This window comes from Hyperolius riggenbachi, chromosome 5 (assembly GCF_040937935.1).
Source record: "Hyperolius riggenbachi isolate aHypRig1 chromosome 5, aHypRig1.pri, whole genome shotgun sequence".
Lineage (NCBI taxonomy): Eukaryota > Metazoa > Chordata > Amphibia > Anura > Hyperoliidae > Hyperolius > Hyperolius riggenbachi.
The window spans coordinates 615,575-687,663 of record NC_090650.1 but is presented as its reverse complement, the minus strand read 5'-3'; the positions used below and the strand labels follow the sequence as shown (position 1 = coordinate 687,663).

Here is a 72,089-nt window from a genome sequence, read left to right as displayed (position 1 = left end):
ACTCTGTGTACACCGCTCAGCCTGACTATATAGCATTGTGTGTACTGCCACTGTGCACCTCGCTCAGCCACGCTATATATAGCATTGTGTTTACTGACACAGTGTGTACACCGCTCAGCCAGACTATATATCATTGTTTACTGACACTCTGTGTACACCGCTCAGCCTGACTATATAGCATTGTGTGTACTGCCACTGTGCACCTCGCTCAGCCACGCTACATATAGCATTGTGTTTACTGACACTCTGTGTACACTGCTCAGCCAGACTATATATCATTGTTTACTGACACTCTGTGTACACCGCTCAGCCTGACTATATAGCATTGTGTGTACTGCCACTGTGCACCTCGCTCAGCCACGCTATATATAGCATTGTGTTTACTGACACTCTGTGTACACCGCTCAGCCAGACTATATATCATTGTTTACTGACACTCTATGTACACCGCTCAGCCTGACTATATAGCATTGTGTGTACTGCCACTGTGCACCTCGCTCAGCCACGCTATATATAGCATTGTGTTTACTGACACTGTGTACACCGCTCAGCCAGACTATATATCATTGTTTACTGACACTCTGTGTACACCGCTCAGCCTGACTATATAGCATTGTGTGTACTGCCACTGTGCACCTCGCTCAGCCACGCTATATATAGCATTGTGTTTACTGACACTCTGTGTACACCGCTCAGCCAGACTATATATCATTGTTTACTGACACTCTGTGTACACCGCTCAGCCTGACTATATAGCATTGTGTGTACTGCCACTGTGCACCTCGCTCAGCCACGCTATATATAGCATTGTGTTTACTGACACTCTGTGTACACCGCTCAGCCTGACTATATAGCATTGTGTGTACTGCCACTGTGCACCTCGCTCAGCCACGCTATATATAGCATTGTGTATACTGACACTCTGTGTACACCACTCAGCCAGACTATATATCATTGTTTACTGACACTCTGTGTACACCGCTCAGCCTGACTATATAGCATTGTGTGTATTGCCACTGTGCACCTCGCTCAGCCACGCTATATATAGCATTGTGCTTACTGACACTCTGTGTACACCGCTCAGCCAGACTATATATCATTGTTTACTGACACTCTGTGTACACCGCTCAGCCTGACTATATAGCATTGTGTGTACTGCCACTGTGCACCTCGCTCAGCCACGCTATATATAGCATTGTGTTTACTGACACTCTGTGTACACCGCTCAGCCAGACTATATATCATTGTTTACTGACACTCTGTGTACACCGCTCAGCCTGACTATATAGCATTGTGTGTACTGCCACTGTGCACCTCGCTCAGCAACGCTATATATAGCATTGTGTTTACTGACACAGTGTGTACACCGCTCAGCCAGACTATATATCATTGTTTACTGACACTCTGTGTACACCGCTCAGCCTGACTATATAGCATTGTGTGTACTGCCACTGTGCACCTCGCTCAGCCACGCTACATATAGCATTGTGTTTACTGACACTCTGTGTACACCGCTCAGCCAGACTATATATCATTGTTTACTGACACTCTGTGTACACCGCTCAGCCTGACTATATAGCATTGTGTGTACTGCCACTGTGCACCTCGCTCAGCCACGCTATATATAGCATTGTGTTTACTGACACTCTGTGTACACCGCTCAGCCAGACTATATATCATTGTTTACTGACACTCTGTGTACACCGCTCAGCCTGACTATATAGCATTGTGTGTACTGCCACTGTGCACCTCGCTCAGCCACGCTATATATAGCATTGTGTTTACTGACACTCTGTGTACACCGCTCAGCCAGACTATATATCATTGTTTACTGACACTCTGTGTACACCGCTCAGCCTGACTATATAGCATTGTGTGTACTGCCACTGTGCACCTCGCTCAGCCACGCTACATATAGCATTGTGTTTACTGACACTCTGTGTACACCGCTCAGCCAGACTATATATCATTGTTTACTGACACTCTGTGTACACCGCTCAGCCTGACTATATAGCATTGTGTGTACTGCCACTGTGCACCTCGCTCAGCCACGCTATATATAGCATTGTGTTTACTGACACTCTGTGTACACCGCTCAGCCAGACTATATATCATTGTTTACTGACACTCTGTGTACACCGCTCAGCCTGATTATATAGCATGGTGTGTACTGCCACTGTGCACCTCGCTCAGCCACGCTATATATAGCATTGTGTTTACTGACACTCTGTGTACACCGCTCATCCAGACTATATATCATTGTTTACTGACACTCTGTGTACACCGCTCAGCCTGACTATATAGCATTGTGTGTACTGCCACTGTGCACCTCGCTCAGCCACGCTATATATAGCATTGTGTTTACTGACACAGTGTGTACACCGCTCAGCCAGACTATATATCATTGTTTACTGACACTCTGTGTACACCGCTCAGCCTGACTATATAGCATTGTGTGTACTGCCACTGTGCACCTCGCTCAGCCACGCTACATATAGCATTGTGTTTACTGACACTCTGTGTACACTGCTCAGCCAGACTATATATCATTGTTTACTGACACTCTGTGTACACCGCTCAGCCTGACTATATAGCATTGTGTGTACTGCCACTGTGCACCTCGCTCAGCCACGCTATATATAGCATTGTGTTTACTGACACTCTGTGTACACCGCTCAGCCAGACTATATATCATTGTTTACTGACACTCTATGTACACCGCTCAGCCTGACTATATAGCATTGTGTGTACTGCCACTGTGCACCTCGCTCAGCCACGCTATATATAGCATTGTGTTTACTGACACTGTGTACACCGCTCAGCCAGACTATATATCATTGTTTACTGACACTCTGTGTACACCGCTCAGCTTGACTATATAGCATTGTGTGTACTGCCACTGTGCACCTCGCTCAGCCACGCTATATATAGCATTGTGTTTACTGACACTCTGTGTACACCGCTCAGCCAGACTATATATCATTGTTTACTGACACTCTGTGTACACCGCTCAGCCTGACTATATAGCATTGTGTGTACTGCCACTGTGCACCTCGCTCAGCCACGCTATATATAGCATTGTGTTTACTGACACTCTGTGTACACCGCTCAGCCAGACTATATATCATTGTTTACTGACACTCTGTGTACACCGCTCAGCCTGACTATATAGCATTGTGTGTACTGCCACTGTGCACCTCGCTCAGCCACGCTATATATAGCATTGTGTTTACTGACACTCTGTGTACACCGCTCAGCCAGACTATATATCATTGTTTACTGACACTCTGTGTACACCGCTCAGCCTGACTATATAGCATTGTGTGTACTGCCACTGTGCACCTCGCTCAGCCACGCTATATATAGCATTGTGTTTACTGACACTCTGTGTACACCGCTCAGCCAGACTATATATCATTGTTTACTGACACTCTGTGTACACCGCTCAGCCTGACTATATAGCATTGTGTGTACTGCCACTGTGCACCTCGCTCAGCCACGCTATATATAGCATTGTGTTTACTGACACTCTGTGTACACCGCTCAGCCAGACTATATATCATTGTTTACTGACACTGTGTACTGTGTACCTCGCTCAGCCACGCTATATATAGCATTGTGTTTACTGACACTCTGTGTACACGGCTCAGCCAGACTATATAGCATTGTTTACTGACACTCTGTGTACACGGCTCAGCCACACTATATAGCATTGTGTGTACTTCCACTCTGTGTACACGGCTCAGCCAGACTATATAGCATTGTTTACTGACACTCTGTGTACACAGCTCAGCCAGACTATATAGCATTGTATACTGCCACTCTGTGTACACCGCTCAGCCAGACTATATATCATTGTGTGTACTGCCACTCGGTGTACACCGCTCAGCCAGACTATATAGCATTGTGTTTACTGCCACTCTGTGTACACCGCTCAGCCTGACTATATAGCATTGTGTGTACTGCCACTGTGCACCTCGCTCAGCCACGCTATATATAGCATTGTGTTTACTGACACTCTGTGTACACCGCTCAGCCAGACTATATATCATTATTTACTGACACTCTGTGTACACCGCTCAGCCTGACTATATAGCATTGTGTGTACTGCCACTGTGCACCTCGCTCAGCCACGCTATATATAGCATTGTGTTTACTGACACTCTGTGTACACCGCTCAGCCAGACTATATATCATTGTTTACTGACACTCTGTGTACACCGCTCAGCCTGACTATATAGCATTGTGTGTACTGCCACTGTGCACCTCGCTCAGCAACACGCTATATATAGCATTGTGTTTACTGACACTCTGTGTACACCGCTCAGCCAGACTATATAGCATTGTGTGTACTGCCACTGTGCACCTCGCTCAGCCACGCTATATATAGCATTGTGTTTACTGACACTCTGTGTACACCGCTCAGCCAGACTATATATCATTGTTTACTGACACTCTGTGTACACCGCTCAGCCTGATTATATAGCATGGTGTGTACTGCCACTGTGCACCTCGCTCAGCCACGCTATATATAGCATTGTGTTTACTGACACTCTGTGTACACCGCTCATCCAGACTATATATCATTGTTTACTGACACTCTGTGTACACCGCTCAGCCTGACTATATAGCATTGTGTGTACTGCCACTGTGCACCTCGCTCAGCCACGCTATATATAGCATTGTGTTTACTGACACAGTGTGTACACCGCTCAGCCAGACTATATATCATTGTTTACTGACACTCTGTGTACACCGCTCAGCCTGACTATATAGCATTGTGTGTACTGCCACTGTGCACCTCGCTCAGCCACGCTACATATAGCATTGTGTTTACTGACACTCTGTGTACACTGCTCAGCCAGACTATATATCATTGTTTACTGACACTCTGTGTACACCGCTCAGCCTGACTATATAGCATTGTGTGTACTGCCACTGTGCACCTCGCTCAGCCACGCTATATATAGCATTGTGTTTACTGACACTCTGTGTACACCGCTCAGCCAGACTATATATCATTGTTTACTGACACTCTATGTACACCGCTCAGCCTGACTATATAGCATTGTGTGTACTGCCACTGTGCACCTCGCTCAGCCACGCTATATATAGCATTGTGTTTACTGACACTGTGTACACCGCTCAGCCAGACTATATATCATTGTTTACTGACACTCTGTGTACACCGCTCAGCCTGACTATATAGCATTGTGTGTACTGCCACTGTGCACCTCGCTCAGCCACGCTATATATAGCATTGTGTTTACTGACACTCTGTGTACACCGCTCAGCCAGACTATATATCATTGTTTACTGACACTCTGTGTACACCGCTCAGCCTGATTATATAGCATGGTGTGTACTGCCACTGTGCACCTCGCTCAGCCACGCTATATATAGCATTGTGTTTACTGACACTCTGTGTACACCGCTCATCCAGACTATATATCATTGTTTACTGACACTCTGTGTACACCGCTCAGCCTGACTATATAGCATTGTGTGTACTGCCACTGTGCACCTCGCTCAGCCACGCTATATATAGCATTGTGTTTACTGACACAGTGTGTACACCGCTCAGCCAGACTATATATCATTGTTTACTGACACTCTGTGTACACCGCTCAGCCTGACTATATAGCATTGTGTGTACTGCCACTGTGCACCTCGCTCAGCCACGCTACATATAGCATTGTGTTTACTGACACTCTGTGTACACTGCTCAGCCAGACTATATATCATTGTTTACTGACACTCTGTGTACACCGCTCAGCCTGACTATATAGCATTGTGTGTACTGCCACTGTGCACCTCGCTCAGCCACGCTATATATAGCATTGTGTTTACTGACACTCTGTGTACACCGCTCAGCCAGACTATATATCATTGTTTACTGACACTCTATGTACACCGCTCAGCCTGACTATATAGCATTGTGTGTACTGCCACTGTGCACCTCGCTCAGCCACGCTATATATAGCATTGTGTTTACTGACACTGTGTACACCGCTCAGCCAGACTATATATCATTGTTTACTGACACTCTGTGTACACCGCTCAGCCTGACTATATAGCATTGTGTGTACTGCCACTGTGCACCTCGCTCAGCCACGCTATATATAGCATTGTGTTTACTGACACTCTGTGTACACCGCTCAGCCAGACTATATATCATTGTTTACTGACACTCTGTGTACACCGCTCAGCCTGACTATATAGCATTGTGTGTACTGCCACTGTGCACCTCGCTCAGCCACGCTATATATAGCATTGTGTTTACTGACACTCTGTGTACACCGCTCAGCCAGACTATATATCATTGTTTACTGACACTCTGTGTACACCGCTCAGCCTGACTATATAGCATTGTGTGTACTGCCACTGTGCACCTCGCTCAGCCACGCTATATATAGCATTGTGTTTACTGACACTCTGTGTACACCGCTCAGCCAGACTATATATCATTGTTTACTGACACTCTGTGTACACCGCTCAGCCTGACTATATAGCATTGTGTGTACTGCCACTGTGCACCTCGCTCAGCCACGCTATATATAGCATTGTGTTTACTGACACTCTGTGTACACCGCTCAGCCAGACTATATATCATTGTTTACTGACACTCTGTGTACACCGCTCAGCCTGACTATATAGCATTGTGTGTACTGCCACTGTGCACCTCGCTCAGCCACGCTATATATAGCATTGTGTTTACTGACACTCTGTGTACACCGCTCAGCCAGACTATATATCATTGTTTACTGACACTCTGTGTACACCGCTCAGCCTGACTATATAGCATGGTGTGTACTGCCACTGTGCACCTCGCTCAGCCACGCTATATATAGCATTGTGTTTACTGACACTCTGTGTACACCGCTCATCCAGACTATATATCATTGTTTACTGACACTCTGTGTACACCGCTCAGCCTGACTATATAGCATTGTGTGTACTGCCACTGTGCACCTCGCTCAGCCACGCTATATATAGCATTGTGTTTACTGACACAGTGTGTACACCGCTCAGCCAGACTATATATCATTGTTTACTGACACTCTGTGTACACCGCTCAGCCTGACTATATAGCATTGTGTGTACTGCCACTGTGCACCTCGCTCAGCCACGCTACATATAGCATTGTGTTTACTGACACTCTGTGTACACTGCTCAGCCAGACTATATATCATTGTTTACTGACACTCTGTGTACACCGCTCAGCCTGACTATATAGCATTGTGTGTACTGCCACTGTGCACCTCGCTCAGCCACGCTATATATAGCATTGTGTTTACTGACACTCTGTGTACACCGCTCAGCCAGACTATATATCATTGTTTACTGACACTCTATGTACACCGCTCAGCCTGACTATATAGCATTGTGTGTACTGCCACTGTGCACCTCGCTCAGCCACGCTATATATAGCATTGTGTTTACTGACACTGTGTACACCGCTCAGCCAGACTATATATCATTGTTTACTGACACTCTGTGTACACCGCTCAGCCTGACTATATAGCATTGTGTGTACTGCCACTGTGCACCTCGCTCAGCCACGCTATATATAGCATTGTGTTTACTGACACTCTGTGTACACCGCTCAGCCAGACTATATATCATTGTTTACTGACACTCTGTGTACACCGCTCAGCCTGACTATATAGCATTGTGTGTACTGCCACTGTGCACCTCGCTCAGCCACGCTATATATAGCATTGTGTTTACTGACACTCTGTGTACACCGCTCAGCCTGACTATATAGCATTGTGTGTACTGCCACTGTGCACCTCGCTCAGCCACGCTATATATAGCATTGTGTATACTGACACTCTGTGTACACCGCTCAGCCAGACTATATATCATTGTTTACTGACACTCTGTGTACACCGCTCAGCCTGACTATATAGCATTGTGTGTATTGCCACTGTGCACCTCGCTCAGCCACGCTATATATAGCATTGTGTTTACTGACACTCTGTGTACACCGCTCAGCCAGACTATATATCATTGTTTACTGACACTCTGTGTACACCGCTCAGCCTGACTATATAGCATTGTGTGTACTGCCACTGTGCACCTCGCTCAGCCACGCTATATATAGCATTGTGTTTACTGACACTCTGTGTACACCGCTCAGCCAGACTATATATCATTGTTTACTGACACTCTGTGTACACCGCTCAGCCTGACTATATAGCATTGTGTGTACTGCCACTGTGCACCTCGCTCAGCAACGCTATATATAGCATTGTGTTTACTGACACAGTGTGTACACCGCTCAGCCAGACTATATATCATTGTTTACTGACACTCTGTGTACACCGCTCAGCCTGACTATATAGCATTGTGTGTACTGCCACTGTGCACCTCGCTCAGCCACGCTACATATAGCATTGTGTTTACTGACACTCTGTGTACACCGCTCAGCCAGACTATATATCATTGTTTACTGACACTCTGTGTACACCGCTCAGCCTGACTATATAGCATTGTGTGTACTGCCACTGTGCACCTCGCTCAGCCACGCTATATATAGCATTGTGTTTACTGACACTCTGTGTACACCGCTCAGCCAGACTATATATCATTGTTTACTGACACTCTGTGTACACCGCTCAGCCTGACTATATAGCATTGTGTGTACTGCCACTGTGCACCTCGCTCAGCCACGCTATATATAGCATTGTGTTTACTGACACTCTGTGTACACCGCTCAGCCAGACTATATATCATTGTTTACTGACACTCTGTGTACACCGCTCAGCCTGACTATATAGCATTGTGTGTACTGCCACTGTGCACCTCGCTCAGCCACGCTATATATAGCATTGTGTTTACTGACACTCTGTGTACACCGCTCAGCCAGACTATATATCATTGTTTACTGACACTCTGTGTACACCGCTCAGCCTGACTATATAGCATTGTGTGTACTGCCACTGTGCACCTCGCTCAGCCACGCTATATATAGCATTGTGTTTACTGACACTCTGTGTACACCGCTCAGCCAGACTATATATCATTGTTTACTGACACTCTGTGTACACCGCTCAGCCTGACTATATAGCATTGTGTGTACTGCCACTGTGCACCTCGCTCAGCCACGCTATATATAGCATTGTGTTTACTGACACTCTGTGTACACCGCTCAGCCAGACTATATATCATTGTTTACTGACACTCTGTGTACACCGCTCAGCCTGACTATATAGCATTGTGTGTACTGCCACTGTGCACCTCGCTCAGCCACGCTATATATAGCATTGTGTTTACTGACACTCTGTGTACACCGCTCAGCCAGACTATATATCATTGTTTACTGACACTCTGCGTACACCGCTCAGCCTGACTATATAGCATTGTGTGTACTGCCACTGTGCACCTCGCTCAGCCAGGCTATATATAGCATTGTGTTTACTGACACTCTGTGTACACCGCTCAGCCTGACTATATAGCATTGTGTGTACTGCCACTGTGCACCTCGCTCAGCCACGCTATATATAGCATTGTGTTTACTGACACTCTGTGTACACCGCTCAGCCAGACTATATATCATTGTTTACTGACACTCTGTGTACACCGCTCAGCCTGACTATATAGCATTGTGTGTACTGCCACTGTGCACCTCGCTCAGCCACGCTATATATAGCATTGTGTTTACTGACACTCTGTGTACACCGCTCAGCCAGACTATATATCATTGTTTACTGACACTCTGTGTACACCGCTCAGCCTGACTATATAGCATTGTGTGTACTGCCACTGTGCACCTCGCTCAGCCACGCTATATATAGCATTGTGTTTACTGACACTCTGTGTACACCGCTCAGCCAGACTATATATCATTGTTTACTGACACTCTGTGTACACCGCTCAGCCTGACTATATAGCATTGTGTGTACTGCCACTGTGCACCTCGCTCAGCCACGCTATATATAGCATTGTGTTTACTGACACTCTGTGTACACCGCTCAGCCAGACTATATATCATTGTTTACTGACACTCTGTGTACACCGCTCAGCCTGACTATATAGCATTGTGTGTACTGCCACTGTGCACCTCGCTCAGCCACGCTATATATAGCATTGTGTTTACTGACACTCTGTGTACACCGCTCAGCCAGACTATATATCATTGTTTACTGACACTCTGTGTACACCGCTCAGCCTGACTATATAGCATTGTGTGTACTGCCACTGTGCACCTCGCTCAGCCACGCTATATATAGCATTGTGTTTACTGACACTCTGTGTACACCGCTCAGCCAGACTATATATCATTGTTTACTGACACTCTGTGTACACCGCTCAGCCTGACTATATAGCATTGTGTGTACTGCCACTGTGCACCTCGCTCAGCCACGCTATATATAGCATTGTGTTTACTGACACTCTGTGTACACCGCTCAGCCAGACTATATATCATTGTTTACTGACACTCTGTGTACACCGCTCAGCCTGACTATACAGCATTGTGTGTACTGCCACTGTGCACCTCGCTCAGCCACGCTATATATAGCATTGTGTTTACTGACACTCTGTGTACACCGCTCAGCCAGACTATATATCATTGTTTACTGACACTCTGTGTACACCGCTCAGCCTGACTATATAGCATTGTGTGTACTGCCACTGTGCACCTCGCTCAGCCACGCTATATATAGCATTGTGTTTACTGACACTCTGTGTACACCGCTCAGCCAGACTATATATCATTGTTTACTGACACTCTGTGTACACCGCTCAGCCTGACTATATAGCATTGTGTGTACTGCCACTGTGCACCTCGCTCAGCCAGGCTATATATAGCATTGTGTTTACTGACACTCTGTGTACACCGCTCAGCCTGACTATATAGCATTGTGTGTACTGCCACTGTGCACCTCGCTCAGCCACGCTATATATAGCATTGTGTTTACTGACACTCTGTGTACACCGCTCAGCCAGACTATATATCATTGTTTACTGACACTCTGCGTACACCGCTCAGCCTGACTATATAGCATTGTGTGTACTGCCACTGTGCACCTCGCTCAGCCAGGCTATATATAGCATTGTGTTTACTGACACTCTGTGTACACCGCTCAGCCTGACTATATAGCATTGTGTGTACTGCCACTGTGCACCTCGCTCAGCCAGGCTATATATAGCATTGTGTTTACTGACACTCTGTGTACACCGCTCAGCCTGACTATATAGCATTGTGTGTACTGCCACTGTGCACCTCGCTCAGCCACGCTATATATAGCATTGTGTTTACTGACACTCTGTGTACACCGCTCAGCCAGACTATATATCATTGTTTACTGACACTCTGTGTACACCGCTCAGCCTGACTATACAGCATTGTGTGTACTGCCACTGTGCACCTCGCTCAGCCACGCTATATATAGCATTGTGTTTACTGACACTCTGTGTACACCGCTCAGCCAGACTATATATCATTGTTTACTGACACTCTGTGTACACCGCTCAGCCTGACTATATAGCATTGTGTGTACTGCCACTGTGCACCTCGCTCAGCCACGCTATATATAGCATTGTGTTTACTGACACTCTGTGTACACCGCTCAGCCAGACTATATATCATTGTTTACTGACACTCTGTGTACACCGCTCAGCCTGACTATATAGCATTGTGTGTACTGCCACTGTGCACCTCGCTCAGCCAGGCTATATATAGCATTGTGTTTACTGACACTCTGTGTACACCGCTCAGCCTGACTATATAGCATTGTGTGTACTGCCACTGTGCACCTCGCTCAGCCACGCTATATATAGCATTGTGTTTACTGACACTCTGTGTACACCGCTCAGCCAGACTATATATCATTGTTTACTGACACTCTGCGTACACCGCTCAGCCTGACTATATAGCATTGTGTGTACTGCCACTGTGCACCTCGCTCAGCCAGGCTATATATAGCATTGTGTTTACTGACACTCTGTGTACACCGCTCAGCCTGACTATATAGCATTGTGTGTACTGCCACTGTGCACCTCGCTCAGCCACGCTATATATAGCATTGTGTTTACTGACACTCTGTGTACACCGCTCAGCCAGACTATATATCATTGTTTACTGACACTCTGTGTACACCGCTCAGCCTGACTATATAGCATTGTGTGTACTGCCACTGTGCACCTCGCTCAGCCACGCTATATATAGCATTGTGTTTACTGACACTCTGTGTACACCGCTCAGCCAGACTATATATCATTGTTTACTGACACTCTGTGTACACCGCTCAGCCTGACTATATAGCATTGTGTGTACTGCCACTGTGCACCTCGCTCAGCCACGCTATATATAGCATTGTGTTTACTGACACAGTGTGTACACCGCTCAGCCAGACTATATATCATTGTTTACTGACACTCTGTGTACACCGCTCAGCCTGACTATATAGCATTGTGTGTACTGCCACTGTGCACCTCGCTCAGCCACGCTACATATAGCATTGTGTTTACTGACACTCTGTGTACACCGCTCAGCCAGACTATATATCATTGTTTACTGACACTCTGTGTACACCGCTCAGCCTGACTATATAGCATTGTGTGTACTGCCACTGTGCACCTCGCTCAGCCACGCTATATATAGCATTGTGTTTACTGACACTCTGTGTACACCGCTCAGCCAGACTATATATCATTGTTTACTGACACTCTGTGTACACCGCTCAGCCTGACTATATAGCATTGTGTGTACTGCCACTGTGCACCTCGCTCAGCCACGCTATATATAGCATTGTGTTTACTGACACTCTGTGTACACCGCTCAGCCAGACTATATATCATTGTTTACTGACACTCTGTGTACACCGCTCAGCCTGACTATATAGCATTGTGTGTACTGCCACTGTGCACCTCGCTCAGCCACGCTATATATAGCATTGTGTTTACTGACACTCTGTGTACACCGCTCAGCCAGACTATATATCATTGTTTACTGACACTCTGTGTACACCGCTCAGCCTGACTATATAGCATTGTGTGTACTGCCACTGTGCACCTCGCTCAGCCACGCTATATATAGCATTGTGTTTACTGACACTCTGTGTACACCGCTTAGCCAGACTATATATCATTGTTTACTGACACTCTGTGTACACCGCTCAGCCTGACTATATAGCATTGTGTGTACTGCCACTGTGCACCTCGCTCAGCCACGCTATATATAGCATTGTGTTTACTGACACTCTGTGTACACCGCTCAGCCAGACTATATATCATTGTTTACTGACACTCTGTGTACACCGCTCAGCCTGACTATACAGCATTGTGTGTACTGCCACTGTGCACCTCGCTCAGCCACGCTATATATAGCATTGTGTTTACTGACACTCTGTGTACACCGCTCAGCCAGACTATATATCATTGTTTACTGACACTCTGTGTACACCGCTCAGCCTGACTATATAGCATTGTGTGTACTGCCACTGTGCACCTCGCTCAGCCACGCTATATATAGCATTATGTTTACTGACACTCTGTGTACACCGCTCAGCCAGACTATATATCATTGTTTACTGACACTCTGTGTACACCGCTCAGCCTGACTATATAGCATTGTGTGTACTGCCACTGTGCACCTCGCTCAGCCAGGCTATATATAGCATTGTGTTTACTGACACTCTGTGTACACCGCTCAGCCTGACTATATAGCATTGTGTGTACTGCCACTGTGCACCTCGCTCAGCCACGCTATATATAGCATTGTGTTTACTGACACTCTGTGTACACCGCTCAGCCAGACTATATATCATTGTTTACTGACACTCTGTGTACACCGCTCAGCCTGACTATATAGCATTGTGTGTACTGCCACTGTGCACCTCGCTCAGCCACGCTATATATAGCATTGTGTTTACTGACACTCTGTGTACACCGCTCAGCCAGACTATATATCATTGTTTACTGACACTCTGTGTACACCGCTCAGCCTGACTATATAGCATTGTGTGTACTGCCACTGTGCACCTCGCTCAGCCACGCTATATATAGCATTGTGTTTACTGACACTCTGTGTACACCGCTCAGCCAGACTATATATCATTGTTTACTGACACTCTGTGTACACCGCTCAGCCTGACTATATAGCATTGTGTGTACTGCCACTGTGCACCTCGCTCAGCCACGCTATATATAGCATTGTGTTTACTGACACAGTGTGTACACCGCTCAGCCAGACTATATATCATTGTTTACTGACACTCTGTGTACACCGCTCAGCCTGACTATATAGCATTGTGTGTACTGCCACTGTGCACCTCGCTCAGCCACGCTACATATAGCATTGTGTTTACTGACACTCTGTGTACACCGCTCAGCCAGACTATATATCATTGTTTACTGACACTCTGTGTACACCGCTCAGCCTGACTATATAGCATTGTGTGTACTGCCACTGTGCACCTCGCTCAGCCACGCTATATATAGCATTGTGTTTACTGACACTCTGTGTACACCGCTCAGCCAGACTATATATCATTGTTTACTGACACTCTGTGTACACCGCTCAGCCTGACTATATAGCATTGTGTGTACTGCCACTGTGCACCTCGCTCAGCCACGCTATATATAGCATTGTGTTTACTGACACTCTGTGTACACCGCTCAGCCAGACTATATATCATTGTTTACTGACACTCTGTGTACACCGCTCAGCCTGACTATATAGCATTTTGTGTACTGCCACTGTGCACCTCGCTCAGCCACGCTATATATAGCATTGTGTTTACTGACACTCTGTGTACACCGCTCAGCCAGACTATATATCATTGTTTACTGACACTCTGTGTACACCGCTCAGCCTGACTATATAGCATTGTGTGTACTGCCACTGTGCACCTCGCTCAGCCACGCTACATATAGCATTGTGTTTACTGACACTCTGTGTACACCGCTCAGCCAGACTATATATCATTGTTTACTGACACTCTGTGTACACCGCTCAGCCTGACTATATAGCATTGTGTGTACTGCCACTGTGCACCTCGCTCAGCCACGCTATATATAGCATTGTGTTTACTGACACTCTGTGTACACCGCTCAGCCAGACTATATATCATTGTTTACTGACACTCTGTGTACACCGCTCAGCCTGACTATATAGCATTGTGTGTACTGCCACTGTGCACCTCGCTCAGCCACGCTATATATAGCATTGTGTTTACTGACACTCTGTGTACACCGCTCAGCCAGACTATATATCATTGTTTACTGACACTCTGTGTACACCGCTCAGCCTGACTATATAGCATTGTGTGTACTGCCACTGTGCACCTCGCTCAGCCACGCTATATATAGCATTGTGTTTACTGACACTCTGTGTACACCGCTCAGCCAGACTATATATCATTGTTTACTGACACTCTGCGTACACCGCTCAGCCTGACTATATAGCATTGTGTGTACTGCCACTGTGCACCTCGCTCAGCCACGCTATATATAGCATTGTGTTTACTGACACTCTGTGTACACCGCTCAGCCTGACTATATAGCATTGTGTGTACTGCCACTGTGCACCTCGCTCAGCCACGCTATATATAGCATTGTGCTTACTGACACTCTGTGTACACCGCTCAGCCAGACTATATATCATTGTTTACTGACACTCTGTGTACACCGCTCAGCCTGACTATATAGCATTGTGTGTACTGCCACTGTGCACCTCGCTCAGCCACGCTATATATAGCATTGTGTTTACTGACACTCTGTGTACACCGCTCAGCCAGACTATATATCATTGTTTACTGACACTCTGTGTACACCGCTCAGCCTGACTATATAGCATTGTGTGTACTGCCACTGTGCACCTCGCTCAGCCACGCTATATATAGCATTGTGTTTACTGACACTCTGTGTACACCGCTCAGCCAGACTATATATCATTGTTTACTGACACTCTGTGTACACCGCTCAGCCTGACTATATAGCATTGTGTGTACTGCCACTGTGCACCTCGCTCAGCCACGCTATATATAGCATTGTGTTTACTGACACTCTGTGTACACCGCTCAGCCAGACTATATATCATTGTTTACTGACACTCTGTGTACACCGCTCAGCCTGACTATATAGCATTGTGTGTACTGCCACTGTGCACCTCGCTCAGCCACGCTATATATAGCATTGTGTTTACTGACACAGTGTGTACACCGCTCAGCCAGACTATATATCATTGTTTACTGACACTCTGTGTACACCGCTCAGCCTGACTATATAGCATTGTGTGTACTGCCACTGTGCACCTCGCTCAGCCACGCTACATATAGCATTGTGTTTACTGACACTCTGTGTACACCGCTCTGCCAGACTATATATCATTGTTTACTGACACTCTGTGTACACCGCTCAGCCTGACTATATAGCATTGTGTGTACTGCCACTGTGCACCTCGCTCAGCCACGCTATATATAGCATTGTGTTTACTGACACTCTGTGTACACCGCTCAGCCAGACTATATATCATTGTTTACTGACACTCTGTGTACACCGCTCAGCCTGACTATATAGCATTGTGTGTACTGCCACTGTGCACCTCGCTCAGCCACGCTATATATAGCATTGTGTTTACTGACACTCTGTGTACACCGCTCAGCCAGACTATATATCATTGTTTACTGACACTCTGTGTACACCGCTCAGCCTGACTATATAGCATTGTGTGTACTGCCACTGTGCACCTCGCTCAGCCACGCTATATATAGCATTGTGTTTACTGACACTCTGTGTACACCGCTCAGCCAGACTATATATCATTGTTTACTGACACTCTGTGTACACCGCTCAGCCTGACTATATAGCATTGTGTGTACTGCCACTCTGTGTACACCGCTCAGCCAGACTATATAGCATTGTGTGTACTGCCACTCTGTGTACACGGCTCAGCCAGACTATATAGCATTGTGTTTACTTCCACTCTGTGTCTGCTGGGCCTGGGAACAGTAGTACACCGCTCACCCGCCACTGTATAGCATTGTGCTCTGTGTCGCTGTTGGCAATAGTGGTACACCGCTCACCCACCACTGTATAGCATTTCTGTACTGCCACTGTACTGCTGCCAGTCAGCGTGTACTTTAAGGATAAGTGAAATGAGGAAGAAATCTGGTGAAAGAGGGAGGGGCAAGGGAAGAGGTGTTTCCCCTGACGGTTCACGTACAGGCCACAGGGGAGCACCCAAGAAAACCCACTCAATACCGCCCATGTTGTCCAGGACAACAACCCTCACAGATCCAAAAGAACAGGACCAGATAATTACTTGGATGACCTCTCAAGCGTCCAGCAGTGGGTTAAGCAGCACCAGCACATCACGCACGAGGTCCGAGTCCGAGGACTTTGTAACCCAAATCCCAGAGCAAGTTGGGCAGGAGGGGCTGCAATTGCAGGAGGTCGGCCGAAAAGCTCTGGAAGACGACGTTGGAGTGAGCTGCGCAGAGGTTGTTCTGGGGAGCTCTACTCCACGGCGGCGGCCCCCCACAATGACATATGACGAGTTTGAGGAGATGGAAGAGGAGGGTATGGACAATGTGGACATAGACCCAGATTTTGTTTGTGAACGAGAACATCGCCGTCGTAGCAGCAGCACAGATGAGTCTGTTGAAGAACCCACTGCTGCACGAGTTCGCCTTGTGCCACAAGGTAGGCGGCGCGCAATTTCAGGCACCACAAGTGTGGAAGTTCAAGTGAGAGGCAAAAGAGGCGCAAACAGAAATCGCCAGCAAGGCAGGTGCTCCAAAGTGTGGGCTTTCTTTGAAGACTGCACTGAGGATGTTACCATGGCGATTTGCAAGGTGTGCAAGACCCGCCTGAGCAGGGGGAAAAGTATTAACAACCTCTCCACCACCAGCATGAGCCGCCACATGCTATCCAAACATCCCACTCTGTGGGCAAACGCGGCAGGACAGGGTACCAGCAACACTGCCTCCCTTGGGTTCACCAGACTCACCACCAAACCCGCCTCAGCAGCAGCAGTAGCCCAGCCATTGCGTGGTTCACAACATTCACAAACATCAGACGACGCTGACACTGTCACTTTCCGGAGTAGTGCTCTTGAGGTCTCCCAGTGTTCATCATCAAACACAACAACCAACAGCCCTTCAGTGTGCAGCCCTACGGTTCAGTTGTCTGTGTCGGAGATGTTTGAGCGCAAGAGGAAATTGCCAGCAAATGACCCCCGGGCCGTGGCAGTAACAGCCAGCATAGCCAAGCTTCTGGCCTGCGAAATGCTGCCATATCGAGTGGTGGAGACAAACAGCTTCAAGGGCATGATGTCAGTGGCCATCCCACGTTACGTGGTTCCCAGCCGCTACCACTTTGCGCGCTCTGCAGTGCCTGAGTTGCATGAGCACGTGGTCAGCAAAATAACCCGAAGCTTGAAGAATGCCGTTGCCTGCAAGGTTCACCTCACCACTGACACCTGGACGAGTGCGTTCGGCCAGGGTCGATACATCTCCCTTACCGCACACTGGGTGAACCTTGTGGAGCCTGGCAGCGATTCCTCACCTGCTACGGCGCGGGTGTTGCCCACGCCGCAAACAGCTGCACCGCCGTCCCTCCCACTGGATAACAGCAGCACCTACCTCTCTGACTCCTTCTCCTCCAACGCATCTCAAAGCTGTACCTCATCCGGAAATGCTAACCCAGCAACAGCAGCAGTAGGATCGTGGAAGCAGTGCAGCACAGCTGTTGGCATGCGTCAGCAAGCGTTGCTGAAGCTGATCTGCCTTGGGGATAAGCAGCACACAGGGGAGGAAATTTGGAGGGGAATAAAGGAACAGACGGATTTGTGGCTGGCACCGCTGGACCTGAAACCGTGCATGGTTGTGTGTGATAATGGGAGTAATCTCATTCGCGCTTTAAGGTTGGCTAAGCTGACACACATCCCTTGCCTGGCGCACGTGATGAACCTAGTAGTTCAGCGGTTCCTGAGGACGTACCCAGGCGTGCCCGATCTTCTGTTGAAGGTGCGTCGAGTGGCCAAACATTGTAGAAATTCCAGTACTGCTTCGGGGGCACTCGCCAAGATGCAGGAGCGCTTCAATCTCCCCCACCATCGCTTGCTGTGTGATGTCCCTACGTGCTGGAATTCTACGCTGCACATGCTAGCCCGCTTTTGCGAGCAGAAGAGTGCAGTGGTCCAGTACATGACGGCGCAGTACCGAGGCGCATCCGGACAGCTGCCAAGCTTCTGTGGATCCGATGGGGCCAACATGTTGGACCTCTGCCAAGTCCTCCAAAATTTTGAGCAATCCACATTGCTTGTGAGCAGTGACAACTCTTCAGTCAGCATTACCATACCACTGCTGTGTTTACTGAAGAGGTCAATGTTGAAAATCAAGGAAACAGCTGTCATGATGCAACTGGGGGAATCTGAAGGAGAAAACGATCAGCGTGATGGTACCAACATCAGGCCATCCGCCTCAGGAAACGCTGGCCCCAGCAGCTATGACGAAGAAGAGGAGGAGGAACAGCTGGAGTTGGAGCAGGAATTTCCTGCCACCACTGACGAGGGCCAGAGCGGTGCACGTTGGACTTCCACAATTCAGCGCGAATGGTCAGCAGAAGCAGACCAGAAGGAGGGTGACGACTATGATGCATCACAACAATTATCACAACGCTCACAAGAGGATGATGAGGATTCTGGTAGGACTCTGGCACACATGGCTCAATTCATGCTAGACTGCATTGAACGCGACCCACGCATTGTGCGCATTCTGGACAACACCAATTACTGGGTTTATACCCTTCTGGATCCACGGTACAAACACAATGTTCCAAAACTGCTTGAAGAAAGAGTCAGACAGGTCAAAATGGAAGAATACCAGCAGGCCCTTGTGGAGACTTTAGAGAGGAGATTGACATCCTCCCCCTCCTCTAGCCAGTTGTACGCCGACAGACTGACTTCCGCAAACCCAGGACGACCAGGAGGGCAGCAAACAACGCAAGCCGCAGCTAGTGTCCAAAAGGGAATGGTATCGGCAGTGTCCTTGGAGTGGGAAAATTTTCTGACACCCATGCAGCAGCAGCCCACTGAACAGCAAGCGTGCAGATCCACCTCCAACACCGATCGCCTGGAGAAGATGGTCAAGGACTACATGTCAGATGGCGTAGCTGTGTCGAACAATCCATCTGCACCCTTCAACTATTGGGTATCGAAGCTAGACACCTGGCACGAACTGGCAATGTACGCAATAGAGGTGCTGGCTTGCCCGGCAGCCAGCGTTATGTCGGAACGCTGTTTCAGTGCTGCCGGAGGCATCGTCACAGATTGGCGTATCCGCCTCTCCACAGAAAATGCAGACCGTCTGACTCAAATTAAAATGAATCAATCCTGGATTGGAAACGACTACGCAACACTCCAGGACCCCAACCAAGTAACATGACCAATGAACATCTGGGATGGTTTAGCGTTTCCGGTCCCTGTTTATTGAACCTCTCATCTTTATTACATTTATGACTGCATGGCGGCAAAAAGCATTGCTTCTATATCCACACGCTTTTTGTCCTCATGCAAGGCCGGTGTTGTTGTGTCTCAAAAAGCATGGCCTTCTCCTCCTGCGCCTGCTCCTGTTCCATCACGTGTGCTGCTGCTGCTGCGTTAGCGTTGCCGGTCCCTGTTTATGGAACCTCTTATCTTTATTACATTTATGACTGCATGCATGGCGGTACAAAGCATGCTATCCGCACGCTTCTTGCCCTCATGCAAGGCCTGGGTTGTTGTGTCTCAAAAAGCGTGGCCTTCTCCTCCTGCGCCTCCTCCTGTTCCATCACGTCTGCTGCTGCTGGGTTAGCGTTGCCGCGTGGTCCCTGTTTATGGAACCTCTTATCTTTATTACATTTATGACTGCATGCATGGCGGTACAAAGCATGCTATCCGCACGCTTCTTGTCCTCATGCAAGGCCTGGGTTGTTGTGTCTCACAAAGCGTGGCCTTCTCCTCCTGCGCCTCCTCCTGTTCCATCACGTGTGCTGCTGCTACTGCGTTAGCGTTGCCGGTCCCTGTTTATGGAACCTCTTATCTTTATTACATTTATGACTGCATGCATGGCGGTACAAAGCATGCTATCCGCACGCTTCTTGTCCTCATGCAAGGCCTGGGTTGTTGTGTCTCACAAAGCGTGGCCTTCTCCTCCTGCGCCTCCTCCTGTTCCATCACGTCTGCTGCTGCTGGGTTAGCGTTGCCGCGTGGTCCCTGTTTATGGAACCTCTTATCTTTATTACATTTATGACTGCATGCATGGCGGTACAAAGCATGCTATACGCACGCTTCTTGTCCTCATGCAAGGCCTGGGTTGTTGTGTCTCAAAGCGTGGCCTTCTCCTCCTGCGCCTCCTCCTGTTCCATCACGTGTGCTGCTGCTGGTGCTTGGTTAGCGTTACCGGTCCCTTTTCCTGGAACCTCTTCTCTGTATTACACTTATGACTGCATGGCGACAAAAAGCATGTTACCTGTGCAAAGAAACATGACATTCTCCACATTTAAAAGACAGTTTTTCCTTTGAAACTTTACAATCAATTTTCTCAAAAACTATAAGCTCTTTTTCAAATATTTTTTTCCCCTTGTACCCACTCCCAAGGTGCACATACCCTGCTAATTTGGGGTATGTAGCATGTAAAGAAGCTTTACAAAGCACGAAAGTTCGGGTCCCCATTGATTTCCATTATGTTCGGAGTTCGGCACGAACACCCGAACATCGCGGCGATGTTCGGCGAACGTTCGCGAACCCGAACATCTAGGTGTTCGCCCAACACTACTGTGTGGCAACCCTATGCCTGCTAGTAGCAGGTTCTACTAAAATCTACAGTAGAGTGTACCGTGTTACTAAAATCTACCAATCATTACTGATGATCGCCAAAAAGTGGTTGGTTTATTAGTGCTCAACAGGGCTGACGTAATGCGACAGAGTTGTGCTGACAGAGCTCCTAATTGTCCTGTTTTGGGAAGGAAAATGCCTATTTTGGAACCGAATCCCTCCCTGTCCTGTCCAACTTTCAGGACTGATGTACAGATCCCAGTATATATATATATATACATGTATTTCTTAGAAAGTTAGGAGGAATGAGGATATAACCCAGCCTGCAGCTAAGAGAAATGTCATGCATGTGAGCTATCTATTCTTCTGTATGCCTTCAGGAGACCTTTGATCCACTGTAAAAGCTGTCTGTGATGTCACATCTAGCTGATCACCTGACATGTGGACAGATCTGCCTCTGCTTCCTTGTACGCATCATTAAGGGTTCCACAGAGCTGTCCGCAGGAAAGGTGGGACAGTGACAAGGCTACAGCTGATGCCAGGGACAGAAAGGTAAGCTTCCCTTGGATTTATTTGTTTGCATATTTGAGCATTTTATCTTTAGTGATTTCTGCTGTATTGTGATTCAGTGGAAGTTGCAGAACTGACTTTGTGTTGTGCATTAAGCTAACTAATGTGAGTAACAGTGAGACAGCCAACCAAAAGTCCCAAACTTATCTCAGTTAAGGGATCCCGAGGTGAGAGGGGTATGGAGGCTGCTAGATTTATTAAACAATGCCAGTTGCCTGGCAGTCCTGCTTATCTTCTGGCATAAGTAGTGCCTGAGTCAAAACCCTGGAACAAGCATATGGCTAATCCAGTAAAATGCGAGTCTGTTGAGTCAGAGTACCTGATCTTCTGCATGCTTGTTCTGGGTCTATAACTAAAAGCGGTGGTGCTAGAATACCTCTTTTTAATATTCAAGTTAATCCGAATTCGAATATTCAGAGATTCGGATAAGTCCGAAGACCCGAATTCGACCGATTCGGAAATTGGAGTCGAATTTGGATATCAGACCCATTATTCGGGAAAATTCGGATTCGAACTGAAAACTCGAACTGGCCTTTAAATTGCTTCCAAAACGTCTCTTATAGTAAATGATGCATGAAGCATCATGTTTTTTTTTTTTTTTTTAAGAAAAACAGAAATTGTCTATGTGGGGAGGTATAGTTTAAAAAAAGAAATTGGCTGTGAATTAACATCAGGACTGGGTTCCAGACAGCGGTCGTGCAGCGTGTCCAAAGTTCAACCACACAACTGGGACATGACAGTTTTCAAACCAGACACCACCAAAAAATTAAACAGATTTTTTTTTTCTTCAACAAAATACAGCTATTGTAGTGGCGTAAAGTGACAGTGGCAGACTGGCAGCAGAAGATATAGTTCTGTGTGGACCCTGGCGGTGGGAAACACAGACAGCAGCAGGAGGAGGAGGAGGTATATGCAGCTATTGTAGTGGCGTAATAGCTGGTGGCAGACTGGCAGCAGAAGATTTGTTCTGTGTGGACCCTGGCGGTGGGTAACACAGATGAGACAGCAGCAGCAGCAGGAGGAGTAGGTAGATGCAGCTTGTGTAGAGGCGTAATAGCTGGTGGCAGACTGCCAGACTGGTAGTGGCACCAGAAGATATAGTTTTATGTGGACCCTGGTGGCGGTGGGTAACACAGACAGCAGCAGCAGAAGGAGGAGGTAGATGCAGCTATGTAGTGGCGTAATAGCTGGTGGTGGCAGACTGGCAGCAGAAGATTGTTCTGTGTGGACCCTGGTGGCGGTGGGTAACACAGACAGCAGCAGCAGGAGGAGGAGGTAGATGCAGGCTATTGATAGTAGTGTAATAGCTGGTGGCAGTGGAAGACCTCCAGCATAAGATATAGTTCTGTGTGGACCCTGGTGGTGGTGGGAAACACAGACAGCAGCAACAGGAGCAGTAGGTAGATGCAGCTATTGATAGTGGTGTAATAGCTGGTGGCAGTGGCAGACTGTCAGCATAAGATATAGTTCTGTGTGGACCCTGGTGGTGGGTAACACAGACAGCAGCAGCAGGAGGAGTAGGTAGATGCAGCTATTGATAGTAGTGTAATAGCTGGTGGCAGTGGCAGACTTCCAGCATAAGATATAGTTATGTGTGGACCCTGGTGGTGGTGGGAAACACAGACAGCAGCAACAGGAGCAGTAGGTAGATGCAGCTATTGATAGTAGTGTAATCGCTGGTGGCAGTGGCAGACTGTCAGCAGAAGATATAGTTCTGTGTGGACCCTGGTGGTGGGAAACACAGACAGCAGCAGCAGGAGTAGGTAGATGCAGCTATGTAGTGGCGTAATAGCTGGTGGCAGTGGCAGACTTCCAGCATAAGATATAGTTCTGTGTGGACCCTGGTGGTGGTGGGAAACACAGACAGCAGCAGCAGGAGCAGTAGGTAGATGCAGCTATTGATAGTAGTGTAATCGCTGGTGGCAGTGGAAGACCTCCAGCATAAGATATAGTTCTGTGTGGACCCTGGTGGCGGTGGGAAACACAGACAGCAGCAGCAGGAGCAGTAGGTAGATGCAGCTATTGTAGTGGCGTAATAGCTGGTGGCAGTGGCAGACTGGCAGCAGAAGATATAGTTCTGTGTGGACCCTGGCAGTGGGTAACACACAGAGGCGGCCTTAGAGTATGCGGGGCCTGGGGCAAGTGTCACATGCGGGGCCTAGAGACGGGAAGGAAGGACGTGCTGGATAAGCGCCATAAGTGTAGGCCATATACCGTATCGCCACGTTCATGGGCTTGTCCGCCTTTAATGCAGTATTCCTTATTATTATTGTTTGAAAACAATTATGTCAGGTAAAGGCCACTAAGCCAACCAATATAAAAACAAACATTTGCATGGTAGTTTTAAGTGCGGGGGTGGGGGAGCTCATGCTTCAATTAATTTGGAAATTCTAAGGTCCATGTTTCACAAAATTCACATTGTTGTAGTAACTTTTGTCTTGCAAAATTCAGCAAATTCAGCAATCATGAGGCCCCCAACATGACCAACTCAGCAATTATGAGGCCCCCAAGACAAATTCAGCAATCATGAGGCCCCCAAGACAAATTCAGCAATCATGAGGCCCCCAACAAGACAAATTCAGCAATCATGAGGCCCCCAACAAGACAAATTCAGCAATTATGAGGCCCCCAACAAGACAAATTCAGCAATCATGAGGCCCCCAACATGAACAACTCAGGAATCATGAGGCCCCCAACATGACCAACTCAGCAATCATGAGGTCCCCAACAAGACAAATTCAGCAATCATGAGGCCCCCAACAAGACAAATTCAGCAATCATGAGGCCCCCAACATGACCAACTCAGCAATCATGAGGCCCCCAACATGACCAATTCAGCAATCATGAGGCCCCCAACATGATCAACTCAGCAATCATGAGGCCCCCAACATGACCAACTCAGCAATCATGAGGCCCCCAACATGACCAACTCAGCAATCATGAGGCCCCCAACATGACCAACTCAGCAATCATGAGGCCCCCAACATGACCAACTCAGCAATCATGAGGCCCCCAACAAGACAAATTCAGCGATCTTGAGGCCCCCAACAAATCCTGTGGCCCCCAACAAGACAAATTCAGTAACCATGAGGGCCCCAACATGACAAACTCATGAGTCATGAGGCACATAAATAGACAGTATTTCACATAAATAGGCAGATGCCCCCTTAATATGGTAGACACCTCTCACCTGGCAGCAGTTCCCCAAAATACACTCAATCTGACAGCAGTGGTTCCCCAAAAATAGGTAGCCCCAGGTCTATAGGTATCCCCAGAATAGGTGGCCAGCGGTATAGATGTCTCCAGAACAGGTAGCCAGGGGTAGAGATGTCCCCAGAACAGGTAGCCAGGGGTATATGTGCCCAGTATATGTAGGCAGGGGTATATGTCCCCAGTATATGTAGCCAGAGGTATATGTGCCCAGTATATGTAGCCAGGGGTATATGTGCCCAGTATATGTAGTCAGGGGTATATGTGCCCAGTATATGTAGGCAGGTGTATATGTGCCCAGTATATGTAGTGGGGGGTATATGTGCCCAGTATATGTAGCCAGGGGTGTATGTGCCCAGTATATGTAGGCAGGGGTATATGTCCCCAGTATATGTAGCCAGAGGTATATGTGCCCAGTATATGTAGTCAGGGGTATATATGCCCAGTATATGTAGCCAGGTGTATATGTCCCCAGTATATGTAGGCAGGTGTATATGTGCCCAGTATATGTAGGCAGGTATATATGTGCCCAGTATATGTAGTCAGGGGTATATATGCCCAGTATATGTAGCCAGGGGTATAGGTCCCCAGTATATGTAGGTAGGTGTATATGTCCTCAGTATATGTAGCCAGGGGTATATGTGCCCAGTATATGTAGGCAGGGGTATATGTGCCCAGTATATGTAGGCAGGGGTATATGTCCCAGTATATGTAGGCAGGGGTATATGTGCCCAGTATATGTAGCCAGGGGTATATGTCCCCAGTATATGTAGGTAGGTGTATATGTCCCCAGTATATGTAGCCAGGGGTATATGTCCCCAGTATATGTAGGCAGGTGTATATGTGCCCAGTATATGTAGGCAGGGGTATATGTCCCAGTATATGTAGTGGGGGGTATATGTCCCCAGTATATGTAGCCAGGGGTATATGTCCCCAGTATATGTAGGTAGGTGTATATGTCCCCAGTATATGTAGCCAGGGATATATGTGCCCAGTATATGTAGGCAGGGGTATATGTACCCAGTATATGTAACCAGGGGTTTTATTGCCCAGTATATGTAGCCAGAGGTATATGTGCCCAGTATATGTAGTCAGGGGGCATATGTGCCCGGTATATGTCCCAGTATATGTAGTGGGGGGTATATGTCCCCAGTATATGTAGCCAAGGGTATATGTCCCAGTATATGTAGGTAGGTGTATATGTCTCCAGTATATGTAGCCAAGGGTATATGTGCCCAGTATATGTAGGCAGGGGTATATGTGCCCAGTATATGTAACCAGGGGTTTTATTGCCCAGTATATGTAGCCAGAGGTATATGTGCCCAGTATATTTAGCCAGAGGTATATGTACCCAGTATATATAGACAGGGGTATATGTGCACAGTATATGTAGGCAGGGGTATATTTTCCCAGTATATGTAGTCATGAGTATATGTCCCCAGTATTTGTAGTCAGGGGTGTCACAGGACCCCTAGTGGACGGGCCACAAAATGCCTTCCAAACGGTATCAGCACACGGACCATGCAAGCTGTGGTCGCATTCGGTGCGCAGAAACCGCTGGAATTTTGGCAGCAGACCGACTATAAGGGAGCCTGTGAGTTATGGTAATTACAAATTACACACTATTTCAGGGTATAACTGCCACCACCTCTGTTACCATGGGACAGAGGAGCCCACTGACTGGCTAAGTCTAGACCTGCAAATAAAAACGGTTAAACACACTCTATTCTGTCTAGCTAGCGACAATAGTAGCGTCTCCCCAGAGACCCGGGTTCAGTTTCTGTGTATGCTGAACAATAGGGTAGCGGAATAAACAAACTGACGTTAGCGTCGGTTTATTGAAATGCAATATAAATAATTAATATATACAGAAAATCGTTAAAATCAACAATTATAGGGACAAATGATAACACAGTATAGAAAATAAAAATGGAGAAAAACGGATACTTAAAGTTCGTGGAAATATGTCCTTTCTGGGAAAATCTGAGTACATGGAAAATGTCCCCTTTGTTTCAGTTCAGGAAAATGGCCGCCAGCCACATGGTCCTCTGGCTGGCTTGATCAGGTGAGGGTACACAGGGGAGGACTGCGGGAGGAGTCCCTGGCAGACACTTTTGAACAATGTACATCTTTGGGTGGAGTCTTAGGTCCAGCCCAGGGGATGGACAGGGGCGGTTAAGCTCCTGTGTGGGTTTCCCATGCCCACCAAATTTGACATTTGTCATATCTCGGCTTATGCTTTCTGCACACACATGACCATTACATATTCATATTCCTCAGAAAATGCCAGTGCATATGATACCAAACTTGGGCACGTTTGCATGCCCGGTTACAAAATAGTGGAATACCTTGTGTTCTGGTTATGCCAGTGGCCCCAATTTAATATCAAAATATTCACAAGATCCGGCCCAGCAGAATGAGATAACTTCCACATCTCTCCTATGAATGGTATTTCTAAACCATGCTAAAGATCAAAACTCCATGCTTTCCTATTCTGGCTGAATGGCTCCGGCCAGTCTGTGGGAAGCAGTTCTTTGAATAGTCTAACCATTTGGTGAGCCTATTGACATCTATCTGAGGTAATTAAAAGTAAACAGTAGCCTCTTGGACACAAGCATTGTTCCTGTTCATTAGCAAATCAAAAGACACCCTACTCCTAAATTACTGCTAGTTCTCTGCTGAGAGGCAGAGAGACTCCAGGTTGCTACAGATAGCCCCTACACAACCAATCCAGATTCTATCGATCTTAATCGCAATCGTTGCAGAAAATCGAGTGCGATCGCATTTTTTTTTCACGGGCGGTTCAAGGACGCACCTGCGGCCACGCAACTGTCCGTGACAAGGGGTATATGTCCCAGTATATGTAGTCAGGGGTATATGTGCCCAGTATATGTAGCCAGGGGTATATTTGCCAAGTATATGTAGGCAGGAGTATATGTCCCCAGTATATGTAGCCAGGGGTGTATGTCCCCAGTATATGTAGTCAGGTGTATATGTCCCCAGTATATGTAGTCATGGGTATATGTCCCCAGTATATGTAGGCAGGGGTATATGTGCCCAGTATATGTAGCCAGGGATATATGTCCCCAGTATATGTAGCCAGGGGTGTATGTCCCCAATATATGTAGTCAGGTGTATATGTCCCCAGTATATGTAGTCATGGGTATATGTCCCCAGTATATGTAGGCAGGGGTATATGTGCCCAATATATGTAGTCATGGGTATATGTCCCCAGTATATGTAGGCAGGGGTGTATATCCCAGTATATGTAGCCAGGGGTATATGTGCCCAGTATATATAGCCAGAGGTATATGTGCCCAGTATATGTAGGCAGGGGTATATGTGCCCAGTATATGTAGGCAGGGGTATATGTGCTCACTATATGTAGTCAGGGGTATATGTGCCCAGTATATGTAGCTAGAGGTATATGTGCCCAGTATATACAGCCAGAGGTATATGTGCCCAGTATATGTAGGCAGGGGTATATGTGCCCAGTATATGTAGGCAGGGGTATATGTCCCCAGTACATGTAGGCAGGGGTATATGTGCCCAGTATATGTAGCCAGGGGTATATGTCCCCAGTATATGTAGCCAGAGGTATATCCGCGGATAGTGCTGCTCGGATACCCCTTTTCACTATCTGGATTTAATTCGGATCCAGATACCCAGATATCCGAATCGGATATCCGAGTTTGAACATTTGGAATCCGAATCTGAATCGAATATCACAATCCATTATCCCAGATATCCGCCCGGATTCGGATATCCTGTTAGAAAACCGGAAGTGGGCTATAAATTGCTTTTAAACTGTTTTTAAGGATCTCTCTCTCTCTCTCTCTCTCTTTTAAATATCCGAATTGCTATTCAAGGTTCGGATAGTGGAAAAAGTTTGGATTTTCTGGGTAACTCGGATATCCGAAATCTTGCTGAGCAGCACTGTCCGCGGATATCTGGCGGATATCTGGATCTTGAGATACTGTAACTAAGTACATGACGTCCAGGATGTCATTGAGACAATCAGAGGGCTCTCAGCAGAAGCCCTAGCAACCAATTACAGAAGGGAATTCTGGCCAGCCCCACCTGACCTCATTGAGCCAATCAGGGAGCTCCCAGCCTAAGCCCTGGCATCCAATTACAGAAGGGAACCCTGGCCAGTCCCCTGTATAATAAGGAGGGCTGCCATAATGAGACATATCATCCTTGCTTGTGAATACTCACTGAGAGACATGCTCCAGTGCTGCTGGCCTAGCAAGGGCTGTATACAGTGATAAACCTAAAGCTGTTCAGTGTTTAACCCCTTCACTATCGCTACACTATTGTATTGTTAGGTAGCTAGCTTGATTTCATTCAGTGACAGTCAGAGTGCGTGCTGCAGGGCTGCTGCTGCTGCTATGTGTCTGTGTGTGTGCTGTGCACAGACCAGGCCAGCTGCCTCCTGATGGCCTGCCAGCCTCAGCTACAGTATAGGTTAGGGTAGGGTGACCAGATGGGGTCGGCTAAAAAAGAGAAAAGAGACCGTTAGAAAGGAGAACAAATACTGTATGACCAAATAACTCCAACTCCACGATTACCATCAGAGCAGGATCATTCACCAGGCAACCTAGGCAAGTGCCAGGGGTCTAAAGGGTGTCAAGAGGCCCACCTGCTTCCTTCTTTGACCTCTCTCCACTTCAGCTTACCAAAGGCACCACAAAAGGGCGGCAAATCTAACCAACTTGCCTAGGGTCCCATTACACCTTAATCCATCTCTGGTTAGTACCAATGCCATACGGGACAGTTTATTTTCGTCCTGCCTCAAAACATGGACATTTGTCTTGTGACAATCAGAAAACTTGCAACTTCTCTGTTTTAGACATTTCTGTTTCTTTTTCATTTGACATTTTACAGAAAGTATTGGTTAGTTACGCTGTCGACTGGAACTACTGTAGAATATAACCAGTGTTGCCACGCTCCCACTTCTTAAGGTTATAAATATTGATAACCTGGTAACGGAAGCCAAAGACTGCTCAATCTCAGTATATCTCATATGTATCTCATATCTCATATGTATATCACATATGTAATAAGTAAAATGCAGTCAACTCTGTTTCTGATTCTGTGAAAGGAGGACATTTTAATGAACTTTTAGAATGCCTGGAGGACAGAGGAAACCATGCTAAAAAACAGGACATGTCCTCCTTTTGGAGAATGTCTGGTCACCCTAGGTTAGGGAATAGGTTTACTGTGTTATTGTGTAGTTACTAGTTAGTACTGTAGTACTGCAGTCAGTGCTAGTAGTTGTTAGAGACTGAGTAGTAGTACTACTGTGTTAGCTTACTACAGAACTGCTGTGCTGCTGAGCAGTGCCAGTGTGACGATAAGTGTGCACTAGTGTCTTCTCCTCTGATGTCTGACTGTCACTCGGCACGTGGCACTTGGCACTTTGCACTTCACACTTTGCACTTTGCATTTGGCACTTTGCACTTTGCATTTGGCACTGCAAAGTGCCAAACGCCAAGTGCAAAGTGCCAAATGCCAAGTGCCAAATGCAAAGTGCCAAGTACCAAGTCAAGTGCCAATTGACAATGCTAATTGACAGCCATTTTTTTGGGGGGGTGTCAGGAACCGGCCCCGCGGCATGCCTGCAGATATGGTTCTGCGGGTTTGACCAGATCAAGCAGGGAGCAGCCTTATTCAAGCTAACACAAGGCTGTAACCCCTCAGAACACTTCTCACTGCCACCACTAGCTGCCGCTAGACACTTCCACTCTGCTGTCGAGTAATCTGCACGCAATCCGCGTTTTCGTATTCGGGTCAGCTTTGCGCTTTAGGCCAATTACGAGAACGCCACGCACACACACACACAGTACAATCCTACAGTAGCACGGCACAATCAGGCACGGAACTTGTAATGCAAGTTACACTGCAGTCTCTCCTTCTAGGCTATGAGCGTTAGTTTAGTACAGCAGAAGTCAAACTTATTAAATAACGATTTCATATTCCAGGAAAAAAGTGGAACAATGCAGAAAATAATATATACAAAAGATTTACAAAAAACCAAAGTAAAAAGTTACAAAATAAAAAGTTACAAAGATAAAAAGTTACAAAGATACACACAAGGATATTTGCTTACCAAAATAAACAGGAATCAAGATAGAAGAACCTTGGACAAGGTTTTTGTGGACGGACACAGTTCTGGTTGGACCAGGAGTCCGCCTAGCTTCAGCTACTGTCAGGAGCGGACTGATTTTAGGTATCTGCCCCTGCCTTTTATGCTGGGAGATTTGGCTTGAGGCTGCAAGCCCGTTTGGAAGGGAGGAACTAGTTTTAATTAAATTTCCAGACATAATTTAATTCCCAGAGATCTAACTTCCACATGTAAAAGTGTATTATAGCACACACATCAAAAGACTTCCCTACTCCAGGTTACAGGTGACAACACATTGGTGACATTATTTCCTAGCAGATCAAAGGTAAGGATCTGACTGGCTATTGACTAATTAGCCATCTCCTTGCCAGAGGCTAGCAAATCCATTTAGCATTCCCTGTTCTTAAGTGTTTCCTAATTAGAAGCAGACAATGATAGCTTCCCCTGCTGGACAATGAATGTAGAGTTAATTTACATTTACATAAGGAACTCCATGAGCCTGTCCAATTACCCTGAAGCCAACTGGCTTTGAGCAGAATTACACATATGACACAGGCAGAAAAATGAAATATATGGCTTCCATGCGATACAATATGGCTGCTATGTTCTGTATATCACCGTACATATCATCATCATCACATATATCCTCACAGGGGGGGGGGGGTTGAAGTCCCCACATCATCAATTAGTGTTCCCTTTTCAAAAATAATGATGATACATGCCTCATTTACTGTAAAAAAAGACCACTTCCGGGTTTTTTTATCCAGATATCCGAATCCGCCCGGATACCCCGGATACCCTGGTCGGATATCGGATTCGGATCCGGATTGGAAATTTTGGAACTCGGTTATCCGACCCGGATCGGATATCTGGGTATCCGGATCCAATCCGGATTTTGAAAAGTGGTGTCCGAGCACCCCTGCAGCAGCAGGAGGAGGTAGATGCAGCTATTGTAGTGGCGTAATAGCTGGTGGCAGACTAGCAGCAGAAGATGTAGTTCTGTGTGGACCCTGGTGATGGGAAACACAGACAGCAGCAGCAGGAGGAGGTAGATGCAGCTATTGTAGTGGCGTAATAGCTGCTGGTGGCAGACTGGCAGCAGAAGATATAGTTCTGTGTGAACCCTGGCGGTGGGAAACACAGACGAGGCAGCAGCAGGAGGTGGTAGATGCAGCTATTGTAGTGGCATAATAGCTGGTGGCAGACTTGCAGCAGAAGATATAGTTCTGTCTGGACCCTGACGGTGGGAGCAGCACAGGCAGCAGGACACAGGAGGAGGAGGAGGAGTGCAACGTGTGGCAGGCAGCATAGATAGTCCATGGCACCTAGTGTTGGTACCATGGCACAGTTAAACCATAACAACCGTGAGGTTCCAGGAAGCGGTCCTACTGCCACAGTTGGGGCCTCCCCACATCTCGCACAGCACAATTTTTATCCCAGACACCTCCAAAAAAGTACACATTTTTTTTTTCTACAACTGCATAGCAATGTTGTTTTGGGCATAATAGTAGCAGCAGCAGTGGCCTGTGCCACCCTGGCAGTGGGAGAACAGGCAGCAGGAGACAGGGCAATGCAGCAGCAGCAAGTGTAACGTGTGCCAGCAGCATGCAGGAGATTGTACCATGGCATGTAGTGTTGGTACCATGGCTGTAAAAAAAATGTGAACCAGGCTTATTAATCAGGAGAAGCCAGGAGGGTGTGGTGGTAAAGGGTGGTCAGGCAGGCATAGTGATTCCCAGCCACTTCATGTCCCCCTCTTGCCAACAACAGGGGCCAGGAACTCACCAACCACCCAATCCTGGTTCATCTTGAGAAACATAAGTCTGTCCACAGACTGGGTGGACAGACGAGAGCACCACACCACCGGCCACGCTGAAGCACCCTTCTGACAGCACGCTGGAAGGCGGGCAGGACAGCACTTCCAGGGCATACTGCGCCAGCTCGCTTCAGATATCGAGGCGCTTGACCCAGTACTCCAAGGGGTCCACAGGGGTGTCAGTGTCAAGCCCGCTGAAGGACCCCATGTAGTCGGCCATCATCCGCTTGCGGTGTTTTGGGTGAAAATCAAGCTCACTGAGGGTAGGCTGCCCACTGGTGTCGACATGATGACCTCCCCAGGCACTGCTGGGCGGCTGCTGCTGCTCCTGCGAACAGGAGTGGCGGTGGGTGGAGCTCTCTGTTGTAGAGCTGGTGGAGGCCTGCTCATCCACCATCAACTTCATCACAGGCTCGGCGTCTTTCTCCTCCAATCTGCACTGATGCCTCTGCAGCGTGACTCCCCCTAAGAGCTGGGCGCCCAGTGCGTCCACAGCCAGTGGCTAGCGACACTGGTGCAGACCTGTCGACGGTGGCGGCAATGCTGCTCCCTGTACTCTTGCCCTTGCTTTTCATGCTGCCCCTCCCCCAGCTGCCAGTGCCAGCAGACATAGTACAACTTTATATATGTCCAAATGAAGTGGGGTACTTGTACTTTATTCAAATCTGTAAATCTGTAAGTAGTATTAGTAGTAGTAGTAGTAGTAGTAGATACTAGTAGTAGTAGAACTTCAACTAACGGAGTGACAGCAGAGTAGCACACACTGACACACTAACTGTCTGTCTATCTGTCACACTGTAACAGCACTGCAATCAAATTAAGCTAACTCAGTACAAATTAGCTATATATAACTGGTAGTAGTAGTAGTAGTAGTAGTAGTAGTAGTAGTAGTAGTAGAAGATAGTAGCAGTAGTAGTAGTAGTAGTAGTAGTAGTAGTAGAAGATAGTAGTAGTAGTAGTAGAAGATAGTAGTAGTAGTAGAAGATAGTAGTAGTAGTAGTAGTAGTAGTGGTACTGTAATACACGAGGCAGCTGCGGCGAACAGCACCACCGCCGCAGCTGCCTCTATGCGGCCATCCATCCGTTCGGCGTCTAGGACGCCGAGGACAGAACGTTATGTGCAGGGGGTCGCCGTCTCGCACAGACTGGACCTTTATGCGGGGAGGAAGCCCGTCAGCTGACCTGTTGGTCGGCTGACGTCAGAGGAGTCCCACGGCGCCCAAGATTGGCTGATGGAAGGGGGGCGTGCCAGTGGGGTCTCCTCTGCTTCATAAGCCTCCGGGCTTCATTCATGCATTGTCTCTTGTCGTGAATACTCTGCGTGTTAGCGCTCAGACCTTAGACTAGATCCCAGGTGTTGATGCTAAGGATTTCACACCTAGTCTAGGATATTGCTACCTTGTTCCTGTTTATATGTTAGACTAGTTCCCGGGTGTTGATGCCAAGGACTTCACACCTAGACTAGGATATTGCTTATTATATTGATCTCCTGTGTATGACTCTTAGCTATTACTCTGACTCTGATCCTGTTTTCTGATTCTGTACTTTTGCCTATCTGCCTCTTAGCTGCTGAACCTCTGCCTGATTACAGATTACTCTCTTGTCTCATGATTCTGTATTGATACGTACCTTCCTGTTGCTGAACCTCTGCCTGATTATCGTTTACTCTCCTGCCTCACAATTTTGTACCGATACTTACCTCTCTGTTGCCGTACCTTGCCTGCCTGACCATTCTACTCACTGGTGGGCTCTCGCCACAGGTGAGGTGTGAGCGCCACCAGCTCCTCTGGTGAAGCAGATCTGCTAGGCTGCAGTACAGCCTTAATCGCCTGCTCTTAGGTGATCTGTTATTGCATTATTATTATTTCTCCTAGGCTGCAGTACATTCTGAATCACCCGCTTCTCTGGAGATTCAGCCTTTTCAGTATTGTTTCTCCAGCTTGCTGGAGCGAGTACCTTAGTGCACGGTCAGTGTACTGATATACCTCACCGGCCCCTCTGGTGAGGTCTCATTAAACTATTAAAGTTACGGTTGCACCAAATCACTACACACTCAGCTCCTTGTTTGCTATACTGGTATTATTGGTGATTCTGCAGATCACACATAATCAGGTATAGCGTCTGCATTATTGGTGATTCTGCAGATCACCACATAATCAGACATCTGAGCTACGACACTAGACCGTTACAGGTAGTAGTAGAAGATAGTAGTAGTAGTAGTAGTAGTAGTAGTAGTAGTAGTAGTAGTAGTAGTAGTAGTAGTAGTAATAGTAGTAGTAGTAGTAGTAGTAGTAGTAGTGATAGTAGTAGAACTTGAACTAACGGAGTGACGGCAGAGTAGCAAACACTGACACACTAACTGTCTGTCTATCTGTCACACTCTAACAGCACTGCAATTAATTAAGCTAACTCAGTACAAATTAACTATATATAACTGGTAGTAGTAGACTAGTAGTAGTAGTAGTAGAACTTCAACTAATGGAGTGACAGCAGAGTAGCACACACTGACACACTAACTGTCTATCTATCTGTTACACTGTAACAGCACTGCAATTAAAGTAAGCTAACTCAATACAAATTAACTATATATAACTGGTAGTAGTAGACTAGTTGTAGTAGTACTTGTAGAACTTCAACTAACGGAGTGACAGGACAGAGCACACACTAACTGTCTGTCTATCTGTCACACTGACTCTAACAGCAGCACTGCAGTAACTATCTGTAGTAAATGAAGCTAACACAGTAGTAGTACTCTCTCTAACAACTAAGTAACTACACACAATATAAGACTAGTAGTAGTAAGTACAGTAATCTAATCCCTAATAACCTACAAGCTATACTGTAGCTAAGGCTGGCAGCAGGCCTAGCCTGTGCACACAGCAGTCCCTAACCTAGCCTAGCAGCTGCAGCACTGAGTCTGAATGTCACACTCACTAAAATCAAAATACAAGCTAGCTAACTAAACAACAATAAAATACTGGTGTAGTACAGGTGTTTAGGCGCAAAAACGCTAGGTTTAGAACATTTGAAAAACACTTGCTCAGCCAACAGCACTGGAGATGTCTCTCAGTGAGCAGTCACAAGCAAGGACAAGAGTCTCATCATGGCGCCCGCCTTATATCCTGGAGGGGCTTGCCAGGGTTCCCCTCTGATTGGTTGCTAGGGCCTCGGCTGGGAGTCCTCTGATTGGCTCAATGACATGAATGGACTTCATCTCCGTGGTTACGCTATTTGAATTTGGTATTCAAACTATTATTCGGCGGAATACTCCGAATACCTAATGCAAATTCGAGTGCACTTGGATAGTGCACTTGGATTTATCCAGCTACTCGGATTTTATATTCAAGATCGAATACTGGAAAACCAGCTTGAGTATTTGATCGTTCGAGTATCCGAATTCGGGATGATCATGCCTGGCTAAAAGTATTTGAGACGGAGGGTCAGCAGGACAGCCAGGCAACTGGTATTTAAAAAGGAATAAATATGGCAGCCTCCATATTCCTTTCATCTCAGGTTACCTTTAAATATCTTCCCTTCCTTGTATTTAATTTCTTCTGTAAAATATATTTAGCAATTTCCAAGGAAATAGTCAAAAAGAGTTGTATGTGATGAGCTTCAATATTACTTTTCTTGACTTGTTTTAATACCTTTCTTTGCTTGTTGAATGGGTAAAGTTTTAGGCCTAGATGAAATTACAACCTGCAATCGCTAAGCACTTTGGGGTTTCAACTTTGCAAAGCAATTTTCAGAGTGATTTTTAAAGGAATGTGTGTTTTTTTCACAATACTTTAGGAAAAATCGCTCCAAAAATGGTACAAGCAGCATGTTTTTGGTTTCTTAAAAACCAAATCGCTGCTGTGAGAACACCTTCACCACCCACTTCTCTAGTGCTTTACCAATCAGTGGCGAAACAGAGCACAATCCCTCACAGTGAGAACCAGTTCTTATCAGAAATAAACCGATCAGGAGAGCTCATTAATGTGATAAAACAGGTAAAGGTGTCCAGTAACAGCACAATCTCCTAATGATTCACCTTATGAATGATCATATTGGGCATAATTCACAACTGTCGTTCCAGCTGAGAACTTACTCACAGACAGATTTGTATCCAAATGGATGGGGAGGGCGTGGCCTTGAGGTCCAGAAGATGATAGCAGAGGAGGAAAGGCTACAATTGGATGAGAGTACAGCAGTCCTTGATCAACATAGTGACCATACTCAGTTTCATGGTCTAAACAAGTCCCTAAGTCATCTATTGAACCCAAACAAGGCCGTAATTAAGAAAAGTAAACATGCAATATTCCTTAAAGATCTAGCCTCCTGGGATATAGACAAGGCCCTTGACCCCAGAGAATGTACAAACAATAGAGATGGTGGCAAAAGGAGGAGGAAATCCATAGTGGGCGTGGTCAGAGTGAGCCTTCCAGTGTAGATACTGATACATTAATTGATTCCATTTGTAGCAAGAAGTCAGTTACTTTTGCTGGCAAAAATGTGGCCATACCCCTTCAGGGAAGGGGTGGTACGTTTATGAAATGATATCAAACTAATAAATGTAATCCTGGTTCCTCAAAAAACAAAAAAAACAACAAAACAGCCCCAATATTACAGACTAGTTCAGAGGAGGAGGAAGACAATGTGTGGGTGACCTCAACGGAGCAGTAGGAGCCTCACGGCGATGGGCCGGGGTGGTAATCAACCTAGTTTCCAGTTACGTGATATCCACATACAAGTTAAGGGACTATGTTTTTCCCCGGCATTTAGGGGTGAGCCTTTTGAGGTGTACAAGGACATTTACCTGTTCCTAAGAAGGATAATGCTTAAATTGATGTTTGGGGAAAGCAAAGCACAATGACAGGCCAATGAGGTGTACACCAGCCTCACCGGACAGCTCACCAGAGACACCCTTATTGCCCTGGAATTCCTTGGGGATGGTTCTGGACTCATTACTGAATGCCAGGTCACTCTGTTGAAGATTTTTATCCCAATTCCACCAACCTAGCTAAGAAATCTATTTTCATTACCACCATGTCCCAGAATAAAGACATCTCAGTATTCTTGGAAGCTGTGGAACGGATCTGTGCAAGTGTGACTGGTCTGTTCCAACATCTAGTTTCAATCTTTTCCATATGGAATCAGCAGCACTAGACAAATTGAAGAACGCCCGTAGGATAAGCCTAGTGACAAAGGAGGCAATGTAGTTTTCTTAGATGAAGGTGACTATATAACAGAAGTTGGTCAACAGCTAAGTAGGGATGATCGGAACTCACGGATTCCGTCAGCGTTATATTCCGTCACTATGAAAATTCCGCCGGATTTGTATGAAGTTCCGCGGAATTCCGGATTCCGTCGGAAATTTTTAAAAACTCTCACTCTCACTCACCTCCTCCCATCCATCATCTTGTAGGGAATTGCAGTTTTTCAAAAGCCACCTTACATACCATGGCTGAGATTTGAACCCAGGTCTCAGTGTGTAGTAGGTATCTGACTTACCCCCTAGACCACCAACCCCACTACATGCTAAAGCCAGCCTAGCATGTACCATTATGATCAATCCAATAGAAAAAGTAGCATAAGGATTTGTACTTTTTCAAAAGCCAGCTTACATACCTTGGCCAGGAATTTAACCCAGGTCTCAGTGTGTAGTAGGTATCTGACTTACCCCCTAGACCACCAACCACACTACATGCTGAAGCCAGCCTAGCATGTACCATTATGATCAATCCAAGAGAAAAATTAGCTCTCTCTAAGGATATGTAGCCAGGCATGGCCTTGCCTTTTGTGTTCAACAGTTGTCCGAAGAGAACCCCAGATATCAGGTAGATTCATCTCTCTCTCTCTCTCTCTCTCTCTCTAGTAGGGATGGTCACCGCTTTCCGCGGAATTGTATTTTCTGGAATTTTTAGGCGGAAATTGGTCATTCCGTTACATTTGGTCGGAACAGAATTGCTTTTTCAATCTGACGGAATTCCGAAAATGCCTGTGAAAATCTGCCGGTATCCGTTGATGGTTTTAAGCTGAAAATTCAGTTCAATGGCATCAAGTCCTAGAGAGAGAGAGAGAGAGAGAGAGAGAGACAGAGCTCATTTTTCTCTTGGATTGATCATAATGGTACATGCTAGGCTGGCTTTAGCATGTAGTGTGGTTGGTGGTCTAGGGGGTAAGTCAGATATCTACTACACACTGAGACCTGGGTTCAATTCCTGGCCAAGGTATGTAAGCTTGCTTTTGAAAAAGTACAAATCCTTATGCTACTTTTTCTATTGGATTGATCATAATGGTACATGCTAGGATGGCTTTAGCATGTAGTGTGGTTGGTGGTCTACGGGGTAAGTCAGCTATCTGCTACACACTGAGACCTGGGTTCAATTCCGGGCCAAGGTATGTAAGCTGGCTTTTGAAAAAGTAAAAATCCTTATGCTACTTTTTCTATTGGATTGATCATAATGGTACATGCTAGGCTGGCTTTAGCATGTAGTGTGGTTGGTGGTCTAGGGGGTAAGTCAGATACCTACTACACACTGAGACCTGGGTTCAAATCCCAGCCTTACGGTGGCTTTTGAAAAACTGCAATTCCCTACAAGATGATGGATGGAGGAGGAGGAGGAGGGGAGAGAGAGAGAGAGAGAGAGAGAGAGAGAGTTACCCTCAACCACACTCTGCAAGACTCCGCCACCACTAACAGTCGTCCGTGATGATACAGCTAGACACCATAAACACACAGATTCCTGTACCGAAGGAGATCTGCCCCACGTGACAATTTCATGCACTGCTGTTTAGCTGCTCGCACTCAGGCTAGCGTTCACATATCTTGGGTCAGCTGCAGTCTTTAGGCGAAAACTACAGGAACACCACACGCACAATGCAATCACACACGGTAGCAATGAACAATCCAAGCATACACTTGGTCACCGATCTGTAACACAATATACTGCAGTCTCTCTCTAGGAGATGTAAATCTTTGCTTTGTACACAGAATGCTACTTATTAAAGATTTAATATTCCAAAAAGGGGAACAAATGCAGAAAGAATATGTACAAAAGTATTTATAAAACCAAAGTAAAAATGACAAAGACACTCAACAAGACAGTTGCTTATAAAGTAAAAGGGAATAAAGCAGAAATAAATGTTACCCAGCACATGGTCTAATTTCTGGCTGTGGAAGGACTTCTCTGCTAAGGGAGCCACCTTTGGAGAAAGACGCTTACTGATTCTGAGGCCTGGTTCTTACAGGACAGAATATACACGGGGGGCTACCCAAATTTATAATCCAAAAATAATCCAATTTCTCCTTGGCACATCCAGGCTTACTTTTACATGTATGCAAACATCAGTGCTTCCTGCATCCTCTGCTGTCTCTGAGACACCAGGCAGCCTATTCATGTGCTCATGCCACTTCCTATTCTACACACTGTCTCCATACAGAACACCCATCTAGTCTTCTCATTTAGGTGACATTAAATGAATGTGTTGCTGGCTAGTTTAAAATGTCATTATAGGCAGACTTCAAAGGCAGTGAAATACAATGCATTACGCACACAGCATATGGAACCTAGCCAAAATGGATGATGCAAAGGCTACTCCTAGATAAGATGGCTACCCTGTCCTGCCATCACACTGCGCATATCATTACAGAAACCAATCATTGTGACCGTGCCCTCCTTTGTTCAGGACACAGGAGATGTCATGGATGTCATGGGTGTTCTGTGACTTTGAGGTGCCACCGGGGTCTATCCTGGTGGGGACTGACGTGGAATTCCTGTAAACATTGATTCCCCACCAGGTGGGACTCGAGGCCCCAGAATTCTACCTACATTTATTATTATTATTTAGTATTTATATAGCGCCGACATCTTCCACAGCGCTGTACAGAGTATATATAGTCTTGTCATGAACTGTCCCTTGGAGGAACTAACAATCTAGTCCCTACTATAGTCATATGTCTAGGGCCAATTTTAGGGGGAAGCCAATTAACGTATCTGTATGTTTTTGGGATGTGGGAGGAAACCGGAGTGCCCGGAGGAAACCCACACAGACATGGGGAGAACATACAAACTCCTTGCAGATAGTACCTTGGCTGGGATTCGAACCAGAGACCCAGCGCTGCAAGGCAAGTGCGCTAACCACTACGCCACCATGCTGCCCCCTACATGAGTTCTATCCATATGCCTACAAACACAATGAATTTGTGACAGAAGCAACGCACCTTATATTGGGTAACAATTGTTCCACGCTTGGTGATCAGTGTCAGGAACCGGCCCGCGGCACGCCTGCGTATACGGTTCCCGACTGCGGGTTTGACCAGATTAAGCGGGGAACAGCCTTATTTAAGCTACAAACAAGGCTGAAACCCCTCAAACACTTCCCACTGCCACCACTAGCGTTGCTAGACACGTCCCCTCAGCTGTCGAGGGCTAAACACGCAAACTGCGTTTTCGTATTTGGGTCAGCTTTGCGCTTAGGCCGAATACGAGAACGCCACGCACCCACACACACAGTACAGTTGTACAGTAACACAGCACAATCAGACACTGACTTGTAATGCAAGTTACACTGTCGTGCAGCAAAACCACTAACAGTCGTTCCGAGCGATACTGTTAGCTACTTGCACTGGCGTTTCGTACGTTGGGTCAGCTGCGCGCTTTAGGCCAACGTATGACAAACGCCCCCACACACAATGCAATTACAATTTCATATGGTAGTGTTGCTGAAGCATACAATTAGGCACGGACTTATACACAGCTACACTGCAGTCTCCTCTAGGCTATGAGTGTTAGTTTAGTACGGCAGAAGTCAAGCTTATTAAATAATAATTTAATATTCTAGAAAAACATGGAACAATGCAGAACAGAATATATACAAGAGATTAAAGTAAAAAAAGTTACAAAATTAAGAGTTACAAAGATATACACACAAGCAATTTGCTTACCCAAATACAGGGATCCAGATAGAAGAATCTTGGACTTTTGTGGACGGACACAGTTCTGGCTAGACCAGGAGTCCACTAGTTTAGGCTGGGAGTCCAGCTGTCGCTACCGTCAGAAGAGAACTGATTTGAGGTAGCTGTCCCCTGGTTTTTATAATGAAATATTCGCCTCAGGGCTGTAAGCCTGTGTGGACGGGGGGAGACTAGATTTAATTACATCCTCAGTCATAATTGGATTTCCAGAGATCCAACATCCACTATAGTCCACACACCCAACAAAAGACTTCCTTAGCCCAATTTACCCAGGTTACAATGTCTATACATCAAGAGATTGTTAAGTGAGGCTTTTCAACTCCACCAATAATTTAATTTCCTCACAGTGAAATAGTGTTTCTTCACCACAAGTTGACATGTGTTAGACTTTTCCTGCCTAGGCTTGCTTTGTGTATTGAGACAATGGGCCATCTCCTGAGTTCAAAAAGCCAGGCAGATAATTCCATTAGCAGAAACTCAAAGCACTTCATATGGTCAAGACAATACCCACTTCCTTGCCCCAAGCAATCAAAGGCCACAGCTCCCTTCTAGCAGACCTATATGGAACACAGGCAGAAAAATGAAAGAATATGTTCCTGTTATCCTTACATCATAAGCACCCCAATATATTCCTGACACGCCCCCTCTTCCAGACGGCACTGGCAGATAATTCTAACGAATCGTCCTGCCAAAGCCGACACTGACGGCCGGGCCTGGGGGGGTAACTCCTTAGCTCCAAGCTACAGGAATGGAAAAGTTGGTCAGGTTGCTGCAATGTGTCGTTGCCCTTGGCAACCTGACGTAACCAACCAGGGGAATGCGAGTCAGTGACGACCGTGAATTCGCGACCATAGAGACAGTGCTGCAACTGGGGAAGGGTTCCAACCGTCGCTACACGCACTCTCTCTATAGTGGCAGGAGCTATCTCTCGGTCCCTTTGGGGAACGAGTATCTGCCGGTCTGCCTCCTCCACTTCGGACAGCTCCGAGGGAGTAACTTCCCAGAACCCTCTCAGCCTGCCCCTCCCAGCTGGTGACCTGCTGGCTAGCCCCCTGAGCTCTTCCAGGCTGCTGTCAAATCGAACAGCCCCAGAGAGCTCAGTGCTGCCTGTCACACATTCCAGGAAGGCTGCAGACGGAGAGGCTCCTGGGCCCTCCGGGCCAGGTTCCGAAGTGGATGTCGCTGACCAAGCGACAGTTGTCACTTCAGTGGACAGTCCCTCTGCTGTAGACTCGCTAGCGCTGCGGGTTACCACGGCAGCTGAGGGAGCGCCCACCTTACACATATCATACCCCACATCACCTTTGGTCTTGAAACCATCTGAAGGGGAAAGATCTGGCCTGGTGCCATCTGCCCCTTCAGTGGACAGTCCACCTGCTGCAGCCCAGCGACCACTGCTGGTTACTCCTGCAGCCGACGGAGTGTCCAGAGGACAAGCATCATTATGTAGCACAACACATATGATATCAACATTATCCGTCTTATACATATTGACATTTAGAACATCACATAAAACATCCACATTATCTGTATCATTACACACATTGCTACTCAGCACTTCACAATTATCATCAACAGTTCCTGCATCGATCGCCTCGATAGTCCGTGCGTCATAAATGACATCATCAGTTTCTGCATTCTCTGTGTCAACAGGTCCCACTCCAGGCCTAGGCACTGGAGACTCACTAGGGCTGGCTCCTAGTACACAGTCCATAGCCCCTGGGGCCTCGCCAGCATTCCCCACTTGCACAGCATTATCACACAGTACCTTGCAAGAGTCCTGAACTTCTGCAGGGGATGCAGGCCCCACAGGGTTTGGAGTAGGCTCATACCGGGCCACTAACCGTCCCAGGTCAGTACCCAGCAAAACGTTGGTGGGGATTTTGTCGGTTACCCCAACTTCTTTCAATCCGCTGCCGGCCCCCCAATTCAGGTGGACCAAGGCGGTGGGTATGGCTGGGGCGACACCCCCAATTCCTCTGACAGCAATCATTTTCCCAGGTATGTACTGCTCCGGGTTCACAAGCTGGGGATGTATGAGAGTCACTTCTGCTCCAGTGTCTCTCAGCCCAGTGGCAACTGTACCCCCAACCGTGACAAGCTGCAGATTCTCTGCATAGCCAGTGGCATTCCTGGTAGCACACAAAGCCGTTGGGACTTCACTGGCGTTTGAGGCCTCACTGGATTTTGGGGCCTCCCTCTTCCTCTCTGGGCAAGTCGTGCTGATATGACCCACCCTGTCACATACAAAGCATTTCCGAGTGTCAGGTTGCTTGAATCCAGGAGACAGCGGTGCTTGCCTCCTCTGGGTGCTGGGTGAAACAGGTTTAGCAATCTGTTCTCCTCTCCAGCTGGGCATAGTAGTCCTCCGGGACTCGGGTGCTCTATGGGCCGTGTAGGAATCGGCCATTTCCGCAGCCTCATCCACGGTCTTTGGTTCTCGGTCCAGCACAAACAGCCGGACCTCAACAGGACAGGTGTGGAGGAACTGGTCTTTTATCATCAGTTCCTGCAGGGCATCCAAGGTTTTGACTGACAGTCCTTTTAACCACTGCTGGAAGGCAGTGCGCAGGTTGCACGCATGATCCAGGTAACTGTCATTAGGACCTCGCTGCACTGTCCTGAAACATTTTCGATACACCTCTGGCGTGAGGTGGTATCGCGCAATGATGGCTTTCTTAATTGCCTCAAAGTCTGTTTCTTCCTCCTGGGGGAGACTCACAAACGCCTCCAGGGCCTTGCCTCTCAGCCCTGGTGTGAGGTATCTTGCCCACTGCTCACGGGGCACCCCATACTGCCGACAAGTCCTTTCAAACCCCTGTAGGAAAGTGTCTATGTCAGAGTCCTTGTCCATAGCGGGGAACTTATCCAGGGGGATTCTGTGGACTCGCTCACCTTCGCGTTCTGCGGGTCCAGCAGACCGGTTCTGCTGCTGAAGTTTAGCCAGCTCCAGCTGGTGTTGCCGTTCAGCTCTTCCCTCCTCTGCCCGGAGTCTTTCACTCTCAGCATGGCGTCGCCATTCAGCTCTTCCCTCCTCTGCCTGTCGGTGCAGCAGGATCAGCTTTAGGCGCAGTTCAGGATCAGCCGAGTTCAGTAGCTGTAGATCAGCTTCCAGAGATGGCATTTCCCTGCTTGGTGGATCGTCCAGGACATCGTCTCCCCTCGCATTCTGTGGCGGGAGCGATTCCTCCTCTGGCGTGTCGTGAGCTGCATCCGCTGACGTTGAAGCAGGGGCTTGCTCTGCCTCATCATACTCCTCGAGGGCACGAACTAACTGCTCCTTAGTCTGGCCGCTCACTGTCTCGATGCCTTTGTGCTCACACAGGTTGAGTAGTATCTCTTTGCTTTGCCTTGCATAGCTGGATGCTTTCTGAGCCATTGTGTTGCAAAAAGAAAAAGAAAAAAAAAGAAAAAAGGGGGGGAGGGAAAGCAAAATACCAAGTGTGTATCTTTAAACAAAAAAAAAATGTATATAGATTCTGCACTGAGTAGACTGCTGTAGGCTAGTTGCTTCTAGCAAGCTTCCAGCCTTTAGTACTCAGAATAGCGAGCTAAACTGCGTACTAATGTACTAAACGATCCTACCGCTGCCAGCCAATTATGTCAGGAACCGGCCCGCGGCACGCCTGCGTATACGGTTCCCGACTGCGGGTTTGACCAGATTGAGAGGGGAAGCAGCCTTAGTCAAGCTAAAACAAGGCTGGAACCCCTCAGAACACCTCTCACTGCCACCACTAGCGTTGCTAGACACGTCCCCTCAGCTGTCGAGGGCTAAACACGCAAACTGCGTTTTTGTATTTGGGTCAGCTTTGCGCTTAGGCCGAATACGAGAACGCCACGCACCCACACACACAGTACAGTTGTACAGTAACAGCACAATCAGACACTGACTTGTAATGCAAGTTACACTGTCGTGCAGCAAAACCACTAACAGTCGTTCCGAACGATACTGTTAGCTACTTGCACTGGCATTTCGTACGTTGGGTCAGCTGCGCGCTTTAGGCCAACGTATGACAAATGCCCCCACACACAATGCAATTACAATTTCATATGGTAGTGTTGCTCAAGCATACAATTAGGCACGGACTTATACACAGCTACACTGCAGTCTCCTCTAGGCTATGAGTGTTAGTTTAGTACGGCAGAAGTCAAGCTTATTAAATAATAATTTAATATTCCAGAAAAACATGGAACAATGCAGAACAGAATATATACAAGAGATTACAAAAAACAAAGTAAAAAAAGTTACAAAATTAAGAGTTACAAAGATATACACACAAGCAATTTGCTTACCCAAATACAGGGATCCAGATAGAAGAATCTTGGACTTTTGTGGACGGACACAGTTCTGGCTAGACCAGGAGTCCACTAGTTTAGGCTGGGAGTCCAGCTGCCGCTACCGTCAGAAGAGAACTGATTTGAGGTAGCTGTCCCCTGGTTTTTATAATGAAATATTCGCCTCAGGGCTGTAAGCCTGTGTGGATGGGGGGGGGGGGGGGGGGAGACTAGATTTAATTACATCCTCAGTCATAATTGGATTTCCAGAGATCCAACATCCACTATAGTACCCACACCCAACAAAAGACTTCCTTAGCCCAATTTACCCAGGTTACAATGTCTATACATCAAGAGATTGTTAAGTGAGGCTTTTCAACTCCACCAATAATTTAATTTCCTCCCAGTGAAATAGTGTTTCTTCACCACAAGTTGACATGTATTAGACTTTTCCTGCCTAGGCTTGCTTTGTGTATTGAGACAATGGGCCGTCTCCTGAGTTCACAAAGCCAGGCAGATAATCCCATTAGCAGAAACTCAAAGCACTTCATATGGTCAAGACAATACCCACTTCCTTGCCCCAAGCAATCAAAGGCCACAGCTCCCTTCTAGCAGACCTATATGGAACACAGGCAGAAAAATGAAAGAATATGTTCCTGTTATCCTTACATAATAAGCACCCCAATATATTCCTGACAATCAGTACTTAAGGCAGATCCGGTGAACATCCATGGGGCCACCTGCACTCCAATGCATGCATCTGGGATACTGGGAAAGACATTTTGTCTACTAGTCCCCGGAATATTGGAGCGGGGCGGCCCTCTTGATTCAGTAGACAATGTGCTGGTGATGTAGAGGATGAGTGAAGATGACCTCAAGTGATCTATTCAAATATTCAACAAAAATGACAGAAATATTACGCTAACTTACACCTATGGCAGTAAAAGCAACTCATTTCTTGATTTAAAATTGAGCCTGGTGGACAATCAAGTGATCACATCATCATTTTGTACACCCACAGCTGGCAACAGTCTTCTCCACACCACCAGCCATTCCCGGTCATCTCATTAGGGGCATTCCACATGGTCAGTTTATATGACTGTGTCTAAAGTGCTTCTCTGATGACCTATTTAGGAAGGAGTGCAGAGACATGTATAAAAGGTTCAGAGAATGTGGATACTCCCATAGAATTTTGACATCAGCCCTAAGGAGGGTATGGGATTGTGATTGAATGGACTTACTTACATGGAGAAATGATTGTTCCAATATAGATACTCCTGACAGACAGAACAAATCCAAGGAGTTTGAACAGGTTGATAGGGATAGGTTAAGGTTGATCACCACTTACAGCACTCACTGGCAGGATCTGACTGACCTACTTAAACACCATTGGTCCATTCTAACAGCATCCCCTGATAATGCTAAACTTGTAGATCCATTACCACACGTTACAGCTAGATAAGCCCCAAATTTGGGTTTATTCTGGTAAGTCCTTGGTAAGTCCCCAGCTGCTCCAATGTTGTTACATAGATCCAAGCACCTGGGAATGTTTACGTGTGGGGGGATAAGATGTGCCCATTATAAGAATGTCCGTGGCTGTAATTTATGTGGTGCCCTTGTAAACAGAATCTACAAAATGATAATGAAACAATGTGGATTCAAAATGTAAATAGTCTCCATCTATTGGGACTTAATAAAACGAAAATGACATTATTATTATTTACTGTATTTAAAAAGCTCCTACATATTACGCAGCGCTGGACAATAAATATATACAATGATACAAGGATGACACACATAACAAGGTTATACAACACTAGTAGACCTAAGCCCGTCCACTTAAGGACCGCCTAACACCGATAGGCGGCGGGTTTAAGTGGTTATTACATGGAAACGGCCGCTCGTTCGAGCGGCCTTTCCATGTCAGTTCACGGAGGGTGTCTCCGTGAACAGTGTGCGAGCCTCCGATCGTGGCTCGCAGGGTAAATGTAAACATGCGGGGAAGAAATCCCCGCTGTTTACATCAATACGGCACTGCTGCGCAGCAGCACTGTAAGGCAGATCGTCGATCCCCGGCCTCTGATTGGCCGGGGTTCGCCGGCATATGATAGGCTGAAGCACTCTGATGAAGGAGGGGAGGGAGGTAAGGAGAGGGAGCGCAAAAAATGCTGCGGAGGGGGGCTTTGAGAAGCCCCCCCCCTCTAATCACAACTAGCCGGCGGCGATCAGACCCCCCTGGCAGGACATCCCCCTAGTGGGGAAAAAAGGGGGGAAGTCTGGTCACCCTGGCTGCCACACAATCTGTGCTGTAAGTTGAATAGCCCACGCAGCACAGATCACAAGAAACCCCTGGTCCTTAAGTGGATTTGTCTGTATTTCTGGGCATGCGCGCCTCCTGCCGCCACGCGTGCCCGTCTCCTGCCGCCGGGAGGGCTTGCTTGAATGTGTCGAAGGAGGGAGCAAGTCTGATGGACGGTGGAAGGGAGTTCCAAAAGGTGGGGGCGGCTCTTGAGAAATCCTGAAGGCGGAAATGCGTGGGGCAGTGAGGTGAAGGTCGTTGGAGGATCTGAGGGGGCGACCTGGTGTATACCTGTGAACAAGCTCCGAGATGTAGGTAGGGAAGGTTTTGTGCACAGATTTATATGCCAGGCATAGAATGTTAAAACTTATCCTCAAATGGATAGGGAGCCAGTGCAGGGATTTACAGAGGAGAGATGTGGATGCAGAGAGGTGCGAAGAATGGATGAGTCTTGCAGCCGCGTTCATCACTGATTGAAGGGAGGCAGTGCGTTGCAAGGGGAGGCCAGAAAGGAGGTAGTTACAGTAATCAAGGCGGGAGATGATGAGGGCATGGATGAGTATCTGGGTCGTGTCTGGGATTAAGAAGGGGTGAATCTTTGAGATATTATAGAGGTGAAAATTGCAGATGCCTGATGATGGAAAGACAGCTCACTGCCCTCCCTGAGCTCCTCCCTCCTTCCCTATGTAGAGTCCTGATGAGAGTGTAAATAAGAGGTTACTCACCCAGCTCTCTGCATTCCACTGACCAGATCTTCCTTCAGTCAGCGGCTACTTAATACTGAGGGTACCTCTGGCTACCTAATGCTAAGGGAAACGTGTAGCTACCTATGATGGGAAAGGGAAGTAAGGAAGAGATGACCTGAATGGTTCACTGGTGGACAGTTCCTGGCGAAGAACAGCTGTTCGCGGCAGGTGGCGAGCACATAGCGTGTTTGATCCGCCCCCTATACATCATCATTGAGCTAAACTTTGACCCCATACATCACAATCAGCAGACACATGACAGTCAATCAGCTTGTGCTCCCTCACAGACCCTTCCTCCCCCAATAAATGCAGTTGCGCCGGCCATGTTTTAGTCTGTCTCCGGCTGGTGTAGTAAGAGGAAGGGAGAGAGCGCATTGCTGAGATAGGGAAAGTTAGCTAGGCCTATTTTTTGTTGTTCCTCGCTGACTGTCGGGTCTGATACAAGTGAAGCAGTTGATGATGATCATGACGACGACGACTATGTGTCCATGGATGCCACATGTGTACCCGCAAAAAGAGTTGAAAAACGGGGACAGTTCAGATTGGGAGACAGAGAGTAGGAGGAGATGAGTAACTAGCAGGGGGGGGGTCATCAAAAGGAGCTAGTGGCACTGTCACTATGGTCGGGCTGAGGTAGTTCAATGACAGTTAAGCGACCAAAAGAAACACTGATTCTGCATGGAGGCCCAATGCAGGGGGCAGTAGTGGATACTAGATGCCAGTAGTGGTGTGAAGGATTATCGGGTTATGGTTGGTGCACTACTAGGACCAGCAGACCTGTCTCCAACAACTAACATATGCACTGGACACATGGAATTGCAATATAACAATAGCAACAAAAAGAAAAACAGCCCTTACAAGGGCAATTGATTTATCAAGTCGGTGCACTACAAGGACCAGCTGACCTGTCTCCAACAGCTACCGTGTGCACTCGGCACACAGGATTGCAATATAATAATATCAAAAGAAAAGGAACAGCCCTCAGAAGGGTGAACTACTGTAGCACTAAGCACTGACTGCACCTGTCTGCAGCAGCTAAAGTGCGCTGTGGACACACTGAACAGCAATATCACAAGGTCAACACACAGCCTATAGAAGGGCTCTGAGGTTATGTAGGTGGTGAATTGTTACTGTAGCAGCAAGAAACTCCACTGGGGACACAGAACACAGGCCTAACTAATGCTTTCCCTAATAGCAATACAGCTCTGTCCCTAGTCTCCTTCACAGCAGCCACAGGCAGAGTGTAAAATGGCTGCTGTGCTGGCTTTCTGATAGGTGGGGGGAGCAGTCCAGGTGGGAGGGATAGCTGATTGGCTGCCATGTGTCTGCTGACTCTGGGGTGAGGGGTCAAAGTTTAGCTCCATTATAATGTATAGGGGGCGAATCAAACACGCCATATGTTAGTGAACACGCGTTGTTTGCCATGAACTATTTACTGGGCGAACAGTTGGGGCCATCTCTAGAGACACGCAGGGCAGGATGCCATGCATGCTTGCTCGTCACTCCCCCAAACTTCAGAAGTGGCGCCATGGAAGGCATAGGTTGGGTGGGAGAGGGTGTGGCACATCATGTGGAGACATCTGCACTGTAGTGCACTGTATGCACTCAACACTGCCCTAATCCTTTCTGCCAATAACGTCTTGCTGTACCCCCTCCTTCGTGTCACCAGCCCCTCCCTCTAGATTGTAAGCTTTTGGCAGGGCCCTCTCCCCTTGTGTATCTTACTTGACTGTGTGCACTTTACCCAGAATTTGGAACTGGTAATTTTACCACTACCACTCCAGTTTATGATCTGGTATGTACTACTATCTGCATTGTGTTGTGTATCTTATCGCTTATTACCTGTATTGTTGTATCTATGATTTGTTACCTGTATTGTTCTGTCACCCCTGTTATCATTGTCTGTAATCCTATTTATTGTACAGTGCTGCGTAATATGTTGGCGCTATATAAATCTAATAAATAATAATAATATGCTGGAATGCAGAGTTTCACTGCACGTTGCTTTACACCCTCTCTCCCGCCCAGCCTATGTATGCCACCTGCTCACCCTGCTGCCGTTCAAATTTCCAGGGTGTTAAATACTATTCCCCCTCCTAGTCATACCAACTCGGAGGGAGAAGCAAGTGTGCACCACATCCTGCCCTACATGTCTCCAACTGCTCTAAGCATCAGCATGGCTCTGCATGAACACAACTGCAGCTGGGGCCTGTATGCATGGCAGTGTTCGCTGGGCTCTAGACTCACTCAGGCCTCATACTCCAGTCCTTGTGATGCTCTGATGACGGCCCTTTCCTACCATAACAAAAATACACTAGTATGTTGATTTGTTTGTCGGCTAGCCTGCCTACATGCTTGCAGAATATTTTGGCAGTGGGACGGAGCAACCGACATTCAGTAAATGCTTTTGAAAATAAAAAAAAAAACCTGAGAATCCTCCTTGAGGAGACGGACTAGTCCAAAATCTGTCAGATCTGTCAGAGATTTATCACTTCTTGTAAGTGACAGAAACATAGAAGGAAAGTAATTTAATCTGGGAGAAATTTACTTCTTATACAGATGTATTTTACATTTTACAATTGTTCAAGATAGTGGTCCTTTAATATTATTTTGAATAAAAACATCTTTTTATATATATAGATATATATTTTTTTTAAACACAACGATAATAAATAAAACAAATACCCTGAAACACATAACACCATAGATTCCCTTTGATTTATATGTTGGCAGTATTTTAGTTTCAGGTCTATAATAATAATCGAGTTTGTATTGATAATTGGACAGCTTTTTTCCCTTTGGTAACATATTTTTTTTATATATTTTCAAGAATTCAAGAACAAAATGGAGAAGACATTGGAATTGCCTTCAAATATCAACGACTGGACGAAGGAACATGTGAGGCACTGGGTTACAGAATGCCTACAGCTTGGGCAAGAGGAAGGAGACATTCTATACAAGGAGAATGTGACTGGAAGAGTGTTAAACATTTTTGACTTAGAAGACTTCTCAAATATTAAAATCACCTATGGATCAGCCAAACTAATAATTCATGAAAAGAAGCAGATCAGTAAGACCAAGAAACCTGGGAAAGCAGATGCTAACAGAGAAGATTCTGAGATGAAAAAAGATAAAAAACTTCCAAAAACCAAAAAAGGAACAACTTTAGCAAAATTGGCTGATGATGAAAATGAGTTTAAAGAAGTGATGGGAGGTAATAAAATGCAGCCATGTTCTGATCAGGATCTCAGTTCTCCCAGAGTGACCTGTACACCTTACCCCTTTGATAGCACTCATGAAAGCAGACGCTACACTCAGCATCATTTTCTTCTGCCAGAAGCTGGCACCTCTAACTATATCGACCCAGTGCACGAGTACAAGGCATTCACCAATACAGAAAAAGAAGAAGTCACAGAAGAGGATAAAAAGATGAAGTTCTGCAATGAGGTTTTCCGCTTTGCGGCAGCATGTATGAACGCCCGCACCAACGGCACCATCCACTTTGGAGTGCGGGACAAACCACATGGAGAAATTATTGGTGTTCACTGTGTGGACAGAGAAATGTTTAGCAAGAATTTTTATCAAATGATGAATAAATATTTTGAGGATAAACAATATGATCTGGCCAAGCAATGCATTCGTCCTCCTCGCTATGTTGATGTCTTATATCAAGAAAATTCACAGTCTGGTTTATTTGTGATTGAAGTAGATGTAGTTTCAGAATATGCACACTGTAAGACAGAAATGTTTCATACCTACCAGTACCAATATAATTCTACAGACAAGAAGTGGGAGAAAAATAAGGAGATCTGTTGCTTTATTAGAGATGGTGAAAGTTCCAAAGATATTTTGGCCAATGTAAAACACAAGGGTGCAGATTTCAAAAGGTTTTGCTCCCAAATGAGAGATAGGGATGAGGCAAGAAAAAAAGCAGAAGACAACCAGAAAACAAAGCACAACGTGAAGGTGGAACAAGGTCGGAAACTTATAAGTTTAATAACAGGAAATCGGGACACTCTGGACAATTCCTATTACAAGTGGTATATTCTGGTAGCAAATAAGAGTCATGAAAACCATACAAAACACTTAGATTTTCTACATGAAATTCCATGTTTTGCTGTTCTTGATTTTGATCCTGACTCCTGCATTAACGGTCTATGCAAAGTTTACAGAGAAAAGAGAGTACCTAATTTACATTTTCCAAGTCAGTATCAAAATATGGACAGTGTCACGTTTGAAAAACTTGAAGAACATAAGCTCTGCCAACAGACCAGCTGGATCTTCTGCAATGGAAGGCTAGATCTTGACACTAAAGAATATAAACCATTGAGCAACATATTATGGCACAAGGAGAGAGCAGGAGAAGTTAGACGTTTGGTTTCATTTCTCTGCAGGAAGGATTTGATGCAACCTGGTAAATTCCTGGTTGTGTTTTTGCTCCTCTCCCCCACTGAAGACCAAGTAGATCCCATGAATGAAGTTTTCAGTGCATTTTACCAGGAACTCACTGGTCTGTCTGACATGTTGTGCATATGTGAAAGCGAGAACATTTTTCAAAGGTGGAGGGATCTTCAAAGTAAAATCATAACTGAAGAAGATATGGAAGAACGGTGCATTTATAACTTAGATATTGAGAATATAAATGGAACAATTCTTAAGTTGAAATCCAGCACTAGGTCCTCTTGCCGATTCCTGCCGTCTCATGGTGGATCCTCAACTGTACTCCACAGAAAAGATGAAGATCTCATGACCTTTCTAGACATCCTTTGTGCCAATGAATGCCGTGACACTGATATAGAAGAAAATAAGTCCAAATTTATTGAATTTATGAGAGAGCAAGAAGAACATTTTTACAAAGGAGGTAAAGCCACCTGGTGGAATTTTTATTTCTCATCAAAAAATTACACTGGACCTTTTATCAAAAGAGACACCTATGACAAACTAAAACAATTGATAGAATCTTTTAGCCAAGACACCAAAAACAATGTACAAATAATTACTCTGTATCATCACCCTGGCTGCGGAGGTACTACTACAGCAATGCATGTCCTGTGGGAGCAGCGAAATACTTACAGATGTGCAATTTTAAAAAGTAAGACCGATAACTTTACTGACATCGCAAAAGAAGTTATCAGCTTGGCAACACATGGATCCTGCAACCCTGAAGACTATTATCCTGTTCTTCTTCTGGTGGATGACTGTGAAGAAGAAGAATATGTATTTAGCTTGCAGAACTGGATCAGATCTACTATTGCTGAAAAATCCATAAGGCCGAAGAGACCAGTGGTGATAATTTTGCACTGCATGAGATCTCAGAACCCAGATGAAAGTTCAAAGATTAACTGCACAAAAAGTGCTTCTCTGCTTTATGGACTTTCTGAGGAAGAGAAGAGAGCTTTTGAGATGAAATTAAAAGACATTGAAAAATGTCACGATAGGCCAGAAGACTTTTATTCATTTATGATTATGAAAACCAATTTTGATGTTAAATACATAGAAAATATTGCAAGAAACATGTTAAAAGGATTGAATAAGGCAAGCAAAGAAGCTCAGCTGATTTCCTTTCTGGCTCTGCTAAACAAATATGTGAAGGACTCTACAATTTCTGTGTCTATGTGTGAGGAGTTCCTGAATTTCGAGCGTTCTGACAGCATAGAAGAAAGAATGGGCAATCATTCTGCTCTTATACTTCGATCAGAAGTGAGAGAATATAGAGGCTATGAAGGACTGTGCATAATCCATCCACTCATTGCAAAACAATGCATAGAGGAGTTAAAGTCTACTTATGACATTCAGCAGAGTAGTATAATGTTAAACTTGTTAGAAACTGATGTATTCTATTATACCAGGATAGGTAGGGAAATACTTTCAAAGGATGTGCAACATATGTTGGTGACAAGACAGAGAAAAGAACGTGGAGATGAAGTAGACACACTTTTTTCTCCTTTGATTGAAGAGATTCAGAAGGATGAAGGACATGAAAGTGTGGAAATAATTCTAGAAAAAGGTACTGTAAGATTCCACCAGAATCCATTCATCTTACAAGCTTTAGCTAGGCATTTTTATATAAGAAAGAAGGACATCCCCACAGCCCTCCACTGGGCAAACAAGGCAAAGCAAATGGTACCAAGAAATTCTTATATATTAGATACTTTTGGACAAATATATAAGACTCAGTTAAAAACTGTGATAGGCAAGCAAAGCAAAACATGCGTAACAGCTCAAGAGTTGAAGAGTATTCTGGAAACAGCAGAACAGGCACTTAAAGCCTTCAAAGAATGCCAAGAGCAAACAGAAAAGTCAGACTGGAATGTGAACAAACTTGCAAAGTCTAAAGGCCATCTCATCTACAACACTGCAGGGTATGTGGGCCAAATAGAAGTATGTCTTCTCACAGTAAATGCCCTCTTACTGCTGCCATGGTTCAGCACAAACGATCCTATATCTAGGAAACATTTGCGGCAATACTTGTCTGGAAAAAGGGGCCTTTCTGGAGACAATGCTAGTCAAGGCCATGAGGAGCTCCGTGTTGTGTTACAGGAATTCACACACTTCCTGACCAAGTTAAAGTCCTGTTTAAAGGAGACTTTTGATTTCTTTGATGACTATTTTGTACATTTTAAACAAAAAAGTATCACTAAGGAAACCTCTGAATTCAGTACCCAGGAAAAAGTTAATGGATACTACAAAGATTATAAGAGATTCTTCTGTGAGGTTAAAGATTTAGCAGATAACATGGTTGTTGAAAGGAAGAGTATTTCATTGCAAATACAGGATTGCAGACTGTGTCTGGAAAGTTACAAAGCAGACAAGTTCTCTGGAATCTTACTGTATCTTAATGGACACAACATGGAGGTTAAAAAGTTGGAATCCATTGTAAATATGTATAAGTTTCTACTGGAAAAATGCACTCCTGCATGCACTCACAGAGATAAGCAGAATTTCATTTTGGCAAACATTGTGCTTCACTGTATTTCTCCAAAATCGGACAAGATCTCTCCAATAGACACACTGAAAAAGTATCTCCGAGAAGTTGTGAATATTGTAGGTTTTGACCATCAATCCGCAGATCCATACTTTTTAGCTTCCCTACTCTTCTGGCCTAACAACAAATATCAACTGGATCCTGATTCTAAACTAATAGTCAAGTGCATCACCTCCATGAGAAAATCATCCAGAGGTCAATACCAATGCATATATCACACTAAATATCCCATAGCTCATTTTTACCTAACAAAGGATAAGGGTTTGAAAAGACTTGTTCACAAAGGAAGAATTGATCAGCGTTTTTCATCTGTTCCAACACGCGATCTACATTCCCTCTGGCAAGGAGGTGAAATCTGGAGGGAGGGTGAAACAAAGGAATTGCTTGTCCGTGTCCAAGGCAGAGTGGAAGATGAAACCATCATTGTGGAATATGGCAGTGATGATGAGAGAGTAAAAATCCCCATAAAACCTGCTCACCTTGGAGAACTCAGAAGTGGCAAGAGTATTGAACAAGTTTCTTTCTGCCTGGGGTTTTCGATTGGTGGCCCAGTAGCTTATGACATTGAAAGGATGTAAAATCAAGTCCAGTAACAACAAAACTAAAAACATGAAATGTTCAACTTTTTTGTCTTTACACATTTGTAAGTGGTAATTTTTCACAAAGATTTCCACAATTACTTATATACCGTATATGCTTGAATACAAGTCGACCTCGTGTGTAAGTCGATTCCAATATTCAACCCTCTTAAGCTGGAATTTTTTATTGACTCAAGTATAAGTCTACCCAGCAAATTTAATGGATGCACTTGGGTCTCATGAGGGGTTAATAACTGCACTGCATACAGTATTGCAGCCATTATCCCCTCCTATCCCTTAAGTGCAGCCCATACCTCCTCCAGGCCCCCAAGTGCAGCAGTTATTCACTCCCTTTTATGCAGCCCAGTATCCCCCCCCCCCCCTTCCTTTTCCTTGTTAATTGTTCTGGCCAGGACTTTCAGACCTGTGTTTTCTTAGCAGTTCCTTTATCAAGAAAGTGTCACTTAGCACTGGGTAAATTGCTGCAAATGGGAATGTAACTATTAGTACACACATTTCTCAGTGTGCTCAGTGTTGCATGTGACTCATGTATAAGTCGACCCCTATACTTTTATGAAGTGAATCAGACCTAAATTTCTAGACTTATACTCGAGTATATACAGTATCACCTGATTAAAACCTCCAGCTTTCTGACTGCAATAATCAATATCTACTGAGTTTTCTACACTAGTGTGAGACTTGTGTTTCTTACAAGGCAAAGCATGATGAGAGCTCAGTATCTGGAGATCAGCAGGTGGTTCCTTATGAAACAGAACTCGCGAGCTCCAACCAGTGTTGTGGCTGAATATTTGCAGCAGCCTGGAAACCCCACCCCATTCCCAGCCTGGAGCAGATGCAGGGGCTGCCTGCCAGTTACACACACACTCCCTCCTCTTGAAAAGAGCTCTAATCATGTGACCAGATTAATAATTCATCAATATAATCATGCAGCTGCTTTATTGAATTTGAAGTATGTTGACCCATCAGCATTTCTACCTGTATGTTCTTCTGACTTGCCTGGACTTTTGCTTGGGTCAGTTCACAGAGGCATTTCTCTGGCATTCTTCTAACTTCAGAAGTTTATGGTAATCTGTGGTAGCACTGGAGTTAATTCATATGTTCACCTATATCAATCAACTCCAAAAACACTATACATTTCTAAAGGAAAATTTTCCCAGTGCAAGTTGCTTAGGGAGTCAGAATTCTACCAGTTTATTTATGCAGGAAAAGCTGTCAGATGTGTATGTTTTAAGTTTTAATGTTCTATGCAATATTTCATTGTAAACTGTAAAGTTTAGAGTACTTCTTTAAAGGATACCCGAGGTGACATGTGACATGATGAGATGGACATGTGTATTTACAGTGCCTAGCACATAAATAACTATGCTGTGTTACTTTTTTTCTTTCTCTGCCTGAAAGAGTTAAGTATCAGGTATGGAAGTGGCTGACTCAGTCCTGACTCAGACAGGAAGTGACTACAGTGTGACCCTCACTGATAAGAAATTCCAACTATAAAACACTTTCCTAGCAGAAAATGGCTCCTGAGAACAAGAACAAGATAAAAAGGGGAATTTCTTATCAGTGAGGGTCACACTGTAGTCACTTCCTGTCTGAGGCAGGACTGAGTCAGCCACTTACATATCTGATATTTAACTCTTTCAGGCAGAGAAAGAAAAAAAGGAACACAGCATAGTTATTTGTTTGCTAGGCACTGTACATACACATGTCTAGCTCATCGTGTCACATGTCACTTCGGGAATCCTTTAAAATATTGCTCTGGGGCATCTCAGCATATTCCAGGCAGTGAAACTCATAATTATTATATTATTTTAGTTACAGAAGCTAAAACATTTTTGTTTATATTACAAGCATCTTTCAAATGTCAAGGTTAGACAACGCAGTATGTGAAGACTGAAAGAAACAAGTTTAAAAGTCACATTACTGCAGCAATCATATATGTATATTTGCTCAGTTATTACATATAAATATTAATAATCCATATAGTACTTCTAAAGAAATAAATAATTATTGTTAATCCCTATAATTACATATCATAGCGTTTATAACTTTGAATTACATTTAAATGCTGCATTCTGCCAGTGATAGTTGGAGACAGTAAAACTTTCATAAGATTGTTTTAATTTTAAAACTAGAAGATAATTTATATGATCTTTTTACTTGACAGACGTCTCAGCTAGCTAAACACTGATAGCTGATAACATGCTATGTTTTGGGAACAGGCCTCAACAATAGAGTTGGGCCGAACCTCCGATTTTAGGTTCGCGAACCCTGTTCGCGAACTTCCGCAAAAGGTTCGGTTCGCGAAAAAGTTCGCGAACCGCAATAGACTTCAATGGGGAGGCGAACTTTCAAAGTTTTAAAACATTCTATCAGCTGGAAAAATGATAGAAAACATGTTTCAAAAGCTCTAATACCTGGAGCCACACCTAATTGAGTGAAATACACATCACTGCTGGAGGACCCACCCCCCCTCCAAGCAAGGTCCTTTATACCATTTGCCTACCTACACTAATTAGTTATGGGACAGCTGCTACACACTCTGCTAGGGAGATTTTAACCTCCCTCCTCCCTCCTACCGGAGGGAGGAGGGTCTCTTCTGCCAGGGAATTATACTATTTTAAAAACCAGTATACATCATACCATAGCTGGGAATACATACATGAGTATACATCATACCATAGCTGGGGATACATACATGAGTATACATCATACCATAGCTGGGAATCGAACCCAGATCTCACTGTGTGGTGGGCACGTCACCCTAAGCACTGTACCACTACAGAAGTAAGTGAAGCTTGCCTAAAATTTAACATTTATGCTCAATGCAATAGAACCATTAGGTTGCTTAAAGGAGAACTGTAGTGAGAGGTATATGGAGGCTGCCATATTGATTTCCTTTTAAGCTATACCAGTTGCCTGGCAGCCCTGCTGATCTATTTGGCTGCAGTAGTGTGAATCACACCAGAAACAAGCATGCAGCTAATCTTGTCAGATCTTACAAAAATGTCAAACACCAGATCATACCATAGCTGGGAATCGAACCCAGATCTCACTGTGTGGTGGGCACGTCACCATAAGCACTGTACCACTACAGAAGTAAGTGAAGCTTGCCTAAAATTTAACATTTATGCTCAATGCAATAGAACCATTAGGTTGCTTAAAGGAGAACTGTAGTGAGAGGTATATGGAGGCTGCCATATTGATTTCCTTTTAAGCTATACCAGTTGCCTGGCAGCCCTGCTGATCTATTTGGCTGCAGTAGTGTGAATCACACCAGAAACAAGCATGCAGCTAATCTTGTCAGATCTTACAAAAATGTCAAACACCAGATCATACCATAGCTGGGAATCGAACCCAGATCTCACTGTGTGGTGGGCACGTCACCCTAAGCACTGTACCACTACAGAAGTAAGTGAAGCTTGCCTAAAATTTAACATTTATGCTCAATGCAATAGAACCATTAGGTTGCTTAAAGGAGAACTGTAGTGAGAGGTATATGGAGGCTGCCATATTGATTTCCTTTTAAGCTATACCAGTTGCCTGGCAGCCCTGCTGATCTATTTGGCTGCAGTAGTGTGAATCACACCAGAAACAAGCATGCAGCTAATCTTGTCAGATCTTACAAAAATGTCAAACACCAGATCATACCATAGCTGGGAATCGAACCCAGATCTCACTGTGTGGTGGGCACGTCACCCTAAGCACTGTACCACTACAGAAGTAAGTGAAGCTTGCCTAAAATTTAACATTTATGCTCAATGCAATAGAACCATTAGGTTGCTTAAAGGAGAACTGTAGTGAGAGGTATATGGAGGCTGCCATATTGATTTCCTTTTAAGCTATACCAGTTGCCTGGCAGCCCTGCTGATCTATTTGGCTGCAGTAGTGTGAATCACACCAGAAACAAGCATGCAGCTAATCTTGTCAGATCTTACAAAAATGTCAAACACCAGATCATACCATAGCTGGGAATCAAACCCAGATCTCACTGTGTGGTGGGCACGTCACCCTAAGCACTGTACCACTACAGAAGTAAGTGAAGCTTGCCTAAAATTTAACATTTATGCTCAATGCAATAGAACCATTAGGTTGCTTAAAGGAGAACTGTAGTGAGAGGTATATGGAGGCTGCCATATTGATTTCCTTTTAAGCTATACCAGTTGCCTGGCAGCCCTGCTGATCTATTTGGCTGCAGTAGTGTGAATCACACCAGAAACAAGCATGCAGCTAATCTTGTCAGATCTTACAAAAATGTCAAACACCAGATCATACCATAGCTGGGAATCGAACCCAGATCTCACTGTGTGGTGGGCACGTCACCCTAAGCACTGTACCACTACAGAAGTAAGTGAAGCTTGCCTAAAATTTAACATTTATGCTCAATGCAATAGAACCATTAGGTTGCTTAAAGGAGAACTGTAGTGAAAGGTATATGGAGGCTACCATATTGATTTCCTTTTAACCACTTGAGGACCCACCCTTTACCCCCCCTTAAGGACCAGCGCTGTCTTAGCTGATCTGTGCTGGGTGGGCTCTGCAGCCCCCAGCACAGATCAGCGTGCAGGCAGAGCGACCAGATCGCCCCCCTTTTTTCCCCACTAGGGGGATGATGTGCTGGGGGGGTCTGATCGCTCCTGCCTGCCGGGTGTTGCGGGGGGGGCACCTCAAAGCCCCCCTCCGCGGCGAAATCCTCCCCCTCCCTCTCCTACCTGGCCCCCCCTGGAGATCCGGGCTGCACAGGACGCTATCCGTCCTGTGCAGCCAGTGACAGGCTGTCTCCTGTCACATGGCGGCGATCCCCGGCCGCTGATTGGCCGGGGATCGCCGATCTGCCTTACGGCGCTGCTGCTGCGCAGCGCCGTACAATGTAAACAAAGCGGATTATTTCCGCTTGTGTTTACATTTAGCCTGCGAGCCGCCATCGGCGGCCCGCAGGCTATTCACGGACCCCTCCGCCGTGAATTGACAGGAAGCAGCCGCTCGCACGAGCGGCTGCTTCCTGATTAATCAGCCTGCAGCTGGCGACGCAATACTGCGTCGCTGGTCCTGCAGCTGCCACTTTGCCGACGCACGGTATAAGCGTGCGGTCGGCAAGTGGTTAAGCAATACCAGTTACCTGGCTATCCTGCAGATCCTCTGCCTCCAATACTTTTAGCCCTAGACCCTGAACAAGCATGCAGCAGATCTGGTGTTTGACATTTTTGTAAGATCTGACAAGATTAGCTGCATGCTTGTTTCTGGTGTGATTCACACTACTGCAGCCAAATAGATCAGCAGGGCTGCCAGGCAACTGGTATAGCTTAAAAGGAAATCAATATGGCAGCCTCCATATACCTCTCACTACTGTTCTCCTTTAAGCAACCTAATGGTTCTATTGCATTGAGCATAAATGTTAAATTTTAGGCAAGCTTCACTTACTTCTGTAGTGGTACAGTGCTTAGGGTGACGTGCCCACCACACAGTGAGATCTGGGTTCGATTCCCAGCTATGGTATGATGTATACTCATGTATGTATCCCCAGCTATGGTATGATGTATACTCATGTATGTATTCCCAGCTATGGTATGATGTATACTGGTTTTTAAAATAGTATAATTCCCTGGCAGAAGAGACCCTCCTCCCTCCGGGAGGAGGGAGGCCAATTAAAATCTCCCTAGCAGAGTGTGTAGCAGCTGTCCCATAACTAATTAGTGTAGGCAGACAACTGAGTCAAATAGTATAAAAGGACCTAGCTTGAAGGGAGGGTGGGTGGGGTCTTTAGCACTGAAAGCAGTGTGTTTCACAATAACATGTCTGCTGACAGTAAAATGGAGGCAAACATTTTTGCTCAATACAGCTTTATGGGGCGAATCGAACTTCCGCAAAAGTTCGCCTGATGCAGGCGAACGCGAACCCCCAAAGTTCGCCTGGAACCGTTCGCCGGCGAACCGTTCGGCCCAACTCTACTCAACAATATAAAACAACAATAAGGGGTTTTCCCAATTATTTGGAAATGATTAAATGGTAAAATCTGCCGGTGAAAATTATTAAATGTATCTGTTCATAATAGAAAATGATTTTAAACAATATGTAATTATATTTTACATGATTAATTGTTTTAAGAAGAATTATATACGTTTTATATTTTAATAAGTATATTGGGGGAAGTCCTGTATTCTTCAATAAGTATTACATTGCTTACAGGTCTGTGTTACTGGTTCAAAATGACCAGTTTTATTTTTGGAAAAGGACAGACACATACCAAACTAATTAGCAGAAGGACACATTATCAGAAATGTTTCATAAATTACATTGTTTAATGTTTGAAAGTCCCAATGGCTGGGGCAAATAAGTCAACCAGCAGACAAGATGTCTGGTGACGTCCATTTTTAATTAACTGCGTCAGAAATGACCTGATAATCAAATGTCAGTATGTGTACTACATCAATTCCCACATTTAAGATAATTAAGGAATTTGTAAACAAGAATTGGTATGGGTATTTTTAAATGAATTTATGATCTTCCCACCCCGGCCATCCATGAACCTTCCAGATGTGCAGGTCACTGTTAACCACACTACCATTCGCCCTACCTCTCACGCCCGCTGTCTGGGTGTCACCCTGGACTCCACACTCTCCCTCACTCCCCACATCCAAAACCTCACAAAGTCCTGCAACTTCCACCTTCATAACAACTGTAAGATTCGCCCTTTCCTGGCCTCTGCCACCACCAAACTCCTCATCCATGCCCTCATAATTTCCCACCTTGACTACTACTACCGTCTTACTCAGAGGTACACACCTAGCCGCTCACTCCGCTCTTCCAATGAACTTCGCCTGACCACCCCGGCATCACCCAGTCCCATGCACACCTCCAGGACTTCTCAAGAGCTGCTCCAACACTATGAAACTCGCTACCTCCACCCATTAGGGCAGCCCCCTCCTTCAACATCTTCAAGAAGGCCCTCAAAACTCACCTTTTCACTCTGGCCTACTACCCCTCACAAGTGCTCTAAACCCACAGCTCAACTCTGGTCCCCTACCTCTCATGTCCCTACCTCTCCCTCTATAGTGTAAGCCTTTGGGCAGGGTCCTCCTTCTTTTGTGTCCTACCTGATCATGCACATCTATTACTGTGAACCCATGCTATGCATCTGAGTGAACCTAACTTGCCTAATCTCCATGCTCCATCCAGTGACTGACTAAGCATTACCTTGTACTCATACTGTGCTGTGTGATCTCCATGCTCCATCCAGTGACTAAGCATTACCTTGTACTCATACTGTGCTGTGTAATCTCCATGCTCCATCCAGTGACTGACTAAGCATTACCTTGTACTCATACTGTGCTGTGTGATCTCCATGCTCCATCCAGTGACTAAGCATTACCTGGTACTCATACTGTGCTGCGTGATCTGGTTTTCTTGTATTCCTGTATTGTCATATTGCTGTATGTCACCCCTAAATAATGTCTGTAACCTAAACTAATGTCCAGCGCTGCGTAATATGTTGGCGCTTTATAAATACAATAAATAAATAAATAATGTCAGCTATTTACAGTGTTACAGTATTCAAAACAAGACAGCGAGTTACGCATGGAAGACTCTACCAATCAGAACCAGAGATTTAGGGAAATTCCAAATTAGGCAGCCATATTGAATCCATGTGTATAAAAATAGGTGGATTGAGAGCTATTCAGACACATCCAGACCAAATCTCTCCTGAGAGACACCTACTCAGCTACAAGCCAGAAGCTGCCTTCCCACACGTGGTTCTAGATGCTGAAGAGATGACATTCCGCACTGTTGTCTGGGGTACCATGAAATAAATGTATTGATTTATTTGAAGACAGGATCTCTTGTCTGCTTTCAGGAGGCAAGCCCACCACTTCCTCCAAGCATTTTTAAAGTTTTTACCAACTTTTATCCTGCTGGCGCCTCTGTTCCATATCTAAACATACTGAATCTCTCCTGAGAGACACCTACTCAGCTACAAGCCAGAAGCTGCCTTCCCACACGTGGTTCTAGATGCTGAAGAGATGACAGAGAAGGGGTAATATGCTTAATATTCTGGTGATTTACTTGTGAGAAAGCGTGGAGGAGCCGCCGCCATAAGCCAGCGGCGGGCGGCTCCTTCCGCGCATGGCGAGCCTGCACGCGAAGAGGCAGCCGCCTCCTCTCGGTATGGGGCGGCTGTCCCCGTGCATGGCTCGGCGGAACGCGCGCATACCCCCGCTGCGGACACACCGCTGAGCGGGGCTGCGCTGGCTGGGACTCGTAGTCCCTCTAGTTTTAGAGTGACGCGCGCGCGCGCACTCAGGCAGGGGATATATGGCAGCAAGGAAGGAATCAGCTGACCAGGCTGGTCAGCTGATTCTGGCTCCACACGTCATTGGTCCAACACTTAGGGAGGTGCTGGGGGGACACCTGGGTATATATACTGCTGACTGGTCATTCCTCTGGTGTCTGGCGTTGCGATCACATATGTGGGAGCACCCAGATCCGTAGTCAGATCCGCAAGTGTGCCGGGACCAGCTGGAGCTGTAATCCTACACTTAGCTAGATTATTGATAGCTAAAGTACTAGTTTGATTGTATTTATCTGTTATGACCTATTGCCTGCCTGACCATTCTCCTGAACTCTGATCTTGTACCTCGATATTTCTGATTCTCTGTTACCGAACCCCGGCTTGTACCTAGACTCTGTTTCTGCCTCCTGATATTGTACCTCGATCTATCTGATACCCCGTTGCCGAACCCTGCCTGTACTTTGACTCTGCCTTTGCCTCCTGATATTGTACCTTCTTTGTCCGTGTGTGTACGACCTGGCTTGTCCGACCCCGAGAACCGACCTTGCGGTTAGAGGCGGTTCCTCGCTCTGTTAGTGACCTTTCCTCCAGTGGGTCACTACCAGACATTCCTTCCTACTGTCAGCCTAACTCCTCCCGTCTTGGAGAGTTCAGGCCTGCGGAAGGAATCCGCGCAGTAATCCCGACTGCGCCGAGGCTTTGGCCTCAAAGTGTTACCGTTACACCAAAACACTACACTCTACTCAGGTGAACAGAGGTTAGCTTGTATATCGGATTATCGGTGAGACTGTGTAAGGAAACGCGGAAATGCCGCCGTCTCTCAAGGTGAGGCGGCTGTTTCCGCGTCCAGCATGGCGTCACAACGCGGAAAAAACGCTGCATGCCGCATAGGCAGTGCGGCGGAATCCGCATTGGAAACGGCGAAATCCGCATCAGAGGCGGCCCCCGCACTAGATACATTGCATGACAGTACTGGTGTGGCTGGGACTGATAGTCCACCAAGATTCAGACTTACACGCGCGCGAGCACAGAGGCAGAGTTTAAATAGCAGTTAGAAGGGTGTCGGCTGACCAGCTGGGTCAGCTGACAAATTCCACTGCTCTCATTGGACCAGCAATTAGGGAGGTCCTGGAAAGGTCCTAGAGTATATATACTGCTGGCTGGTCATTTCTCAGGTGTCTGGCGTTGTGATCACATACGTGGGAGCACCCAGATCCGTAGTCAGATCCTTAAGTGTGCCGGGACCAGCTGGAGCTGTAATCCTACACTTAGCTAGATTCTGTTGATAGCTAAAGTACTAGTTTGATTGTGATTATCTGTTATGACTTTTGCCTGCCTTGACTATCCTCCTGAACTCTGATCTTGTACCTCGATATTTCTGATACTCTGTTGCCGAACCCCGGCTTGTTCCTTGACTCTGCTTCTGCCTCCTGATTTTGTACCCCGATATATCTGATACCCCGTTGCTGAACCCTGCCTGTACTTTGACTCCGCCTTTGCCTCCTGATCTTGTACTTTATCTGTCCGTGTGTGTACGATCTGGCTTGTCCGACCTCGAGAACCGACCTTACTGTTAGAGGCGGTTCCTCGCTCTGTTAGTGATCCTTCCTCCTGAAGGTTACTTTCAGTCTGTCCTTCCTACTGTCAGTCTGACTCCTCCCGTCTTGGAGAGCTCAAGTCTGCGGAAGGAATCTGTGCAGTTCTCCTTGCTGCACTGAGGCCTAGTCCTCAAAGTGTTACAGTTACACCAAACATTACACTCTACTCAGGTGAACAGAGGTTAGCTAGTATATCGGATTATCAGTGATACTGCAGATCATGTATAATCTGGTATACATCTGTATTTCCTGTGATACTGCAGATCACTGGTAATCAGACCTCTCTGTGCTTCACCGATCGTTACAGAACGCCAGACCCACCAAACAGATGGAATCACGCGCTGATCCTCTGACTGTGCTTGCCACTTCGGTGGATAACATCCATCAAGCACTGGGCCAGCACAGAGCCTTAATTGATGCTCTTAAAGGCTCTGTGCAAACCCTTCAGACGTCAGTTGATTCGGTGCGATCCCCTCCTAGTAGTTATGACATTCGTATGCCTGTACCTGATAAATTTTCCGGCCACAAGTCTGACTTCCGGAATTTCAGGAGTAGAGTGTTATCGTATTTCGAGTTGAGACCCCGATCCTCGGGGACTGAGACCCAACGGGTCACCTTTATTAAAACTTTGCTGTCTGGTGACTCCCAGTCATGGGCATACAACCTGCCTTCTACCGATACTGCTCTGACCTCGGTAGAGGAATTTTTTAAGGCCATGGCCGTAATCTACGACGACCCTGACCTTGCTGCGTCCTCTGAGCGGAAGCTCAAACTTTTACGGCAAGGCAGGGGTCCAGTCGAGGATTACGCGGCCGAATTTCGTAGGTGGTCAGTTACGGCCAGGTTTGGCACTTATGCCCTGTTAGATTACTTCCTGTCTGGGTTGTCGGATGAGGTCTCCGACCTAATGTTAAGCCAACCCGAACCCAAAACAGTCGACGAGGCCATCTCATCGGCCATTCGAATCGACCGTAGGCTACGCCATCAGAGACAGACTAGGGGCAGTCATCGGCTTAGGCCGACCTCTTACACAGTGCCTCCCGCTGCACCCCTAGTAACTCCGTCTCCTTCTGTCTCATCATCTCCGGTCTTGCCTCCACCTGAGCCGATGCAGATCGGTCGGTCTAAGTTGACCCAAGTGGAGAGAAGACGGAGATTGTCGGAACAACTATGTTTATACTGTGGTGAAGGGGGGCATAGGGTACGAGACTGTCTCATTAAGCCTAATAAGGATAAGCCGGGAAACGCTACCGCCTAGGAGTGATAAGGGGTGACACCCTAGGCGCCCAGCTCACACCCCTGAAAGAAAGACGATTGCTCCTCCCCTGTACGATTACATGGGGGGACAAATCTGAAGCCACGGAGGCCTTTATTGATTCAGGCTCCGCGGCTAACTTCATGAGTTCCGAATTTGCAGAGAAGTTGGACATTCCTCTCACCCCAGTAAAACCACCTATCCAGGTTACTGCCGTGGACGACTCCCCGTTACAAAGGGACCGTCCGCTGTCCCAGACACCAGAGGTGGAAGTCATTACTGGGGTATTGCATAGGGAGAGTTTACGCTTTTTTGTGTTACAAATGACCACCTCCACCATTGTCCTAGGTATGCCTTGGCTGCAGCTTCATTCGCCACAGATTAATTGGGCGACAGGACAATTAACCAGTTGGTCAGACTTCTGTTCCCAACAGTGCCTAGGAAAAGTGGTATTAGGTCAGACCAAGGTACATGTGGAGGGTGTTCCCGAGCAATACTCCGAGTTCTCGGATGTATTCTGTCCCAAGGCTGCTGATAGGTTACCTCCTCATCGCCCTTTCGATTGCCCCATCGATCTCCGTGCCGGTTGTATGCCCCCTAGGGGTCACCTGTATAATTTGTCTGGACCAGAGAAGGTGGCTATGCAGGAGTACATCCGTGACAATCTGGCCAAGGGGTTCATTCGCCCCTCCCGCTCACCTGCAGGGGCCGGTTTCTTTTTTGTTAAGAAAAAAGACGGAGGTCTTCGACCTTGCATCGATTATCGGGGCCTAAATAAGATCACGGTGAAGAATCGTTATCCGTTGCCATTAATAGACGATTTATTCACGCAGGTCACAGACGCTAAGATCTTTTCAAAATTGGATCTGAGGGGTGCATACAACCTGATCCGCATTAGAGAGGGCGATGAATGGAAGACGGCCTTCAACACACCCGACGGGCATTACGAGTACTTAGTGATTCCCTTCGGGTTGTGCAATGCGCCAGCCGTCTTCCAGGAATTGATTAACGAGGTATTCAGGGAGGTGTTGGGTAGATTTGTGCTTGTATACCTTGACGATATACTAATTTACTCCAACAACCTCTCCGAGCACAGGGTCCATGTCAGATTTGTGCTAAACAAGTTAAGACAAAATCTGCTGTACGCCAAGTTGGAAAAATGTATTTTTGAAGTTACATCTGTCGCCTTTCTGGGGTACATAATCTCCACCTCGGGCCTGTCTATGGACCCTGCCAAGGTATCCGCTGTTCTGGAGTGGCCTCAGCCGGTGGGGTTAAAGTCGTTGCAACGTTTTCTGGGTTTTGCAAACTATTATAGGAGGTTCATAAAGGGGTACTCCACCGTTATTGCACCTCTCACCAGTCTCACTAGGAAAGGGGCGGATACTACTCACTGGTCGCCTGAGGCCCTACAGGCATTTTCGACCTTGAAGGAGCTGTTCTGCACAACACCCATACTAAGACACGTAGACACATAGTTACATAGTTACATCGTTATTTTGGTTGAAAAAAGACATACGTCCATCGAGTTCAACCAGTACAAAGTACAACACCAGCCTGCTCCCTCACATATCCCTGTTGATCCAGAGGAAGGCGAAAAAACCCTTACAAGGCATGGTCCAATTAGCCCCTAAAGGGAAAAATTCCTTCCCGACTCCAGATGGCAATCAGATAAAATCCCTGGATCAACATCATTAGGCATTACCTAGTAATTGTAGCCATGGATGTCTTTCAACGCAAGGAAAGCATCTAAGCCCCCTTTAAATGCAGGTATAGAATTTGCCATAACGACTTCCTGTGGCAATGCATTCCACATCTTAATCACTCTAACTGTAAAGAACCCTTTCCTAAATAAATGGCTAAAACGTTTTTCCTCCATGCGCAGATCATGTCCTCTAGTCCTTTGAGAAGGCCTAGGGACAAAAAGCTCATCCGCCAAGGTATTATATTGCCCTCTGATGTATTTATACATGTTAATTAGATCCCCTCTAAGGCGTCTTTTCTCTAGACTAAATAAACCCAGTTTATCTAACCTTTCTCGATAAGTGAGACCTTCCATCCCACGCATCAATTTTGTTGCTCGTCTCTGCACCTGCTCTAAAACTGCAATATCTTTTTTGTAATGTGGTGCCCAGAACTGAATTCCATATTCCAGATGTGGCCTTACTAGAGAGTTAAACAGGGGCAATATTATGCTAGCATCTCGAGTTTTTATTTCCCTTTTAATGCATCCCAAAATTTTGTTAGCTTTAGCTGCAGCTGCTTGGCATTGAGTACGATTATTTAACTTGTTGTCAATGAGTACTCCTAAGTCCTTCTCCAAGTTTGATGTCCCCAACTGTATCCCATTTATTTTGTATGGTGCTAGACCATTAGTACGTCCAAAATGCATGACCTTACATTTGTCAACATTGAATTTCATCTGCCATGTATGTGCCCATATAGCCATCCTATCCAGATCCTGTTGCAATATGACACTATCTTCCTGAGAGTTGATGATTCTGCACAATTTTGTATCATCTGCAAAAATAGCAACATTGCTCACTACTGCATCTACTAGGTCATTAATAAATAAATTGAAGAGCACTGGACCCAGAACAGACCCCTGTGGGACCCCACTGCTAACAGTCTCCCATTTTGCGTATGATCCATTGACCACAACTCTTTGTTTTCTGTCCATTAGCCAGTTCCCTATCCATGAACACAGACTCTTCCCCAGTCCTTGCATCCTCAACTTTTGCACCAGACTTTTGTGGGGAACAGTGTCGAAGGCCTTTGCAAAGTCCAAGTATATCACATCTACAGCATTCCCAATATCCATATTAGCATTCACTACCTCATAAAAGCTGAGCATGTTAGTCAAACAGGACCTGTCTTTAGTAAACCCATGTTGATGCTGAGAAATAAGATTATTTTCTACTATGAAGTCATGTATAGTATCTCTTAGTAACCCCTCAAATAGTTTGCATACAACTGATGTTAAACTTACAGGTCTATAATTTCCTGGATCAGATTTTTTGCCCTTCTTAAATAATGGGAAAACGTGGGCTGTACGCCAATCCACTGGGACTCTGCCAGTTGCAAGAGAGTCACAAAAGATAAGATAAAGGGGTTTATCTATAACTGAACTTAATTCCCTTAGGACCCGAGGATGCATGCCATCCGGGCCAGGTGCCTTGTCTATTTTTAATGTATTTAGTCTTGCCTTCACTTCTTCCTGCGTTAAGTATTTAATATTACAATTAGAAGATTGAGACTCTTCCGCCTCTGTAGTTTGCAACAGTGCTGTTTCTTTTGTGAAGACAGAAGCAAAGAAAGCATTTAATAACTCTGCCTTACCTTGGTCATCCACCATTGAGTTCCCATCCTCATCCTTTAGGAGTCCTATACAGTCAACCTTTCTTTTTTTAGAGTTAATGTACTTGTAAAACTTTTTTGGGTTAGATTTGATATCCTTAGCTATTTGTTTTTCAGCTTCAATCTTTGCCTGCCTAATTTCGTTTTTACAATTTTTATTGCACTCCTTATAATTGCTTAGTGCAGCCTCAGTCCCCTCCTGTTTTAAGACCTTATAGGCATTCTTTTTCCTCTTCATTTTAT

The 72,089-nt window shown here is 46.0% G+C and overlaps 1 protein-coding gene across 1 annotated transcript; it reads left to right on the top strand.

Moving 5' to 3' along the window:
• The first annotated feature begins 22,254 nt into the window (after positions 1–22,254).
• On the top strand, positions 22,255–57,522 carry LOC137519509 (sterile alpha motif domain-containing protein 9-like). Its single transcript, XM_068238466.1, has 2 exons — positions 22,255–22,318; positions 52,599–57,522. Exon 2 carries the CDS (start codon positions 52,613–52,615, stop codon positions 57,329–57,331), a length of 4,719 nt encoding a protein of 1,572 aa, XP_068094567.1. The 5' UTR covers positions 22,255–22,318; positions 52,599–52,612; the 3' UTR covers positions 57,332–57,522.
• The last annotated feature ends 14,567 nt before the right edge of the window (positions 57,523–72,089 follow it).

Excerpts from the sequence above, each read along its gene's own strand:
- LOC137519509 (XM_068238466.1), top strand. The coding sequence starts at position 52,613 with ATGGAGAAGACATTGGAATTGCCTTCAAATATCAACGACTGGACGAAG.